General features: G+C 45.3%; 6 protein-coding genes across 8 annotated transcripts; 5 read left to right on the top strand and 1 right to left on the bottom strand.

The window, feature by feature from the left end:
• Positions 1-6,381: 6,381 nt before the first annotated feature.
• Positions 6,382-7,605, top strand: LOC120110644. Its single transcript, XM_039126222.1, has one exon. It carries the CDS (start codon positions 6,382-6,384, stop codon positions 7,603-7,605), a length of 1,224 nt encoding a protein of 407 aa, XP_038982150.1.
• A 1,852-nt stretch (positions 7,606-9,457) lies between these two features.
• Positions 9,458-9,970, top strand: LOC120110643. Its single transcript, XM_039126221.1, has one exon. It carries the CDS (start codon positions 9,458-9,460, stop codon positions 9,968-9,970), a length of 513 nt encoding a protein of 170 aa, XP_038982149.1.
• Positions 9,971-11,900: 1,930 nt separating this feature from the next.
• LOC103708156 (protein ANTHESIS POMOTING FACTOR 1) lies at positions 11,901-22,152 on the bottom strand. 3 transcript variants are annotated; one of them, XM_008792955.4, is made up of 12 exons: positions 21,947-22,152; positions 21,768-21,851; positions 19,550-19,650; positions 18,166-18,272; positions 17,997-18,063; positions 17,792-17,891; positions 17,522-17,638; positions 17,308-17,445; positions 15,242-15,323; positions 13,578-13,627; positions 12,856-13,051; positions 11,901-12,377 (listed from the first exon to the last, which is right to left on the bottom strand). In XM_008792955.4, exons 2-11 carry the CDS (start codon positions 21,837-21,839, stop codon positions 12,890-12,892), a joined length of 996 nt encoding a protein of 331 aa, XP_008791177.1. In that variant the 5' UTR covers positions 21,840-21,851; positions 21,947-22,152; the 3' UTR covers positions 11,901-12,377; positions 12,856-12,889. The 3 variants fall into 3 exon arrangements, with proteins under 3 accessions (XP_008791177.1, XP_026660839.1, XP_008791174.1); XM_026805038.2 differs by having other exon boundaries at positions 11,901-12,320; XM_008792952.4 differs by having other exon boundaries at positions 11,901-12,253.
• A 1,609-nt stretch (positions 22,153-23,761) lies between these two features.
• Positions 23,762-26,986, top strand: LOC103708158 (ATP synthase delta chain, chloroplastic-like). Its single transcript, XM_008792956.4, has 2 exons — positions 23,762-23,930; positions 25,910-26,986. Exon 2 carries the CDS (start codon positions 25,910-25,912, stop codon positions 26,660-26,662), a length of 753 nt encoding a protein of 250 aa, XP_008791178.1. The 5' UTR covers positions 23,762-23,930; the 3' UTR covers positions 26,663-26,986.
• Positions 26,987-35,575: 8,589 nt separating this feature from the next.
• LOC103708159 lies at positions 35,576-38,854 on the top strand. The gene is made up of 9 exons (XM_008792957.4): positions 35,576-35,951; positions 36,045-36,195; positions 36,291-36,377; positions 36,475-36,602; positions 36,682-36,778; positions 36,873-36,950; positions 37,024-37,249; positions 37,341-37,564; positions 38,192-38,854. Exons 1-9 carry the CDS (start codon positions 35,728-35,730, stop codon positions 38,264-38,266), a joined length of 1,290 nt encoding a protein of 429 aa, XP_008791179.2. The 5' UTR covers positions 35,576-35,727; the 3' UTR covers positions 38,267-38,854.
• Positions 38,855-40,019: 1,165 nt separating this feature from the next.
• Positions 40,020-48,746, top strand: LOC103708160 (AP-1 complex subunit mu-2). Its single transcript, XM_008792958.4, has 11 exons — positions 40,020-40,534; positions 40,854-41,000; positions 41,151-41,213; positions 41,343-41,519; positions 41,608-41,711; positions 47,218-47,325; positions 47,421-47,517; positions 47,648-47,745; positions 47,826-47,967; positions 48,076-48,198; positions 48,280-48,746. The coding sequence occupies exons 1-11, from the start codon at positions 40,406-40,408 to the stop codon at positions 48,376-48,378; spliced, it is 1,287 nt and encodes a 428-aa protein (XP_008791180.2). The 5' UTR covers positions 40,020-40,405; the 3' UTR covers positions 48,379-48,746.
• Positions 48,747-70,062: the final 21,316 nt, after the last annotated feature.

Below are 70,062 nucleotides of genomic sequence, written 5' to 3'. Positions count from 1 at the left end.
GAGTTTCCGGTGCCGGCCCTCCGATGCTTAAGTCAGAGGGGGCTAATATGTGAGAGAAGATGGGAGATGTTTTTCTGGGTTTCAGAGTCCAACCCCCCTCCAAGGTGGAGGGATTCCCCTTTTATAGAGAGGTATTGTATTACCTGTGAAGTGACAGGGCAGATTGTCCCTTTTGTCATAATTGAACACAATCATGTGCATTAATAGTATCGTGGGAGATCAGACCAGAGTCAGTAAGCCATCGTGGCTGATCAGACGTGGTGGAGTGGTTCAACTGTCTGCCTTGGAGGGCTTGAGATCCGTAGATAACAAGCGCATTGATGGCTGAGCGAACTGAAGATCAGCAGGGGCCATACACTTTAATGGTTGAGTGAGCCGGAGATCAACAGAGATCATATGCTTTAATGGTTGAGTGAGCCGGAGATCAACAGAGATCATATGCTTTAATGGTTGAGTGAGCTGGAGATCAGAACAGGCCATGCGCATTAATTGCTGACGGCGAAGCAGGGTATGGTCTCTGGCTGAACTACGGAGGGGTGAATAGTGAGGTTAGGTTTCTGAGGTCAAGTGCTATGACGGGGCATCCCGGAGTCCGGCATCTGGTCAGGCGCCGAGCTGAGCTAGTTGCCTTCAAGTTGGGCACCTTCGGTCCGGGCACCTTCTGGTCGGATGCCTTCTGATCGGGCGTCTTCTGGTCGGACGTCTGTAAGTTGTCCTGAGATTACTTAGTTTTTTTTCCTAACATGACCTATCTGAAATTTTCAGAGCCAGGAATGGGTTGAGTGTATGAGTGGTATTTTGCGTGCGAAAATGATAGGTACTAATTAATGTTCACCAAAAAAAAAGGGGACTAATTAATGTGTGAGTTAGTTTTGCCATTATATGGACGGATTAACATTAATTGCCGTCAGACGGACAGATAGATCTAAATTGGTATTTAAAATAACTATTTATTTATCCGCGACAATCAATGCAATATTAATTGGTCAGCCATCAATGAGAGGCCTGGTCGAGTAAACAAGATTATCAGAGTTCATTCCATTTCTGAACAAATGAATATCATAGAAAATATTCATCAAGCTTTGGAGGAACAAGCTAACCTAATAAGCATGGAGTAGTTGGAAGCAAATTAAGTTAAATAGTAAAGCATCTTTAGATAAATAATGAACATAGAAAGAAACATAATTGTTCACCAACTAGCAATCTCATCATCAGGGATCTATCAGGCTAAGATTAGTGCATTCAGCCAGTATTATAATATAGAAATTCATAAAAATCTACAATCCTGTTCTGTCCACAAATCATTGATAACCTACAGAGTCCATTAATAATAAAAGGCTGAAAATAGAAAGAAGGAAAGGAAGAAAGAAAAATCATCAGATGAGACATAAAAAAAATTAAAAGAATGAACATTGAGCAGGCTGTATGCATGAAATTTTTGAGGAATTACATGGATAGCGACCTCCTCAAATCGTAAAATTCTATCTTTTGATTGCAAACTAGATGAGTAGAGAGTAAGGCAGCAAAGGGAGCATCTACTTAACTATAAAGTGAAAACAACACATGAATGAAAGTGGACTAAATAAAGCATACTTATCTATGTACTTACAATGTATACCTAGTGATATCAGTGGGAAAAATAAATTTCCAAAAGAAATTTGCAAGCATCAAGAGAATTAGGATGATTCCAGCGCTTTATCACTAGTAACTTGCGATCGAGAACAATATCTCAACACGTTAAGAAAAATTTGCTTTTTCTGAATTCTAATAAGATACGAAAGAGTATTTGTGATATCCAACTTAACTAATAAAAAATTGGATCTAGTCCACATGATCGGCGTAGATATAAGAGTTAGAGTAAGACATGAAAAAAAAAGATAGAACCTTGTTCGACTTAAAATAGAAAATTAAAAAAAAAAGATAAAGCCTTCTTTGACTTTGAGTTGGAGACGGATTCCTTCTCTATCTCAATTTCCTATGGAAACTAGAAAACCTAGCCTTTATGGGCTATTTAAAGACCCCACACTTCTTTCGTCTCACCACTGAGATTTTGCCGATCACTATAACTAAACCACTACTTGTTCCTTCCCCTTCTTCTCTAGACTTAGATTTTAGTTGAGTGCTCGCTCAAGTCTTAGGTTTTAAGAAATATTATCGAAATTATTTGAACCTATAGTTATAAGTAATGATTGGTCTTTTCTAGATTTTTTATTCATATAATTTTATTTTTACATCAAATAAATTGTTAGTTGATTTATTTGTGATTATGAATTTTATGAGATCGTATTTTGAATAAAAAATAGATATATAATTTAGAGTTATATTTTTTGGATAATTATTATATTATTAACTGATCTTATATTGTATATACATATTTTGATTGGATTACGATATATATGATTTTGTAAAAAGAATTTTAACATATATCAAATTTGAACTCTCAGCCTGATTATATATTGGACCTGCCAATTGGAGATATGTATTGGCATTCTAAATTTTATTAAGCTCATTAATTCTACTTATGGCCTCGCCATAAGATATAAATGTAGTATTCTAACCCACTTTGCAAGGTATAAGTGTGATATTCTGATCCACTCTGTAGGGTATAAGTTGATCATATTTTCAGCTTAGCCACTGGATATAAGTGTGCCGACGCTTAAAGGTTGTTGAGTTGAATACAATTTATTTTGAGTATGTCGACGCTTAAAGGTTGTTGAGTTGAATGCAATTTATTTTGAATCGGATTTATGATTACATATATGAATATTTGAAAGATATGGATTTTAATGAAATTGTATTTTGAAATAGAATTGAAACAGAATTGGTTATATAATTATATCTTTACACTATTTTACTCATGGTTGGCGGAACCACCCGGTTCCATCCGTTTCGAACCATATCGGTGGCTCACCGTATGGTTTGGATTGCAAAAATGGCACACTGTCGGAACCGGAGAAGGAGAAGAGAAAGTGAGATCGAGAGCGAGCGATGAGAGAGGGAGAAGGAGAGACGGCGAATGTCGGCGGAGGGCCAGCGGAGGCCGCAGCAGCCGAGGCCGCGGCCGGTTCTCCTATTTCGAACAAAAAAAGCAGTCCGACCGCAGCTAAAAAATTTTAAAATTTTTAAGTGAAGTCAGTAGTCCACCGGCGTTCGCCGCCTCTCCTTCTCTCTTCCTCCCCCGCTCGCTCTCTCTTTCTCTTCTCCTTTTCCGGCTTCAACTATGTACCCTCTCTCGATACAGGCCCAGCACGACCCGTACCGAGTCATCCCGCTAGAGAACTGGTACGACGCCCAGTACCGATTCCTTCAACCTTGATTTTACTACCGTATCTTATATTATTACATGAATTATCTAATTAGAATATTCATTACTTATTGATTTGTCGAGCTCATTATCTTTTTTTTTTTCAAATTTTGAGAACTAAGATAGCACGAAATTATGATCAAGAGAGTGACTAGAGGCCAAATCTTTAATTTAGATCAAAATTTGACAAGAGTTTTATATAAAATCTTTTGAATAATGTTGGTTCTGTGAGACATTAAAATATGATTCTAATTACTTAAATTAAAATTTGAGCAATGATTATTTAAATTTATTTTGCTGTTTGCTTTTGATATCATGTTAAGATACCTCATATGTTTGTGGGGAGGATTCCTATACAGCAGTTGCCGCGACTCCTAGCTCACGATCTCGGGTCGGAGGAACGACAGCATTATAGACCGATGTTCAGCTATTTGAATTTGAAAGGCCCGTAATCTTTGGCTTGGGAGAGGTCGAGGGAGCCCACGCTTGCTTCCATAAAACTAGAAACAATTGGAGAGAGAGGAAATATGGGAGTGTTTACTTTGGAATGACAGGAAAATAGCTAATTGAAGTCCAATTCCATCTTGGATCAAGTTTCACAAATTAGTCCCTTTAAAAAACAAAAAGTTTTAGCAAATTATAGTTCCCATGGTACATGATTACCCTCAACTGAAACAGAAAGTTGCGATAAAAAAAAATGAAGTCGAGCAAGTCCAAGGAGTTCTACGCTAAGCCGACGGTGTTTCACAAAATACATCACGTAAATACATCACGTAAACATGGCATGTGATAAAAGGCAACAGCTCTTTAGAGTGAGAAGCTCTGAGGAGAGAGAAAGGCCTACCAATCTAATGGCTCTTTTCGCCGGCGGCCGGCGAGCTCCGTTGCGGCCTGCTGTTCGGCGGAGATTGAGGTGTGCTTGGTGTTTTGTTTGCCCTTGTTTGCTGTGGTTGTTTCAGGTACTCTTATGGCCGGGAAGAAGGGGAAGCAGCCGATGGTTGCGTCGACTGGCACGGTAGGGGAGCAAGCGTCGGGGTCGGCGACGATGGAAGGCAAGGTTCCGACGGAGTTGCCCGCGGCGCCGAGGACGTGGGCGGAGGTTGCAGCTCAAGAAAAAGGTACGGATTCGGGGTGGAAAGGGGCGCGACCCGTTGGTCGGGTGCGGCCTGGACCGTGGGTGTCTCACCGGCTGACGGAGACGGAGGTGGCTCGTCTGAGCCACCACTTCTCCTCGAAGAACCACTTCTCCTCGGTCTTCGAGCTCCCGGAGGAGCCCATCGAGGCGGCTCGCCGGGAGTGGGAAGGACTTGCGTTGGTTGGCCGGAGCCTCGGCCGGCGGGTGCCGGTCGAGTGGGTGGCCAAGGATGTGGCCGCCCGACTGAAAAAACAGGAGAGGTGGTGGCGGTTTCCCTAGCCGAAGACCACTTTGCGCTGCGGTTCCGATCGCCGGAGGTTCGGGACCGCGCCCTGTCGGAGGGGCCCTGGGTGGTGGCGGGGCAACTCTTAGCTATGGAGCCGTGGACGCCGGATTTTCTACCTAGGGAAAATTCGGTAAACACGGTGGTGGTCTGGCTCCGGCTTCCCGGGCTCCCTTCAGAGTATTGGTCGACCTCGACCATTCTGGACATCGCTGCAAAGGCCGGGCGGCCGTTGGCAGTGGACGGGGTCACAGAGGGGCGCCGAGCCATGGGTTTTGCGCGCGTCAAGGTGGCGATTGATGCCTCTGATCCCCTCCTCCCCGGAATCTGGATACTCGGGAGGACGAAGGCCCTCTGGCAGCCGTTCGTCTTCGAGGGCATCTCGGATCTCTGCGTGCGGTGCGGGAGAATCGGTCACCTCGAGCTTGGGTGCCGGTTTGGGGTTCCGGCGCCGCCGGGAGGGAGCCAACCGGAGGAGGTGGTTCCCGGGCCGATCTACGGCCCGTGGTTGGTGACATCTCGTGCCAGGCCGCCGCGGGAGAAAGCTCCGCCGCAGGAGAAAGCGCCGCCGCAATCGGGGCAGGCGACGGGGGCTTCCAGTGGGGTGCCCCCTTCTCGGCCGTCCTCGCCGGTCGCTTCGCCCAGGCCTCCGGGGGTTACCCCTTCTCGGCCGTCCTCGCCGGTTGCTTCGCCCAGGCCTCTGGTGTCCCCGCTGGACCTAGAGGGTTGGCAGAAACCAACCAAAGTGGCCCGCCGCCACTCCCCGCCGGTGGTGGTAGGGGCCCTGGTTTCTGGTGGGCAGGAAGGGGGCTCTCGTGTTGCCTCGTTCGGCAACACGACCGCGCGGCGAGTTGACTCGGTATCGGAGGATCGGGCCGGGCCGGGCACCGGTTTGGCGGGTCAGCACAAGAACCGGTCCAAGAAGCGGCCCAGAAATGCTGGGCCGCTACTGGATGTGGACCGCCTCTCTGGCCGGAGACAGGCGGGCCCCAAGGGCGATCGCGGGGCGCGCGTGAAGCTTACGGTGAACCGCGCGACTGGTTCCCAGGCCAGTCGCGCGGTGGTCAGCGCGTGGCCCAATTTGGCTGGGCCACGCGCGGAGGCCTCTGAGAAGGCCACAGTGGGCGGGGGCCTTCCGCTGTTCACGGCCCACTTGGGCTCTACGGGGCCTGCCATTGGGTCTGCTAGTGGGCCTGAGCTGCTGGCCGAGCAGGTGGGGCCCAGTGGGTCTGGTTTCCAGTTTAGGGCCCAGGCCCTGGGGGTGGTTTCGCCATCTGAGATCCCTACTACTCTAGGCCCTCTAGAGGTGGATGTGGGACAGGGGGAGGGTGCCGTGAGCAGGCCCGATTTGGGCGACGCGACTATGGCTAGTGGACTCCCTGCCTGTGTAGACTGCCCTATGGGTGATCCTCTGGTGGGGCGGGATGCGCCTGCACTCATGGAGCCTGGGGTAGATGACCCGAGTGGTGTTGAGGGGGCAGTGAGCAGATCCGCTGATCACTCAACGGTCGTTCAACGGGTGAAGGCGGCAGTGTTGCGAGTCGTGTCCGGAGCTAGTATGGATGAGGGTCAGTGAGACGATCCTTATCACGAGGAGGTGATGGACCCTGCGGCCCAGAGGGTGGATGCACCTGTGGCCGACCTCTCGAATTTTTCCCCATGAGGATTCTCGCGTGGAATTGCAGAGGGGCGGCTAAGCCGGCCTTCATGTCATCCTTTAGGAGGTTGGTTCAGATCCATAGTCCAGAGATTTGCTTTCTCTATGAAACACGACTATCCGGTAGAGGGCTAGGTCGTGTATTACGGCGGTTTGAGGTTGACTGGGAGACATATGTAGTTGAATCCCAGGGGTTGTCTGGAGGTATTGTGGCTCTGTGGAAGCGGGGTGTGGCTACAGTTGATGTATTCCATAACTGCTCCCAACAGGTCCTGATGATTATCTCGGAACCTAATGTTGCACCATGGGTCTTGTGCGGTGTGTATGCTAGCACTGCCTATTGGACCAGGAGGATTTTGTGGGATGAGCTCACCCACTTAATCGCTCAGGGTTTTCCGACAGCGATAGTGGGTGATTTTAATTGCATTTTGGAGGGGAGTGAGAAACGCGGAGGTAGGGCTTTCACCAACAGTATGGATAGGAGAGAGTTCCGGGATTTCCTCTCGCGTAACGGCCTAGTAAATCTAGGTTTCTCTGGCCCACAATTCACTTGGTGTAATAACCAGGCTGGTCGAGCCAGGGTGTGGGAGCGACTTGATAGGGCTATTGCTTCCACTGACTGGCTCACCAGATTTCCTTCCTACAGGATTAGTCACCTACCCCGGATCGCTTCGGACCACTGTCCTTTGTTGATTTCGACGGTATCAGGTTCTAGTCACCAAAGCCCCTTCCGCTTTGAGAAGGTTTGGCTGTCTCTCCCTCAATCCTGGGACATTGTCCGAGGAGCTTGGAGTCTGCCAGTTCGCGGTGATGCCATGCAGAGGGTTTCACGTAAATTGGAACTGAGTAAGCGACGGCTTCGGCGTTGGAACCGTGAGGTAGTGGGCGATATCTTTAGGAAGTTGGAGGATGTGGAGGCCGCGATTGCCGACTATCAAAGAAGAGAAGATCAGGTGGGCGTGCTCCCCGAGGCCGATATGGTGAGCCTCCGGGGACTCCTCGCCACACACCACTCGATCCTGCGTCAACATGAGATCTTCTGGAGACAACAATCCAGAATTCAGTGGGTTAGAGAGGGTGATCGGAACACTAGTTTCTTTCACCTCTCTACGGTTATCAGAAGGCAGAGGAATATGATCCGATCCTTGCGGGATGAGCAGGGCCACCGGGTGGAGGGTGATTCGGCCATCAGCCATATCCTGCTTGATTTCTTTCGCTCTCGTTAGACGGAGGAGAGTGGGTCTGATGCTACTGGCCAGCTCCCGAGGGCTGATTCCCAAATCGATATGACTGAGAATGCTATGTTGGTTCGACCAGTGATGGAGGGGGAGGTGCGTGAGGCTATCTGGGCACTGGGGGAGGATAGGGCCCCTGGTCCAGATGGCTTCCCACCGTTCTTCTTCCGGAGATACTGGGGTATTATCCGGACTACAGTGGTGGAAGCGGTCTTGTGTTTTTTCAGTCGGTCAGGGATGCCTGACGACTGGAAGGCCACATTTGTCACGCTTATACCAAAGCGTCAGGATGCGGCTGAGCCGAGCCACTTTAGGCCGATCAGTTTGTGCACTACTTTATACACAGTTGTGGCAAGAATACTGATGGATCGTATGAAGCCCCTCCTCTCTGGTATCATCTGTCAGGAGCAGGGTGCTTTTGTGAGTGGTAGGAGTATTTTCGATAATATAATGGTGGCCCAAGAGATGATGTGGGATCTTCGACGGGCCTCGAGGCGGCGAAGCCTGATGGCCGTAAAGCTGGATATGGAACGTGCTTACGACAGAATCAGGTGGAGCTTTCTTAGGCTAGCCTTGGAGAGTATGGGGTTCCATGAGACATGGATTGGGTGGGTTCTGGGGTGTATTCGAGGACCGAGGTTCTCTATCTTGGTCAATGGCTCTCCATCCCCGTTTTTCAGGTCTACTATGGGGCTCCGGCAGGGATGCCCTTTATCTCCGTATTTGTTTATCATTTGTTCTGATGTCCTGTCTCGGGCGCTGCGGGCTGCGTGCGCCGCCGGTGAGCTGGGGGCTTATGTCCCAGCTCCAGAGGCCCAGCCGATATCACATTTGCTTTTTGCCGATGACTGCCTCCTCCTGACTCGGGCTCGCGTAGCGGACGCTCAGGCTATCAGAAGGGTTTTGGCCGCCTACTGCACTATATCCGGTCAGAGAGTGAATGGCCAGAAATCCTCTATCTCCTTCAGCCCCAGCACGTCACTTGGGGTTCGACGGGAGATTCGGAGGATTCTGGAGATGCCCGAGCAGGACGGGACCTGGACCTATCTGGGTGTTCCGATCTCGGGTATGAGATTGCGAGTTTCCGAGTGCACCGGGTTGGTGCAGCGGGTTCAGAGCAGACTAGAGGGTTGGCGGGCAGCGTCCCTGTCTATGATAGGCAGAGTCACGCTGATTCGTTCTGTTCTGGGCTCCATGCCCATCTATCTTATGGCAAATACGGTGGTGCCAAAATCTGTCCTACTGAAGATTGAGCGACTTCTTCGGGGCTTCCTATGGGGCTCGCATGGAGGGGGTCGTGGGGTGCACCTGGTGGCATGGGAGCAGATCTGCCTTCCCCTCAGGGAGGGTGGTCTAGGGGTGGTGTCTCTCCTGGAGAGACGAGAGCTGCTCCTTGCCCGACAGGCTTCCCGTTTCATCTTGGAGCCGCAGGGGTTTTGGAGTCGGATTATGACTATCCGGTATGGGGGGGGCAGGCCTAGAGGGTTGGGCCTGAGGAGGGCGGAGATGCTCCTTTTTATGGCATGAGATAGCGAGGTACTTGCCATTGGTGTCGAGTCATACTCGATGGCTGATAGGCGATGGACGTAGCATCGATGTAGCCGGGGACCCATGGGTCGATGGCCTTCCTCTGCGGCTTTGGCCGACTACGGTTAGTGTCGAGGCTGGGGAGGGTCTACATGTCTGTGATCTCATGACCCCCGGGGTGGCTAGCTGGGATGAGGTTCAGTTGGCCCGATTCTTCGGGCAGTATTTGGCGGAGCGGGTCCGCTCACTCCCCTTACCACGGAGTGGCGGACCAGATGTACGTGTGTGGAGTTCCTCTACCAGATCCAGGGTCAGGATGGGCGATCTCTCCCGCATCCTTAGGCGGGAGTACGAGCCTGGCCCGGATTGTGCCTGGATCTGGCGATTGGGGCTACACCCGAGGGTAGCGTTGTTCCTCTGGAAGGTGGTCTGGGACCGCCTTCCTACTAGGGCTGTACTTGGAGGTCGAGGTGTGAGGATCCCATTGGTGTGTGGGGTTTGTGGTGTGGCCGAGACGGTGGATCATGCTCTGTTTCGGTGCACATGGGCTAGGGCCACTTGGCGTCTGGCAGGGGTCCCACAGGTCGTATGGCGGGGTAGGGACCCGTTCTTACAGGCCATGCGCCAGGGCTTGGAGTCCCCGCTGCTTCGCCAGGGGGCTGTTCGAGCGAGCTGCACTGCCTTCCAGATCTGGTTGGCTAGGAATGCTCGTACCTTCGACGAACGTCGTATGTCGCCGCGATTTGTGGTCGAGCGTGCCCGCGTTCAGGCGGCTGAGTTGGGTTACACCATCCCTGTTGGAGGGACTTTGATAGCTCGGGACACCTAGGGTTCCCACTTTGCTTCGGCAGTTTCCCGTACGGTGTTTTTCACCTGGGAGCCCCCACCCCCGAGTTTCCTCAAGGTCAACTTTGATGGGTCTGTTTTGGATGGTGGCATGCGGGGAGGCGCGGGCTTTGTTATTCGGGACCCGTCTGCCAGGGTTGTGGCTGCCGGTGGCAGTCAGTTATTTGACACTTCGATTCCGAGTGCGGAGCTGAGTGCAGCCTGGGCGGGCCTTCGCCATGCACGGTATGTCTTACAGGCTAGGTCCGTCATCCTGGAGGGTGACTCGGCCACCGTCATCAGTTGGATCCAGGGGGGTCCAAGGGGTGGCGGTAATGATCATCCCTTGCTCCGTGACATTTGGGCTACGGCGGGGGATGGATGGGCTTTTCAGGCCAAACATATTTATCGTGAAGGGAATGGTGCCGCGGATTGGGTAGCTGCGTACGTAGCTCGACACTCCGGAGGCACCTTGTGAATTGGTGATGGGGAGTTGCCCTTGGCACTCCGAGGTATCCTATTTTTTGACCTTATTGGGTGTATCCGATCCCGTCAGGTATGATTCACCCGCATTAGCAAAAAAAAAAAAAAAAAAAAAAAAAAAAAAAACATGGCATGTGATTGCTTGATTGTTCACCATCAAACGGCCCTAGAAAATATTTCATCCGATTACATAGATGAGATTTCTATCAGGTTGAGCTGATCAGGTATGCAGCAGGTGATAACAACAGTTCACTCCATGAGCATTTCCATGATCCGCTGTCCAAATGTTAGCAAAGCAACTTATGTAGATGCATGAATTGCGATAGAATATTGTTTGTCATTTGCTATGTTGTCAATGTGATTTCTTTTTTTTGTCGAAAGAAAAAAGACTCAAAATATGGCACTAAATATAATACGATAATAAGTGAAAATAATGGACATGAAAAATTTTCTTGCAGTAGTTAATTTTAGCTTCATGATTTTGAGGCTTGCAAAAGATTTAATTGCACAACTAAGCATACTATAAAACCACAAAATGTTATGATTTTCTAGTAATATCTGAATAAGACACCGAAAGTGATTTTATTTCTGTTCTTAATATGTTTTTTTTACCACTTATCCAACTTGATCTAACCATGGATGCAAAGTATAACGTAAATTGCAAGCAAGACATCAGCCTTGCTCTTGGAATGCAAGAGCACTGATTGCACTGGATGCTGCAAGGGGTATTCAGTACATACGTTCATTGCCATATAGAAACTAATAACATCTTGCTGGATAATGGACTGAGAACAAAGGTCAGTCTTCTGAGTTTTTTTAGCTATTCCCTATACTTTTATGTATTTAACAAACTTGAAAAGATTAGCATCATATATTCTCTTTTGGTGCTGCCCGCATAGCACCTTTTGGACTATAGTAAGAATCAAGTACATAAGGTATCTACAACTTACTATTTTGTCATGAGATAATAAGCTCAAGGGCAGTGCTTACTGTTACAAGGTGCAGATTTTGGGGTGGCAAAGTTTGTGGAACGCTGTGGAGAAGAAAACCAAACAGCAACTTGTTTGGTCTCGATTCCTGGCTACCTGACACCAGAGAAAGTACAGATCATGCAATTATTTTTTTGGGGGAATAAGTTGGTTTCTTTCATCGACTCTTTTGGTTGCCTGCGGATGACATTTTATAGCTTTGGACAAGTCGGTCCGCGAGCTCCAGATGACCACAAATAACTATGTTATCTCTTTTGTAGTTCTTGCAGAGCTAATAACAGGTCATCATGCTCTTGTTCAAGATCACAAGGAACCCAACAAGATGAAATCGCTGATCTCGATTGTAAATTGCTTTCTATGATCCAAAATACAGCTGATTTATAGCGCCATTAAAATTCGGAATTTCCTCCAGTTTTCGAGATTATGTAGTAGTCAGAGTAATTGGTCATAACAAAATCAGCATTTCCGAACAAATGGAAGAAGATTATATTAACATCAACAGTTTGTATCTCTATCAAAATATGATCAGAAGAAAGGAAGTTTCCGAGAGGATGATCCAAAGAGTGCTTGGAGGCAGCTACAGATCAGAATCCCGATGACACTTGCCCTATAGAAGTATACAAGGTTAGCCTTCCATGGCCATGTCTTATTCTCATGAGCAATTACATGCAAATAAGCCTACACAAACAAATGAAGCATGCGCTGATCTGCTTGTATTTGCTTCCTCCTCATTGCCGATGAAACCACTGTTATGTCACCCATTTTAGATGGCAGATATCTCCATGTGGTGCTTGAGATATGACCCACTGAACCGTCTGGAAATAAGGAAGATAACAGGAGCTGGGTCAGAACCTCATGGCCTCTATTGAGTGGGTAGCATTACTGGGAGGAAACAGCCAAGTCTTCAGTAGCGTCTTGGAAGATAAGACTATATCTCAACTAGAAACGTAAATGAAATTATTCTCCTTCCCACTACAGAAGCAGGTAATAAAATGACATTGTAATGGAGTACATCAAACAGGCATTCTGGAGACAGATACCATCAATTTTAACCTTACCAGTAGTACAGCTTTTAAAGGATGCAGTATCCCACAAGAGGTAGCAAAATTTAGTGGCTATGACTGTTATATCTTCAGGAGCATGAGATTGATGTAAAGTAAATGTTGAGGGGAATGAAACAGACAATGCACACTCAAAACCAACAAGAAAACCTTTGACTGGAATTTTGAATTGAATGCAAGAGAAGTTGCAGCACAAACGTTAATTCCAATTAACCAATGCAAAAGGAAAAAAAAATCAGACCAAAAAGAATAGAGGAGGAGTTGTTTTTTGTTTCAACAATGGAGTTTACACAAAATTTCGTGAGTTTAACCAGAAGCATCAACAAACAATTGCTTTAAAGTAGGTTAAACAATACCTATTCTTAAGCAGCTTAAAGATGGTGAACTCAATCATTCACCATGTCCCGCTTCAGCTGTGCTGGGCTCTTCATTCGACTTAGATTGGTTGGGTATCCAGAAAGTAAGGACTGTTGACGCAGTTGCAAACATGGCACGACGCGGAGCCCACTTTAAGCAAGTCACAACACCAATGTAACTGTTCCAGCAGGCTACCTGTGAAGGAATCCTTGTTGTCAAGAGGAACTTGCATCCAAATAGAAGGTTTGTTATAAAAAGCAGCAGATAACCACTCATACTTCTGCTGCCAAATTATTATCCGTATAATCATAGCTTCTATTGTTCCCAAGCACTTCTTGAAAGTTGAAACAAAGTAGAATGATTCCCTTGAAAGTTGATCTAGTATCTTTTCCTATTTTTCTGGAATGAGAAAGATGAGCATTTCTAGACAAAGAACCCCACCACCTTAATTTATAAACAACCACAGCCGAAACTATCATTTATGAGATGGCTTTTGCTGTTTTCTGTTATGAAGCAGGTTACGTAATTTGGTCGATGTAGTAAAACTGATCACGAGACACATTTCAAGATATTAGACCATACATAAACTGACATTAAGGACATCAGTGGGAACAGATGAGGGAAGACATCTTGTTAGCTAATTGTTATATCGATGGAATTGCTTCTGGGCCTCTGGCCTTTGACAGACCAAAAAAAACTGAAAATGGAAAAAATGATATACCTCATTTCGCTTGTTGATGTTCCAAGCATGCAAGGTTCCATCTCCAGAGCCTATATGATGTACACTGATGTTAGAGTCAACACTTATGCTTGAAATAATTAAACTTCCCAATAGAAGTAATTTAGATATGGCACTAGTCTAACTATTCAATGACAATATGCTAATCAAATGTTGGAGCAGAACATAGCATTAAGAATTTGTTTCACAACAATGATATTTTTTTAAAAAAAGAAAATCCACATTATATGCAAAGCAGCTTGTCTGCAGATACATGACCAAAACTGAGCTTGCATTTGTGTGTACAGCATTAAACCAAAATGCATTGACGCTGCATACTCCATGGTGTGAGACCTGTACAGCCGCATAGAGACCAAGCATGCAGTAGATGGTAGATGCACTACACTATAAGCACCTGCAGATAAAACTCTGCTACATATGCATATATTGCAGTATAACATGGCACAGGCGATGCAACTGAGGAGATGTAGAGAATGGAGTTTCAGGAATATTCAACTACGAAAATCTAATGCTAAAATACTCTTAAAAAATAGATGGGCTATTTCTATTTCTCTCTCCAACAATGGCAAGCTCACTTCAAATTCACCCATCATTCTTCACATAGATACGTCCAAACATACACATTGATGTTTGTATAAGAGGTCTGCTGACCCCAAACTTCGCTCAGCCCAACCAATTCCCACCCCTATTTACTTAATGTCGGATAGCCTCATGTATAGGTCTAAATATGTATGGTTTATCTATTCATCTTGCCATTTTCTGTCCATTTCCTTGCAAGGGTCATAAGAATGACTCATGGCTTGGATGATAGAACTAATATGCCTTCTTAGGAAAGACACCTTTATAAGACAAAATATGTATGAGACCTATAGCTATATCATAGTATATGCATGTAGAGGCTTGATGCGCTATTAGATAGAGAAAGAATGTCCAAAAGGTTGAAAGAGGCATTTTCTATGATTGAAAAAGGTGAAAAAGAATGATAAGACAGTTAAAGATCGATATGAAGAGTAAACAAGAGAAAATGTAGAGAATGGAACAAATAACGGAAGGGACAAATAATTGAGAAAAAATAGGAGTTTTTATTGATAAAAAAAGAGAATCTCAACAGTTGATTTGTATCAACAAAGGTGAAATATGACTCTCGATTGTTGGAAGCACTGTAGGAACCAAAAAGGAAAGAGAACTAAAACCCACATACTGACAGTCCTCAAATCATCTATATGAAGTTGGTTTTACAAATCTATGTATGATCAATCAATAACCTCACTAGAACCTATATAAATGGAAGGAAGTTGATGTGGCAATTTAAGCGATAAAAAAGGAAAAAGAATAAAGGAGAACATTAAAAAAGATTTTAGTTACCGAGACAGCTGTTAAGGTTTTTATTATTAAATCAGGCCAATATGTATATATTAAACTAAGGTCATTTGTTTGTAGCACATGTTAACAAAAGCTACAAGGTGCCAGAGAAATGGACTCTAGTTGAGGAATTGATGAACAATCTTGCTGTTGGAAACATATTTTAACCATCATGGTGCCTTTAAAGGTGTAGCTACATTTTCATCCACATATATAATAAAAAGCCAAAAAGCATATATCAATTTACATTAAGGTAAACTAAAATGGAATACATATGATTTCACCTGACACTACATATTGCCCATCTGGAGTAAAGGTAGCCTCAGATGTTAAATTAGGTGATGGTTCCAGACTAAATCCACAACGCTGCATAGAAAGATGAAGTGACAATTTCAATTTGTCAATCCTTAGTATTGCCTCAAACATATCATTAAAAAAGAAATAGCAACGATTTATAGCTAATATGTGTGACTGGTTAAACAACTCGTACTTTGATAAACACCTCGTAACTGGGTGGAAGAAGACTACGTCGGTCATAAGCAAAAGAATAGATCCGGTTTTACCCAAGTTGCAAAGTCACAAATGTGAGAATTGAATTTGAATGCCTATACAAAAGTCTAATTTGGCACACAGCGCACGCGTGCGCACACAGAGACATAGGAATAAATTACATTTTCATTAATCTCTTTTTGTAACGTTGAATAAAGAAATAGAAAAAGTTACTTGCTCGGCAAAAATAGTAAAAGCTATTATTTCCTATGGTGTTTCACCTTGTACGTAAAATTAACAAAGTGCATTATTGTTAAGTGCTATACTCAGTGATCAATATATTCATATTTCAAAATGTCACCCTTTATCTCAAATGTTTCAATAAATTGACTTGTTTGATGTGTGCACTAAAGACAACAACACTAGCCAATTGATAATGTTTACATGTATCCAAGAAGCGGTAACAAGTACAAATCATGAAATATAGAATGTTTATTTTCTAATGATATTAGCATTAAGAATGATGAAAAAGACACCAGCAATGTAGGTAGCATGTTATTTTTTAAATGTTTCAAGAAAACCAATAGTTTATTGTTGTCTGGCTTACAAGTCTTCTTATCAAAATACATTCCACATCCAAACTCCAAATTAGCTCAAGGAAACAAGATACATGAAAATTCATAATTCTTTTTTTAACCATCCAGCATTAGTCAGCCTCAAGAACAAGACTAACTCCAGATGTTATTATGGTGGGATAAAAGCCATATTGAACTCATAATTGTAAGAGTCCACCAACAGTTAGAATCTGCTATTAAAGAGTATAATAAATCCATGAAGTGTCTGATATATTTCCAACTCTTAGATATGTCTTGAATTTTTTAAACTAGAAGCAATAAAGATAACAACATATGCACTGTGGAGAATAGATGTTTGTATTCAGTGTGAAGATTCCAGATTAAACGAATAGAATGAGGAAACAAATCTCAACTCTTTAAGCCGAAAGCAACCTTGTTATGTAGATATTGCATCTAATATGAAGATGGCCACGCCCCGTTGAGAATAACAAATAAATTTGGTTTCTAAAGGAGGCTGTCTTTGTCACAAGGAGGGCCATTTTTTTTTCAAAAAAAAAGGATTCAAGTTATAGAAAGGATTAGGAAAGAATGTCTAAACAGAGAATATTGCTCTAAAAGGGAATTAGCAGAGAATTAGGATTCATAAAGCAAACACATAATAGGAGAGGCTGGTGTTTCGGATACTAGTATCAGGCACAAGTGACATTCATTTAACTGAGGCTATAGCATGGCTAAGCAGCATAAGTTTAAGGGTAAAAAGAGTTTTAAGCTTCTTGATACATAGGCTGAGACAAATTGGCTTTCTACTCCGTTAAGGGGAGTGGGTAGAATTCAAGTTTCAAGAGGGTATAAAATGTGATAACAGCACTACAATCTTCCTGAAAAGATAACTTTCATGTAATAAAGGTTATTCACAAAGTTACAAATTTGTAAATGATTTAACGTCATTCAAAATTCAATAAACAAAGGGTTATTTAAAGTTCTTGTAGAGATGCAAAATTTTGCTAACAGAAAATTTAATACAATTGTAAATCAAAGGAAAAAAAGATTTTCATCGACATAAGGCTTTGCGACGTCATTTATACATCCACCCACAAGCCACTTATGACTTTTAAATAGAAACAATTTAAAAGGAAAAATCTCAGGATGAAGAACTGATACTAGTGGATGTGGTAAGCATCAAAATTAGAAGGTTCTATTTCACTTTAAGGATCAAATGTTGTCATGCCAGATTTTAATAATTTTGATTAATGGATAATGTATGAAAATCCCAGTGGTAAACCAACCTTCTCTCCTCCATAGGCATCTAGAACATAGATATTGTTATTTGTTGTTGTCAAGAGCATGGACTTGCCATCATTGCTGAACTTGATATCACAAACCTCTGCAGTATCTCCACCAACCAGAAAGGTGTCAAATGGACCCTGAGATTTGGAGAGAATGTTATACGTAATCATTCCAGATAAATTACACGAACTCATGGTTACTTTGGATAAAGACCTTGTCATAAGAACGGGAATCAAACAACTTAATAGCACCCCCCTCCATTGCAACTGCAAAAACAAGGCCTTGTTGATCATAAGCAACAGTGGGCCTACCACGTAACCGCAGAATCCCCTGAAGGTTAAACAGTAACCATGAATTGCATTCAGACAATCTGAATAGTATGTTTTGACCTAGATTAAGTCTGTTTCAAAGAATCATCTGTTGCTAATCCCTTATGCACTTATTTCAAAACCCTAAGATGCACAGCAAGAAGCACACTTCAACCTGGCAAGCATTTACACGAAGATCCCATAATCTTACGCTATGGTCAAGCGACCCAGACATGAAACTGTCATTGATAGGAGACATGCAGAGTGAAACAACTCTGAAATCAAAATGGAAGAGCTTATTTAGCAATTAGAGAAATAAGGTGGATGATAAGAATCCAAATTTCAACTGCATGATTACCAAATGGCAACAGAATCACCACCTCTCTTTGTGCCCTTTAAAGTAGCGTAGGCAACGATTATCATACATAGAAAGGTACCTCAAAGATTCTGTTTAAGAAAAGAGTATTAGAGGGGAAAAAACCTGCCTGCTCCTATGGGGAGATGTCCAATGGAAATCAAATCATAGTGCAACATAAAGAAAAGCAGCACCTGTAGATTCCAAATCATATCTTGAAGAGCATAAAATGGAACTCGGATGATGTGTAAAGCAAACTCGATCAGCGCCATGCTTCTTATGATATGTTGTCTTCAGCAACCTGAATATAAAAATCAACTCTGACTTATTAATACAAAAATTACAAAGAAAATCACATTATTTTTTCTAGGTTCTGGTTTGACAAAATAAGAATAGCTTTTATATCTCTGGGCTGTGTCTCATCTATTGGTAAAAGAGCAAAGATATAGCTACCATAAAAAAGTCAAAAATGGAACCCTTCCCATGAAGGGATAATAAAATCCACTTATAGAGTAACATAAGAGAAACCCTGCCTGTAAAAGAATGAGACACTTGATTCGTTGTATAAAGTTTCTAGATCTCATACCTGAAGAACAATAAGAAACAAGATGAAAAACACTACACGGAGAGCACGATACTACGAATAACAGAGATACATGACAGATGCTAACAATCAATGAACACTGATCCCTGAACCCTCTCCCCCCAAGCCCCCCATGTGCACATCTGCATAGGGAAAGAGCTAAAGTACAATTTGGCCCGTGTGAGGGTCACCTATTCATAAAATATGACTATCTCATCCAGTGGTTACAAGCAGACATGGACTTTCCTGCATGTGCATTTTTCTAATGTCAATCAGCCTGATCCATGTATGAGATGGTGATGGATGTGAAGAAAGGAGGATAGGTAATCATCTTGCCACCAGAAGTGGACATCTCAGATGTGATAAATAATTCTAAAAGGAGCATTGGATATATATGAAAGTGGAGGCAAAGTCAACTAATCTTGAGATTTGTCCCTTGATCAACTTGTCACACCCTAACATAAATTAGTCAATGTCAAAACTTCACACAAAAAAAACACCGAATAATATGTCATTGTACCCATCAAGAGAATGAGTACACAAATAGTGCCCTCCGCACGTCTAGCTTTCTCGTAGTTTAGACTTCCATATATTTGTATCCTGAATTGGCCCACAAGCAAGGTAATTTCGATTGTACTTATGGATTAGGACCATAAGGTGCCCTGATTTTGGTCAAGTGAAATATGAACTAGCTACTTAAAAATAACGAAAGAAGTTTGACACTATATAGGAGGATTCCGTCCACCTAAAATTGAATGCTCTTATTGGATAATCTACTTATCCTACAAAACCACCCTTGGACCCTCCCACAGAAAGCACAAGCATGAACAAGTTGAAGCATAAACCATAAGAAATTTGGTTGTGATGTATCGGACTTATAATCAACACCAAAATAATGTATTGTACAATAAAGAAAATGCCATGACTACCATATTACCACTATAACAAACTTAATCTCAATATATGCATAAAATCACAGGGTAAAGTATACTCACGTAGCATTTGTGATATTATAAAGGCGTATAGAATCATCCTCACATGAGGTGATAAGCAGATCTTCTGTACGATGAAAATCAAGAGAACTTATTTTCCCTACCTGTAACAAGTTGACATGAGACCAACAAGATATAACACCCAAATCATGTAACTGAACATTATGTAGCGAAAGAAGATAAAAGCCATGCTTCAAGACCATTAACTATACAAATGGGTAACTGAGACTTGGATAAGTGTCATTGCATCCATTACACATTTCAAAAAGAAATTTAGTGCAAGTGTGATCCAAACAAAACCAATTTATATAGTTGATTGGTTTCACACCGGGTTTAGTGTCTCGTATTTGTATTCGCGCCTTGCCCGCGTTCAAGGGCGCCTCTGCTTCAATTTGTGATGAAAGGTCGACTAGTTCTGGATTGGGGAAGGGAAGTCCACACAATGCAAGGCTACTCGTGGATGTGGAAATCACACGTGTGTTAACCTCCTTATGTTCAGGAGGTATCGAGGAAAGACAGAAATATGGGTTAATCAACAGTTCCCAACAGAGATAGATTTTGTGTACTTGTTTTGCCACATTGCTCTTTCTTCCTTTGATTTCTTGAACATCTAAGCCAGCAGCTGGGGCTAGAACAAGGAAGTTTGACAGCTTTGACTCTTGGCAAGCAAGCCAACCAGACCAACTTCTTTTGCAATGGAATAGGAGAAAGGGGAGTGTGGCGGGCGGGCACCTTGCGCACAGGCGTCACAATAGAAATATAGAATGCTATCATTCACTTTCCAACTCCCATCTATGGGGAGAGGATATTCTTCTAATGCAGATAACATGAATGCAGATGGTTCATAGAATAATAAAGATGAGGTATAGGTTTGATGTAAGATGGGATAATACACCTTTGAGATCAAGGTTTTAAAATCCAGCTTTACTTTTGGTTTCAGTCCCTGGGTAGAGTTTCATCAGTTTCAATAGTTTCAGCAGTTTTGCATCAAGTTTCAGAGTTTTGGTCCAAAAAACAAATCCCTAAATGTTAGAAAATTTTATAAAGTAACAATCAAAGTAAGTTATTTCACATCATTCTATTGTCTTTGAGTTATCTAGGATTAGAATTTATATAGCTTGGGCAAGTTTATTGTGCTCAGAGTTCATCTACAAAGGGTACAGTTTTCCAATCAAGGCATGGTCCATAAAATTATGAATATTTCCTAATACTGGCTTGCAATGTTGAGTTAATTCTGACTAGTGTTGTTGAGTTTCTAGGAAAGGCAACTTTAGGAAAGCGCAGGGTGCCCCAACCAAAATGCAAGACTAGTTCAAGAGAGGGAAACCTACCTAATTGGTTGTACAAGTCTATAAGAGAACTTACCGACCTAGAAAGCCTCCTCTATGGTTGGAATCGTCTTAGCATGAAGAAGGGAAGACAAGCACTAATATACTAGACCAAGATTTGCTACCTCGGTACCGAAACTCGTACCGGTGTCATACTAGCACATGTCAGTATAATACGAAATTGTTTTGGTGACCGAGTGCTAGTACACCATCCGAATTGGGTACCGGTACCGAATCGGTATGGTACGGTACGCCCCATACAGACCAGTTCGGACCAATATGGTATACTATGTACCAGGTTGTATCCATCTCTTAGGAAGAAGGTGTAAGCCAATGAACCAAAATAACAGACTCCCCGGTAATAACAATGGCATGTATAAGCCACAACTGATAACTAACTCTAAGCACATCCACCGACCCATTTTCCTTGCAAAGCACCTTAATTCAGAATCAACATAAAGTAAAGAAGAACAAATTTGAAGAGAATTAAACACTAGACATGACACCGTGGTTTTTGTAGCTCAATAGGCCCTATCTTCTTATCAGTGGCCACCACCATCAAACAAAACAACCAGATGGTTCCTTAGCAAGGACCCTTTTCACCTTTCCCCCATATGGACAAGCTCCGACCATGAGGAGCGGAAAAAAGATGAATAAAATATGTCCTTAAACAGATAGCGTCAAGCACATGATAACGTCAAGCCATCGAAGGAACAAATCCCTTCAATCTCATCATACTAGAATTAGGGTAAACAGTGTAACTAATCATATATAAAAGAATGACAATCGTGCAATTTCCTCAGGTACATAAATATCCAAATTAACCTAAAAATTTCATCAAGAAGGAAACAACAATGTATAAACATATGTATTGATCGGAAATCAATACTCACATAGTCATTGAAGATGGCACCGACTGCCATGCTGTGGACGGTCTCATCGTCGAGTTGTGCGATCGCCGACATCACCTTTGCTTTCTGTGCAAGAAAATATGAAGAAAGGGCGAGAGTTCTTGATCAGAAACCATAAAACAAAAGAATATGAACGACTAATTGGAGGTGAACAGGATCACCGGTCTGGTATAGCTGCTGCGACGCTCGGTTTCGGGAGCGAGGGGGAGGTGCGGGGAGGCGAGGAAGAAGGTAGGTGGAGTTTGAGCTGGAGACGCCTCGGAGAACCAGTTGGCCCGACCGATTTGGTTGGGTTTTTGTGCAGACCCTGCATAGAAGCTGCTGGCCCGAGCCCGGTCCGGTTGAGAGAACCCTGGCAGCCCCCGCCCCACCCGAGAAAAAAAACCTAGAACTGTGGAGAGTGCACCCAAGGCGCATCCGCGAAAGATAGATTAGGGCGACTCGGCTGCGATGATCGACTGGATCCGGGATCAGAGGTGTACAGGCGAGGGCAGGCTTCTATTTTTCGATATACGTAGACTACTGGAGGAGTATGGCTCCCAACAGGCCACGCATATCTACAAGAAAGCAAATGATGCAGCATACTGAGTTACTTTCCATGCGGCTCACCATTCTAGAGGGTTTATATGGATGACTCGTGACACTGTGCCGACTCTGTTATCTGATTGTATTGGCTGCATTCACATGCGTAGCGTGTGAGCTGCCGTTGCACCAAAAAAAAAAAAAAGCTAGATCGAGAAGAGGGGTTGGGTAGAGAAAATTGAAGGTTGGTTATAACTAATAAGTAGTATAATAAACAAATATATTCCACATAATGATTAATATTTTGATAATCTTATTTTGGGTCCACTCATTGTATTTAGGATTATATCCTAACCTCGCGTGATAGATCTCATTTAATATTAAGATGATCATAATTTCAACATTGTTATAAGATGAAATATTTTAGAATAGAATTTGCAGGGAGCTAAATTACAAGAAAATGATGCATGAAGAGCATTTCATTAATCGAATGCATATTTGTCGCGGTTGTTTTCTTTTCTCTACAAATTAGTAAATACTATAAAGAGAGTGATGTTGAATATAATATTTGCACAAATATTCGCTATTTCTTGCTCTCACTTTCTTTTTTTTAAAAAAATAATTTTTTATTTCAAAAAACTATGGCAATTTTACAAAAAAAAATGAAAAATAGAAGGGTATTGTCAAATACGCCATTCAGTCTGGCTGGCCCTAATTTTTGTTAGAGACCAAGCTATGATTATTAATAATTACAAAATATACTTTTGGACTAAGTTATATTTTTGAAGGTATAAAACTTGAGTGAAAGTATAAATAGATCTTAATTATTTCAACTCCGACTTCTCAATGATGTCATTCGTGACATATGCCTCTATTGCTTGTGAGAATTCTATATATAATCGGTATCTACAACAATTTGATCAGACATCCATGTCTTTCAACAAATTTGCCTTTGTCTGATTTTTTTGATAACTTCAATCATTACACAAGAAGAATGCAACTTGGATGATCCCCATAGGTTAAGGTCATGACTCACACATATTCCTCTTTCTAAGTTACCTAATTTGAATTTGACTCAAACCTAATTTGAAGCTTGACCAGCCTGACTTCATAAATCTTGATACACGTGTTTCGGAGTTTGGATTAGGTTAGGTTGATCCGACTGGGTCAAACCAGACCATGCTCGGGTTGAATAGATGAGTTCAATAGATAGAAACGGAGTCCATTAACCCAAGCATCCCGTTGCGGGTGCAGCTTGAGTGGTTTCCGAGGCAATCCATACTTTATCCCAGGCTTATCCATGGAATATCGAGAGGATGTGATGTGATGGAGATCGTTCGAGGGGCCGGAGACGAGTGGATCTCATATCAGAGGTGAAGATGGGGATTCTGCGGCTGTCATCGCCTCCTGCTCCTCCACGACGCGAGAGCTCCCTATATATTATGTATCCACGCAATCCTCCATTATCCATTCCCCAATACAAGATAGAACAAAATTTTTATTCCCTCCCCTTCCTTCCACCTTGTTGCTCGTTCAGAGAAACGCTGAGGCCTCTTCTCTCGTCCTTTGTTTCCTCAACTCGACTCAGCTCAAGTGGAGGACGTTTCTTCTTCCGCTTTACAGGTCTCTCTCTTATTCTTCTTCTTACGAACTGATCGTTCTCCTCGTAATTATTCCTGCCCGGGATATTTTGGTAGCTCGTGAAATATGTAGTGAGAGGAAACCATCCCACCTTCCAGAAAGATGGAAAAGATGGGATCTAGAGCGAGTTTGTGAACATCATATTACCGTAATGCTTTTTGTACCAGGTTCTGTCATGATATAATAATTTGTTCCTCCAAGAATAGAAGATGGATTAATGAGTGTTTATTCTCAAAATCATCAGTACCAGTTGCATGGAGAGATATCATAATATCTTGCAAGCTTTTCTTTTTTTCCACAACAGAGGAATGTTTTCGCTCAAAATGGACAACCTCAGGCAATGAATTTCCAAGCCACCAGCATGTTTGTTTGCATGGAGGAAGATCTAGTCGTTCTTTCTTCAGATTCTTAACTCCAGAATCATGCCAACAAGTTTACATGATCTTACCGCGTCTCATAGCAGTAGTTAAAATGCACTACTCCTCTGCCCTGCTTGCCTCTGTGTGCATGAGACATCTCATCGAAACTCCTCGATGTTCCTGTGAAAGCCACCAAATATGGGATTCTTCCATGATTCAATCTGATTGTTTTCCATAGTTATGCCACCAAATAAGTTTGATAAGAAGCTGCGCATTTTCTGCTGTGAGCTATCTCTAATTAACCAACTGTGAGAGATGCTGAATAGAAGTATAAGAAACAGATGGGCCATGATTATAGATTTGCATTTGATGACTTCTATGGCGTTATGGAGTGTTCGTTCTCAAAATGAATACTACCATGGAAGACTAGCACAATAACTTGAAGGAGCTGTTTTCTTAGGAGAGGCACTCAACTTCGCATGCTGATGAAACTTGAATGCTCTGCATTCAAATTAGGCAACCTCAGGCAATGAATTGCCTAGCTAACAGCATATCATTTTATGTAGAGGACGAGCTTTTTCTGGTCCAAATTCTCAGCTCTGCGATCTTGAAACAGATCCAACTAGTTCAACAAGTCCTCCCAAGTTCTAAACCAGTCCAATAAATCAGGATCCGTACATTCTTAAGATGCACGCTTGTCCACCGTGCTTGCGTCTGTGTGGGTTAGCTTGAATTCAATTCCATATCCACACCAAGATCAGGCCCGTTGGCTCCATAGAACCTGAGATTTTTCAGCATTCTTGTTACAAGGAGAAGGCTAATCTGAAAATTTTAGTCAGAATTCTTGGTACTTGCCTTGGAGAAATGCAGGTGTCAGCTCTGCCTTTCAAAGCTCTACACTGTTGTCTTTCTATGTGCCAATTCACACTTTTGGCTCATTGATGATTAAACTTTCATTCTACATGACCTGCAATTTCATGTAAAATTGCATATAGATCGTTGTCTGCATTATCTGAAAAAATCAGAAACGAAATAATCATGCAAAAAAAAAACTATTTGGGGGGTTTTCAATTTTTTTCTGAAATTTAATTTAGTGTAATCATGTCATCGAACATTTAAATTTGTTCAATTTGGACCCTGGCTACAAATTTAAAGAGGAATTCATAGCAATCAGACGGAATTCATAGCCAGAGTCCGAGTTGAACGAATGTAAAAGATTAATGACCTAATTGTACTAAATTAAAATTCAAGAGAAAATTAAAAAAATTCCAAATAATTCATGTTTTTTTGTATGATTCTTCCAAATCAAAAATTAGGCAACAAGGGGAGCTTAATGTCATCAGTTTGCCGAGTCAAATAAATTCATCATTAATTCGGGCTTCAGTCGTGTTGTTTTGTCTTCATATCACTGACCCAAAATTTTCAAACATTAATCCTTTTCAGGTTTAACGAATCATATCTTCATACTTCATCATAGCATTATAAAATCATGGGATGCAAACTTGTATATTTTTCGATAAAATTGCATTGCTCGACTTCGTGTCTCCTTGGATGCCATTTGATACGTTCAATGAGATGATCGACACTTTTAAAATCTTGCAGATGAGCATCTTAAATCAGTCTGCCGGTCCCTGTGGGCAGCCATTGTTCCCTTCCAAAGGTACTGATACCCAAGATGTGTGTCGACATCTTCCAATGGCCATGCCGCTGCATGGAACTCGTTCCTTGAAGGCACCCCAGCTGAGCTCATCGAAGAGAACCTCAATAACCATTGCAAGCAGAGACTCCTCAGTAGGGGAATCTTTTAGTGGAGCAACCAATGCTACTATTGAGAATGAGAGTCAGAATGGCATGCCGGAATGGTTTAGTAATGACCATCAATCGAAGCCCATGGATCATCCTGCGACGATCGAGCGTAACGACGGATGCAGGACAGCAGTACGTGATGTGGAATTCCAGCCCTTCTCTCTGAACTTCTTGCATGCTTTTATGGATAATGAGAAGTTGGATGCGATAAAAGATGTCATGGGAGAGGCTGCAGGCAGCATCTCTTCGCAGCCAAGCGGCGTGCTCGCCATTGTTGTTTCCTCTGCTGTGAAGCTGGACGGCAGACAGATCGATCTCATAGCTAAGAAGATGCAGAGACTGACAGGCTTTCCAAACTTGAGAATGGAGAACATCATCGATCCATCATTAATAGCTGGCTTCGTCATTAGCTATGGTGATGACGACTCCCATGTCATTGACCTCAGCGTTAAAGGTCAGTTGGCTGCGCTTGCGGCGCGCGTCGAATCTTCTGATCAGAGAATTGCCAGCCATGGCCAGAATTGGAGTCTCTTGAAGAGCAAGCGCTGAAGTGCATATCGAGAAGCATGCTGATTCTATACCGGTTAGCTCTGAAATTTTGGCATCAGAGACTGGATGTCATCAGGATATTAACTCACTTCAGTAAGAATAATAGTCTGGCTGTGTTTGTTTGTTGACTATACTTGCTGTTGCTGACAGTAAATAACTTCAGTGCTGGGAGGAAATATCACTGCAAGTCCTCACAAAACATCCTTTCTGTTTTATTTTGCGATGTAACAAATAAATCACTATTGTACTTTTATATGAGCTTTGTAAAAAAAATCTTGGTAAGAGAGCTTGCCCACATTAACGCTTTCTTGAATTGCACCTTTATCATCTCGTCTAACAAGTTGCAAGCAACCTTCTTGGTTTTATCTTTTAACCAGATAGATGGTTGGCACAAGATCTCTAAACCATGTTCATTGAGTGAATTGAAGAAGCAATCACCATAAGACATGGCTAAAGGAATCCATGTTGGCTTTCAATTAGATCCTAAAACATCAGAAAAATCAGCGCTTAATACCACTCACCATTGAAAAAGACAGCTAGGCTCCCACTTTTACTTTGTATAGAAACTGTTTTAAGGAAGAAGAAAAAAAGATCAAAGCATCTGTCTTAGACAATCACAAAGATAAAATATATGAAATTTTTTTATCTTAAATTAATGGCACCGTGTTATGATGGCTACTTACATCAATATAAATATTTGATCCACAAATTATAGTGTACATGAATGGACAAAATGTGTGTGCACTGTCATGGATGGCACAATCTTACAACTTAATAGTAGTTTTTTTTTTGGTGCTGAAACAGATGATTCATACAGTTTTAGTACGGATATATCCAATAAAGCCAGAAAACAACATATTTCTAGAGGGCTCTAGGCAACTCTCTCTCTTTCCAACCTTCAGGAGCACCCTTGGAGTGAGTAGCCACATACAAGACCACTCAGTCTGCGGCCCATTTTGAAGCGGCATTGTGAACCTTGATAGGCGAAAGCTGAGTGAGATTTCTGAGTGTAGCGTTGCTCAGCATCAGTAGCTCTTTTTTTTTTTTTTTTTGCTAAAGCGGGCGATTCATACATAGCGGGTACGAATACACCCTATAAAGTCAGAATACAAAATGTCCCGAAGAGCTCTGGGCATATCTCTCTCCCCAGCCCATAGGGTACCGCCCGAGTGGCATGCTACATACGATGCCACCCAGTCGGCCGCCCCATTAGCCTCCCGATACACATGCCTAGCCTGTAATATCACCCTCTCCCTCGCCAACATCCAGATGTCACGAAGTAAGGGATGGGCACCACCATGACTACTCGGATCCCTACGGATCCAGCTAACCACCGTAGCAGAGTCACCCTCGAGCAGGATCAGGCTCGCGTGGAGCACCCGCCGCGCGTAGGACAGACCCATCCAGGCCGCGCACAGCTCTGCCCCTGGAACTGAAGTATCAAAAATCTGACAGCCCCCTGCTGCCATCGCATCAGCCCGGGCCCCTGACAGTAAATCCGGCCCCTCCCCTCCTGCCACCGTCCAAGACAAAGCCATCAAAATTGACCTTGAGGAAACTCGGATGTGGGGGCTCCCAGGTAAAAAATACCCTATGCGGAGCTGCCGAAGCAATGTGGGAGCCCCAGGTGTCCCGAGCTATCAAAGGTCTGTGAGCAGACTCTACATGGATCATCTCATCAGCTTGGGCACAAGCCCGCTCCATCACAAAACGCTGGAAAAGCCTCCGCTCCCCAAACACCCGGGCGTTCCTGGCCAGCCATATCTGATATGCTGTACAAGACGCCCTAATGGCTGATCTCCTCATCTGGGGATCACCAGCCCAATGCCGAACTACCTCCAGGAAAATAACCCTCCCACTCCAGGCGTCCCCCTGGATCTCAGTCAAACTCCAGACGCCTCTCGCCCTCGCGCAGTGGAAGAGTACATGATCCACTGACTCGGCCACCCCGCAATCCAGACATAAGGGGGACAGGTTCATACCTCGTCTGCTCAAAACTAAGCATGTCGGCAACCGCTCCCAAGCCACCTTCCAGAGGAAGAGGGCCACCCTCTGGTGTAGTCCGAACCTCCACACCCAACCACAGTCTAGGCCCGACTGTAACCCCAGCTGAAGAACCCGGGAAACCTCGCTGATCCTAGCAGTAGCTCGACAGGTAGTGCTCCAAACTCTGACATCTAGACCTGTAGAACCCGAAAGGAGGATCGCCCGTACCCGCTCCGCAAGATGCTCCCCAAATAACTGTCCCAGCCTATCACCATCCCACTCTGCCTCCCCTGGCCTGAACAAGTCAGAGACCCGTAGTCCTGCCCCTGCCTCCACACTGATCGCTGTCGGCCATAGTCTCAGTGGAAGTGCATCTACCCAAGGGTCCTCCAACACATCGATGCTCCGTCCGTCACCGATCAGCCACCTCGAATGCGCTAGAGCCATAGGCACATACCTCCCGATCTCTCGCCACATGAAAGATCTCCTCCGAGGAGCTATCACCAGCCCCTCGGGTTCCGCTCGGCCATACCTGGCAGTCATAACCTGGCTCCAGTGACCATGCGGCTCCAAAACAAACTGTACCGCCCTCCGTGCCAAAAGAGCCTCGCGCCGCACTGACAGTGACTGCACCCCCAGCCCACCCTCACTCAGTGGCTGACACACTCTCTCCCAGGCAAGCAGGTGTATCCCATGCCCCCCCATAGGAGCCCCAAAGAAAGCTCCGCATAAGCCGCTCTATCCTCTCCAACACGGACTTCGGCACCGCTGTGTGAGCCATCAGATAAATAGGCATGGAGCACAGAACTGACCTGATCAATATCAATCTCCCCATCATAGACAGTGACGATGCTCTCCACCCCTCTAGTCTGCTCCGCACCCTCTCCAATAAGGTAGCGCACTCTGCCACCCGTAGTCTCCTCCCTGTGATGGGGACCCCTAGGTAAACCAGGGTCCCCAACTGCTCCTGCATCCCCAACATCATCCTGATCTCCCGTCGCACCCTCCCCTCAGTACTGGGACTGAATAGGATAGCGGACTTTTGTAGATTGACCCTCTGCCCGGACATGGCACAATACTCTGTCAGCACTCCCTGAAGGGCTCTGGCATCCCTCACCCCCGCTCTAGCAATTAAGAGGCAGTCGTCTGCAAATAACAAATGAGAAATAGGTCGGGCACCCGGGGCTGGACAATAAGGCACCAGCTCCCGGTTCCCACAAGCAGCATGCAAGGAGCGGGAAAGCACATCAGAACAAATGATAAATAAGAACGAGGACAGAGGACATCCCTGGCGAAGTCCCATAGTAGCACGGAAGAATGGCGATGGCGTGCCATTGATCAAAATGGAGAAGCTCGGCCCCTGCACACAACCTAGGATCCAGTCAATCCAAGTCTGGTGGAACCCAAAGCTCTGTAATGCCCGTCGTAGAAAGTCCCACCGGATCCGATCATAGGCTCGCTCCATATCTATTTTAACTGCCATCAAACTTCGACTCCTTGAGGCTCGCTGCAGATCACCCATCATCTCCTGAGCAAGCAAAATGTTGTCCGAGATACTCCTCCCTCCCACAAAGGCTCCCTGCTCCTGACTGATGATCCTAGGCATCAAATGCTTCATTCTCCCCACCATGATTCTCGCCACCACCTTGTACAGGGTAGTGCACAAACTAATAGGTCTGTAGTGACTCGGCTCCGAGGCGTCCAGACGCTTCGGTATCAATGTAATGAAAGTTGCCTTCCAATCATCTGTCATCCTCGCTCGACCGAAAAACAGCTGTACTGCCTCCACCACTGTCCTCCTAACAACGCACCAATATCTGCGATAGAAGAAGGGTGGAAATCCATCAGGCCCGGGGGCCTTATCCTCTGCAAGACTCCAAACCGCCTCCTGCACCTCCATATCTGACACTGGCCGCACCAAAGCTGTATTCTCCGCCTCTCCTACTATGGTCTCTGGCCGGGGGAGCAAACCCATCTCATATACACCACCATCATCCGTCCACCTGGATCTGAAGAACTCGAACAGAGCATGTCTAACTGCCGAATCCTCCTCCACTCGGTGGCCCTCCCCGACCCTCAAGGATCGGATCGTATTCCTCTGCCTTCTGATTACTGTCGATCGGTGGAAAAATGTAGTATTCCGGTTGCCATCCTTGACCCACTGGATCCTGGACTTTTGTCTCCAAAAAATCTCCTGCTGGTGCAACAAAGAATGGTGGGAGGCTAGTGATCGCCGCAGATCTACCATATCGGCCTCCGTGAGCTCCTCTCCTCGATCCTCCCGCCCTTGGGCGTCCAGTATCACTGCCTCCACCTCCTCTAACCTCCGAAAAATATTGCCGACGACCTCTCGGTTCCATCACGAAGGCGCCATTTGGTGAGCTCCAACTTCCGTGACACCCTCTGCATAGCATCTCCCCGAACTGACACACTCCACGCCTCCCTGACTACATCCCAAGACTGGGGATAGGACAACCACAGCTTCTCAAAGCGAAAGGGGCTGTGGTGGACAGATCCCGAAACTGTAGCTATCAAAAGAGGGCAGTGATCAGAAGCAATCCGAGCTAGATGACTGACCTGGTAGGCTGGGAATCGCTGGATCCAGTCTGCTGATGCAATGGCTCTATCAATCCGCTCCCACACTCTAGCTTGCCCAAGTTGATTGTTGCACCAAGTGAAACGGGGTCCAGAAAAACCGAGGTCCACCAGCCCATTTCTCCCCAAGAACTCCCAAAACTCCCTCCTATCCACCGAGTCAGAATAGGCTCTGCCTCCTCTTTTCTCATCAGGGCTTAAGATGCAGTTAAAATCACCTACCACCATAGTCGGTACTCCCTGGGTCAGCAAACTAGTCAGCTCCCCCCAAAGTATCCTTCTTGCTCGGTAGTCGGTACTAGCATAAACCCCACATAACACCCACGGGGGTTCATTTGGTTCTGAGATGACCATCACCACCTGCTGAGAGCAATTGCAAAAAACATCCACAGAAGCCATACCTCGCTTCCACAACAACAGGATACCTCCCGATAAACCCCGAGACTCCACTGCAAAAGATTCCCAATCACCTCCCAACCGTCGCTGCACACGACGTAATCCATCTCCGGACACCCGTGTTTCACAAAGAAAGCAAATTTCAGGATTATGAAGCTGAACTAACCTCTTGAACGAGGAGGAAAAGGATGGTTTGGCCGCCCCCCTATAATTCCATGCTAGCACCTTCATTTAAAATTTTCAGATGAGGTTGTGCCCACTCTCCCCGGGCTATTCACTCCTAGTGCCAGATTGATTTCCCCTACTACTGGCGCAATATCACTTCCTTGGATTGAAGCTCTCAACAAATCAACCACCCTCCCATGTTCTAGAATTGGAGATCCCTGTTTTGAGCCCCCTGCCACACCCCTCCTCACCACTTCACCGACTGTCTGGGGGGAGAAAGACGCCGAAGAAGACATGCCCAGCTCCTCCACCGCACCACTCTGCCCAGCTGTTCGAGCTACAGGGGCAGCCGGAGCCGGTGGCCTGCCCGTCGACGCACCATCAGAGTGCCTCGGGATGCCCACCGTCACTATCGAGTCTCCATCCGGTCTCCTTCCCACGGCCGAATTCTGCCCTTCTCCTGCGATCACAGGCACTAGGGCCCTCACCGTCCCACTAGGCCGCATCTCCCGGCTCGCCAAGGCACCACCACCATCCAGGGAGGAGGAGCAAGCGACACCTGGGCACCAACTCTAGAGTCAGCCGCTGCCGCCACCGCCGACGGGTCCGTTCCGCTCGCCAGGGCACCATCGTCCGCCGGTGAAGACTCCAAACCACCGCCACCTGCATCACCGGCTGATCTCTGTCGAGTAGGGGGCCTCGCCGGCGGTAGGGAGGCGCTTCGGAAGTGCCTCCTCCCTTCCTCCCGCCGGCGTCTCTCCAAGCCATCGAAGGAGGAGGAGATGATGCTCTGGCCAGGTTCTGGGCCGGCCCACGCCCGATTTTCCCCGCCCCCAGCAGCAGGCTTGATTTAGCTGGGCTCCTGGCCCGCTTCATCGGGCTAAGGCCCTGGCCCCGAACCGGCTCAAGGGCCACTTGGTGGACCGGCCTTCCCAGGCCTAGGTTCTGGCCCAACGGCCCGGTTGACTCGGCCACCATGCCGATTTGGATGGGTTCACCGCTCACGGCCACCGAGTCACCGGCCGCCCCCTTCCCCGGCGATCTCCGCGTAGCCAGCTTAGTTGGCTTCTGCCATCCTTCGGTATCCAACGGCGACTCAGGGGAACTCGGCACCACACGGGGAGAACTCGGCCCAGACTCAGAACTCGGGTGAGTCCGTGATGCCTCGCCCTTTGACTCGGTCATCTTCTTCACCGGCTTAACCGTCCTTGGCTGTCGGATTCTGGTAGTCGGCAACCACGGCCCAAAAGGGGGTCGGCTCACCGTCTCAACCCCCTCCATCGACTCCGGTGGCGAGGGATGCTGAGCACTGCGGTCGCCCGGAGCTCTCGATACGCCCGGAGCTCCCGATACCACCGGATCTGGCTGATAGGGGCAGACGTCCACTCCATGACCAAGGCGAGCACATTGGTAGCAGAAGGCCGGTAGATTTTCGTAGCTGAACGTCTGCCAGTGCACATCAGTGCCTAACCGGACGAATGTCCCCGGTCGAATCGGCTCCCTCGCATCCAGCTCCACCTTGACTCGTGCGTACCCTAGCCTCCGGCCAAGATCCGTGGACTTGTCCAAGGTCGGGGGGTGGCCGACCTTTGCTGCAATGCTCAGGATCAAGCTTCGGGTCCCATACTCCATTGGCAGATTGGGAAGCCTGAGCCAGACCACAAGCCGACTGAGCTGCTGTTCTCCCGGAACAAAGTTCGGTCGCCACCATTCCAAAACCAGTAACTGGCCAGCCACCAGCCACGGTCCAGCCTCCATGACGGCTTCCCTTTCACTCTCCTTCCGGAAGCGGAAGGCAAAGGTTTCGTTCGACATTAGGAAAGCCTCAACGTCGTAATCAAGCCTCCCGACCCTCCGCAGCTCCCGGCGAATCCACTCCATTGGCACCCGGTGGCCCGCACTGCGCACGATCACCGCAGTGTCCCTCCACGCCGATCTAGCCAGCTCCCCCTCCTCCGACGGGATCTCCACCACATCTATGAAGCGTTGCTTCAGCGTCTCCAGTTCCACCTCTGAGATCCGATCCTGGGTCCACATCGGCGGCCTCGCCGTTCCTTTCGCCACCGCCGCCCACGTCCGGCCATTGCCAGCCACCTTCGGTTGAGGCCGCGCCGGTAAGTCACCCTGACTTGTAGCCTCCGTCGCCCCCCCCCCCCCCGGTGCAACCGATCCCATTGACGCCATCCGTGGAGCCCAGCTCAGGTTCTGGTTGCACAGAGATTGACGAGCGACCCCACTCCCACACCACCCTAGGCCCCCCCAGGTGTTCGGAGAAAGTCCCCACACTACCGCACGAAAAAAATCGCACCTGGGTGCGCATCCCAAGTCACTCACTCTCTCTCCTCACTCTCTCTCTCCCCTTCGTGACTCCCTCTGCTCTCACCAGACTCGATCGGCAATCTTGGTTCCCCATAAGTAGCTCTTCCCCCTTGATGTTTGTTAGTAGAAAGATACGCATTAGATTTTAACCAAAAATAGAAACGTAAGAACTAGTTGTTAATTCTGGCTGACTGATGCTTCTTACTGTCCCAGATGGATGGTCCAGGTTTCATTAACATCTGCAAGCTTTTAGTTCCCTACATTCTTCCATTTTTTCTTCATGAATACATAATCAACCTAGATCAACATCTGGAACTCTTAATAGCATTCTCATCCGGCAAGTTCTATAATCAACTTTTTTTTAAAAAAAATTCCAATTTAACATGAATCATCTCTTAAAGCTGCCGGTTTTTTTTACCATTCATTATAACTCTATGAGATCTACGACAATTAACGAGCAGAGCCACTTTTAGCAATCCGTTATCACTTTTCGAGAAACACTAGACTTTTTTTTTTGTCTTCTGCACCAGTACGATAGAAATGCGAAAAATAGAAACTAAATAGAAAGGTCCAGACAGGTCATGAAAAGCAATGGTTTGTCATAACATTAAGCAGAAATAATTTTTTTTTTTTTGAGTATCCACCTTCCTGGTGACTCCTTGGTAGCGGATTTGAGTAATAAGGAAGATTTTCGAAGCAAATCTGAATCAAAGCAGGAGTTCCAAAAATAATAAAATTTTCAACATATTATAAGAGAAAAGAAGGCTGGAGCGGCAATGAAACGCCCTCACATAAACTTGTAATTTTATTAGGAGTCAATAATTTCAAAAGTTTGGAGCGGCCTAATTGAAGAAAAAAGCAAAAGAATAGATGTGGCAACCTAAACTATTTCCATCTCGGAAATTTATCTGCTATCCAACTAAAACTAAATGCAAACAAATAAGCAAAATACAATAATTCGTACTCGTAATATATTTATATTAATTTTTTTTTGCATGAATACCCTTCTAAATATCAAATTTTGTATGAATATTCTTTCAAAATTGATATTTATATATATACTCTCATAAAATATTTGTTTTGCTATTTTATTTTTTTATCTTTATTTTTGCATTTGTACTGCTAAAAACTTAACGATTACAAATTAAAATAATTAAAATATTTTTAATGGGTAGATAAATATAGATTTTATTAATAATGTTAGAAGAATCGTTGGGTACAGAAATAAATATAAATTTTAAAAAAATATACATATAAATTTAAATTTTTAGGAAGGCATTCATGAAATATTTTTTTATATTAAAATAAAAATTTATCACAACCATCCATTTTCCTTCTGACCTTAGTCTCATGCCGCGGTTCGCTGTAGCGCAACACGTGACGGGCGGGCCCGGCGGCGCAAACAATTAGTAATAATACTTCGGTCCCCTGCGGTGTAGACTATAATAAGTAAGCCCTGCAAGCGCAGCTGCCGCCGCCCGTCACCAGCACCGCTAATTTTTTTTTTTCCCACCGCTAGATCTCACCTAGTTTAACTTTGCAAGATCAAGATATGATATTGGCTTCTCTTTCGGTCGATAGTAGCACTCGACAGTGAGCGATCGATGTCCGTCGCCGCCCACTCCAACGGACGCAAGCAGGTGGGGAGGGTGGCGGTGGCGGCGTTGGGCATCGCAGGGCTGCTGTCCCTCTTCCTCTCCGCCTCATCCGGCCTGCAGCAGAGGCTGCTGCGCTGCCCCAAGGCCTGCTTCTTCTTCTCTGCGGCCTCCTCTTCCATCCCGACCGCCACCACCGCCGAGGACCCTCAACCTCGTCTCCTATTTCACAGGTACAGCGGAAATGAAATGCCCCCATGTAGTATCTGCTTGTTTCTGCTCGATAAATTGTCTCTGATAAACTGAGGTGGGCTGGGCGTCGACAGCCAAAGAAGAGGGGGACGGCGGATGGGGGAGAACATCGTCGATAACGACACCACCACGACCTCCTCCCGTTGGAAGATAGTGAAGGAGGAGTTCACCTTCCCCGCCGGCACTGCCCCTTTCAATAGTTGCCATGCTTCCACCATAGTCCAGGTTCCTCTCTCTCTCTCTCTCTCTCTCCTTTCTCTAGATGTGTGTGTCTGATTTGGTAATTGATCTGTTGGGGATTCTAATCTCTTCTTTGATAGGTCGGCAAGGATAATTTCTTGGCGGCCTACTTTGGGGGCACACGGGAAGGGGCTCCAGATGTCAAGATTTGGCTGCAGAGATACACTGTGAGTGATCCTCTCCACCATTTTGTTGTCCCTCTTTCTTGCTGCTTGAGATCTCGCATGCTGCTCGTACTGAAGGAGATTAATTTCTACCGTGCAGGATGGATTCTGGCATCCTCCATCAGTTGTGGATGAAGAATCCGAGGTGCCCATGTGGAACCCTGTTCTGTTTCGGCTTCCCTCCAGCGAGCTGCTCCTCTTCTACAAAGTTGGCCAGGACGTTCAAAAGTAAGTATACCGCCATTGGATGCTTGTTTGGTGTGAAATAAGCAAACAAACACGTAAAACTCTTGCTGTCCAACCTTAGATGGAGTGGTTGCATGAAGCGCTCGCTCGATAGCGGCATTACTTGGTCGGACAGAGAACAGCTTCCACCTGGAATTCTTGGCCCGATCAAGAACAAGGCACGTCTACGTCTTATCGCTACTCATATTTCAGAACAAAATACCACTGGATAAAGGAGCATTTCGTTTGCTGACGGCCAACTTTTGCATGCAGCCTCTCTTGCTGGACGGCGGCCGCCTGCTCTGTGGATCCTCTGTGGAAAGTTGGAACTCTTGGGGAGCTTGGTTGGAGGTGAACTCCCATATCAATGTCCTCTTAGATCTTGTCATTCTGCAGTGTGATTCTGACCTTGAAGTATGTTCAGGTTACGAAGGATGGTGGCCGGTCATGGAGGAAATATGGGCCTATCTACATTGAAGATGAAACCCTCGGTGTGATTCAGCCTGTCCCATACAAGACTGCCAAGGGGACTCTGCGCATGCTGCTGCGGTCGTTTGAAACCGTAGGCTGGATTTGTATGTCCGAATCAGTTGATGGGGGCTTGACATGGAGCTATGCAACACCTACACAACTTCCTAATCCGAATTCAGGTCCATCTCTGAACTCTGCTTTGTTCTTCTCGGCCAGCATCATGTTCTCTAGGTTGGCTTGCATTGCATGATGGTTGTGATCGTAATGTAGGCATTGATGGAGTTAAGCTGAAGGATGGGCGGCTCTTACTAGTATATAATACCATTTCAAGAGGGGTGCTGAAGGTTGCCTCCTCCATGGATGATGGTGATACCTGGGATGAAATAATGACACTGGAGGAGAATGCGGGAATGGAATTTTCATATCCAGCAGTGATCCAGAGCACAGATGGCCTCATACATGTCACTTACACCTACAATAGGAAACAGATCAAGGTATCTCGTTTTGGAACCAACATTATTCTGTATCTTTGTCTAGATTTACTTTCATATTTGTTGGAGTATTTCAAAATTCCAAGCCTACATTTCTTTTCTCTTATGTACTTTCTTTTAATCCCACATTGGAAAGAGATAAAACTCAAATAGTCTTTATATAATCTTCAACCTTTTTAACACAAAAAAAGTAAGTAGCCACGCGCGCATGAGCCCAATGGAGGCCCAAGGCAATATTGGCATATCCGATTCGGAAACGGGTTAAGTGGGTGCTCTGCGCGGGGAGTTGGGCTTGAGCTTGGCTTGTTTTTGCCGTTTGATTTAAATTTTATATAGTTTGTTTTGTTTTGTCTCTTGGTAAACATCGTGTCCTTTTAAAAAATGACTCTTCCTTCTCTTTTTAAACCCGCTGTTCACTAGTCACTGCATCTGCGAATGTATGCTTGGAGTGATCCGGTTATTGTATCCTGAAGAATAGGGCGCCATTACCTGCTACACTGAGATTTATTCTCCAAGGGGCGCGATCTATTCTTACGGATAGCGACAACACGCCTCAACCGATAAGTTTTCTTACCATCTATTCTTTTCATAACAATGTTAACATAAAACCTCTTCTGAATTGGTTTGCAGCATGTCATCCTCCAGCCCAGATATCATGATTGTTCACGGCTACAATCTGAATGCATCTCTCCGTCCGATTCTTGACATTTTCTGAAGAATTAACCACTGACTCGGTCCCAGATTTCAACCAGCATGGATATGCTACTAGAACTCAAAATAAATCATCAGATGGGGAGAAAAGGGGTACAGACGAGGCCATACACCATGGACAGCAGAAATTTGTTTAAAAAGGAACTGAAGACGCAAGCAAGCGACACATGGTATTGCATGGTAGGGGCTTTGTGCTGTACAATGAACAAAAGTAATGTATTTTGTGAAGACAACCAATTTAAGTCATCTTGGGTTCTCATTCTCAGTTGTTTCTGCTCTTCAATTTCTAAAAGAGAAGCATCCTTATGTATCAATAGCTGCTGCAGCATGAAGATGTAATTCTTCAAAAAATTATGAAGCTATTAAGCAGGTACAATATGTTAACTATTCTAAGCTGCAGTTTGTGAAGGGCAAAGAGACAAATGGTGCACCTTGTAATATGTCCTCTCCGCTGGCCTTGGGATAAATTGTGGCAGGGCTTGTCACTGCAAAAATCCACCCTCCTTGTGGATAGCTATAGTGTTCCTGTCACAGGACCTGGTGAAATGGACAAATGAAAAGCATATACTTTTTTAAATGTTATCCTGGAAGAATACCGAATATTTTGCTGAAAAACATTGTCACATCCTCCTGCAAGCACTTTTATCTTTGTGCAAGCCTAGCCATGGCTGCATCTGTAACACTAGCACCTGTTTAATTTTTATTTTTTTGTTCAAGATATCAACTATTGTTTCATGTTTTGTTTTGTGACTTGCACAAACTCAATTACACAATCCAAGTAACAGATTTGGTCCTTACAGTCCGATCTGCCGGTGGATCCAGCTTCATCGTTACTCTTTTGATTTTTTTTTTTTTTTTTTTGGAGGGGGAAATAAAGCCAAGTTTGCTCAAATAGAAGTGTATCCATATTCCAAGTCTTCCAAGATAATGTCACAATGAATAAATAGAACAAAATTACACTATCAGATGACAGAAACACTACATCAGCAACAAGAAGATTTCATTATGTAAAAGAGAAAACTGATTCTATTTCAGCAATATGTCCCAAGACGCAACCATACCTAGCCATTAATGGTTTATAGGGAACTGTTGTTATTTTCCACCGAAATATATAAAAATATTGACTAAATTTTTGAAACTAATCACAGGAAAGAACATAAGTGAAAGTAGAAGTGGAAGGTATCTTTATAGAGTATACGACTTCCGTTTCATTATATGTACATAAACAATTTCTTACCATGTGCAACTTATAAATTTGTTGCCAAACATAATAGATTGGTTTATTATAGGGCTGCCAAAAATAACAATTGCCAAATCAGTAATTGTGGCCCAATGAACTTTTTGTTGGTGCATTTCATAGCATTTTTCATGTAATAACCCTAGAGAATTGCAGACAGATGAAGTACTGTACCCTTCCTTTTCTTAAAACAGAAAAAGAAAAGAAAAACAAAACAATTATTTATAGATTAAAGAACAGGTTTATGATTTCTTTGGCATCATTGTTATTTTTGTGCTGTTACTCCTCTACAAATTATTTGTTGTGCCCGAGCACAACTTGATTTCAATCTCGGATTGTTTATTTTTGGTGAATTAATCTCAGCTTGCTTGTCAACTGCGGAAGCACGAAGGAGCTTGACATCGTGTTGAGCCTTGGTTTCACGTATTTACCATCATGACGTGGCATCCTTTGATTGGACCGTCCAGATCATAAGTCACCGCGTGCTCCGGTAGATCTCACCAGCTTTGCGATGTTCCATTTGGCGCACCAAGGCCGCGGGGTGCATCGAGCTTCCCCTATTCACTTCTCGCCCCCCTTCGGAAGGGCGAAATCGGTAGGAAAAGGGCTTTCGGACATTCTATCACGCCTTTGATCGGAGCGAGCTCTTAACCTTAACCAAATCTCTCTCGTTCCCCTTCTCCCTAGAGAAGCTCCCTCCCTGCCTCCTTTCCTACCTTCCTCCTCGATATTTGAAGTAGAAGCAGCCAAAAAGGTGGGCTGGGCGAAGAAGAAGAAGAAGAAGAAGAAGAAGAAGAAGAATTGTTTTGAGGTCTATGGTGGAGAGATCTATGGGCATGGCGAGTGAGGTCCAAGAAGCGAGATCGACCCGGATCTGATCCCCAGAACCCTAATTCATGGCGGGCGCCGTCTCGGCGCTGTTCCTCCTCGACATCAAGGGCCGGGTCCTCGTGTGGCGGGACTACCGCGGGGACGTCTCCGCCCTCCAGGCCGAGCGCTTCTTCACCAAGCTCATCGAGAAAGAGGTAATCTCATCTCAACTCTTCTCTCTCTCTCTCTCTCTCTTTCTGGATCCGATCCGATTCCCCGGTGGTGCTTTTACCTTTAAATCTAGATCCGCACTTTTCTTTTCTTTTTTGTTTGCCTCGTTTTATTTATGGGGTTTTTTTTTTAAAAAAAATTCGCCCGTCTATCTGATGAATAGATTCAGATCGGTTTTGCTATTTTTTGGTTTGGTAATGAAATTATAAAATACTGGATTGGTTTCCTATTTAGTCTAGATGGAGTAAGAAATGAAGGGTTTTGAGAAGTAGGATGATTGGGGGTCGGTATTCGTGATGGCAGGGGGATCCAGAGTCCCACTCTCCGGTGGCGTTCGACAAGGGAGTGACGTACATGTTCATACAGCACAACAATGTGTTCCTAATGACAGCGGCGAGGCAGAACTGCAATGCCGCCAGCATTCTTCTGTTTCTGCATCGCGTCGTTGATGTGAGTAGCCTCTGTGATTATTCTGATGCATTAGCTGTTATTGAAAATAGAGATGGATGGAAGTAGATGGGGTCTGTTTTGCTTTAAAGTACTCCAATGATTTGTGTGGTTGGAATCTTGGTTTTGAGAAAAGAAGCATTGATTGTGCAGGTTTTTAAACATTACTTCGAAGAGTTGGAGGAGGAATCATTAAGAGATAATTTTGTTGTTGTGGTAAGTAGGCAAATTTTGAATTTCTGGTGCTGGTATCGGACTTAAACCTTAATGTATGAAAATTGCTAAAGAGGGCAATACTTTTTTTTTAAAAAAATAATTCACTGATGCTTTGTATGACTGATGCAGTATGAGTTACTTGATGAAATGATGGACTTTGGGTACCCACAGTACACAGAAGCTAAAATTCTTAGTGAGTTTATAAAGACAGATGCATACAGGATGGAAGTTACACAGAGGCCTCCAATGGCTGTGACAAATGCAGTGTCTTGGCGTAGTGAAGGGATACGGTACAAGAAAAATGAAGTAGGTTGCTTCTTACCAGTTTTTGGGTATGGTGAATTGATGATTAGATGCATGTACATTGTAAAGACATGAATTCTTGTTCTCTCAGGTGTTCTTGGATGTGGTAGAAAGTGTAAATATTCTTGTCAACAGCAATGGACAAATTATCCGCTCAGATGTAGTTGGGGCGTTGAAAATGAGAACATACTTGAGGTGCAATTTTTTTTTTTTTTTGCTTTCCCTCTTCCATATTAATCTACTCACTTACAGGCTCAAGAACTTGCTTTCCTAGTATTATTTTGAATTCTAAGTCTCTACCTTTTCATACCCCATGGTATCCTTCTAGGAATATAGTTGAAAATGCTTATTTATATCGCTGTTAATATCTAGCAGCATGGAACCAACATCCATATTCTTTTATGTTTAGCTCGATGAACTCTTAAAGGAATCAATATTATTTGTCATCAGAACCACTATTATATCCACAAGATATGAGCTGCAGGATTTTATTCTTTCTTTCTTTTTTAAGAAAAAGAGAAATAAGCTGTAGGAAGTTATGAATCTATGGTTTTGATAATCTGTCAATGAAGTATATAATCAAGCATTGAAGAAAAAGGATAAAAAGGGGAATAAAAAGCTAAGGATCTGTTAGAACAGGTGTTTATCAAGAATCATAAATGGACAATATAGAAATCTAGAAAATTGTAAAACCATGTAAAGCTATATGCTGATCGATGGCCATCAACTGTCTGAAGGATGCAGCATTATTTACATGGAGATATCCATCATCGTGTTCATCGTGTATTATCAAATGAAGAAAGAGAGATAGAGGCCTAACTTTGAAGAGGATCTAAAAATGACTCTCTACTTAGAGAAACTAACCTTTTTAGCAATGAATATCTTATTTTTTATGTTTGACAGTAACATATGAAAGAGAAACAAGATGTGTCCAGCATGAAGACGTAATTAAGCTAAGTTGGTTGTACTGAGAAAGCTTAGCTCCATCATGTAAAGCAACTATAACCAAGGAATTAGAGGCCATTAAGAGATTTTAGCTTTATCATTGCCAGAAGTAGGTCCAAGTTGTTTTGTGGTATATTTGTTGTCTTTTGCTGATGTCATGTTCTTATTTGTCATTAAAGCACGTGGCAAAGTTCTAAGTGCTCCTACATGTTTAAGTTTTCAAATATCATTTTAAGGTCTCTTTCATGAATTATGCTATCCAATGAAGCATATCATTTATTGGAAGGATCCAAAGAGGAAAAAAGGTTACATCACGTGAAATTTGGTGCGACTATCTAGCATGGGTGCATGTTTAAGTGCGAGATCCTCTAATTCTTGAGAATATCTTGCAAATTCATTCCCTACTGTCATCCCTGCACTCGTCTGATTGTTGGTTGCAAGTTCTTTGTGGTGTGAGACATAATTAATTTTGTGGCAAAATATTCGTTTTGATTTTTAGGATGTGACTTTCAAGCAAAGTTCAGGAATGCCATGAAAGCATAAGAATAATAAAGTTTCTGCCGTTGACAATTCAAAAATTATGTATGTAATGTAAACAACATCTGAAAAAGCTTCAAAAGAAAAATTGAAGTATCTTACTTTAATTTCTATGATTTATGATTATTAACCAAAAACCCTAAAGTTTGGGGTTTACAAGTTCTACTGTTCCTTTTAAGTACCTGGAACCACCATATGAGATATATTAGAAGTGTACTGAAAAGGAAATGCATATCTGTCATCGGACCCTTATTTCATCTGATTGTGGACATGATCTACTTAGGGTTTACCTGGGGTATTTATTAATATTTAGTTGTGTTAAATTTCTTGCAGTTTTCATTTGATGTTCAGGATGGTTTCAGCTAATCTTTAGATTCTCCTTTCTTTATCTATGTTGTAGTTGTATTTGGATTACTTCTTCAGATCTGAGAATGAAACAAATCTGTAGATAAAACTAATTCGTTGTTTTCATTCCATGTTTTTCTCCTTAGTTTTTTTCCCCATACGCAATGGCCTCATTTCACTTCTTCCCCAAATCTAATTGGAAAGAAAATCCATCATGAGATCTAATAGCCATGTAGTTACTTACCAAGTGGTGTTGAAACAAGTTTCTTAAATATGGCGTGGCTCAGATCTGGAAATGAGTCTTCTTTTACCTCTTCTTCTCTTCCACCCCTGCTTCTGATTTCTTTATTTCCCTTCTTTAACATCAGTTTTGATTTGGAAAAAGAATCTACTAGATTCAATTGCCACAACTCTCATCCTCCTTAAGCAATCAACGGAACAGAATGTATATTGTATAATCTCCAAAAAGAACATAACAGCCAATTCTATTTGAAGTTGCTACTCGATTTGTAGTTACAGTTTCTTACTTCAGTCCCTGCCCCAACTATATAATTAATTGCCGCTTCAACAAATATTAGGTGATGCTTTTTCGTATGTCTTACAAAAGCCTCCTGAAAACCATATCAAATTTCCTTTTTTATAAATTTCTTTTATTCTTTAAATGTGATCATCACATCACTACATTTTCTACTTGTAGAAATTCATTCATAAACTTCAAGGCCTGTATGTTGCAACCTATTCCACTCATCTATCTTTCTCAAAGTATTTTTGAGTGCATCTATCTTCTGCACTCGATATTGTAGTCACTTCAAAATGTGTGTGAAATGATATGTGAACTGTTGAGAGAAAATGAGTGGCAAAGAATGCCTTTAGGCACAAGAACTAGAAGCAATAATGAAAAGCATGCAAATATTTATGAAGTTTAAGCTTTATCCCTACCTTCTCCTAGGCATTAATATAAGGTGTAAGATCTGGAATTTCTTTCAGATTTGTAGACAATTTCTAACAGATCGAATTCTTAATCAGTTAAAGGAGAAATCACAGCCAATGGTGTTTGAAGAGAAAGAGTAGATTTATATTTTCTATCTGAACCATACAGGCCTCTTTGTTAAACCCTAAACAAGCCCCTAGTATTTTCCTAAGAGGGTTGAGTTCGTCTCCAGAACTATCTAGAAGAAAAAAAAGAAGCAACAAAGTCCTCTTTTATGAGACAGAGGGGAAAGGAGAGAATATGACTGCTAATTCTGGCTATAGAAGTTTGTTAACCCCCTCTTTGCTCGTAGATCATGAGCATTGTACAGGGGCCTTACGTTTTAACCATCCTGCTAGTCTGCATAACAGCTGTATTGATGTGCATCCAACTGTTACATATCAGTACATATGTTTCATATTGAGCTCTTGCTATACCATTTTTGAAAAACTTTGTTTATATTTAAGCGACTTGAAACTCTTCCCCTATTAATTTACCATTTTAACTTTAAAGGATTTAAAGGACCGAACAACAGTTTGGACAAATGCTATTAAAATTGCTACTCCACATTTGAACGAAGGTTAGAAATTGTAGTTACCCAAGGTATGGTTATTAACATTACTACCAGTATGTGAGTTGCTCACTGATTGTTACCCTTTGGACCAAGGATTTAGGTCCTGATATGTCTCAGCATGTCCTATTGGGACGTCCCATTTTGATGAGAGAGCAGTACATAGAATGCACCCGGAACATCGATTCTCTCATGGACTAAGATGTCTGAACCATCACGGTTGGCATTGGTCAGGACGGACCATAACTGTTGTGTCCAAACTCCAAACACTTGGCAGTCTGTCTTGGAACACTTTTTGTCTCTTCATTCCTGCTGTTAATGGTTGTTTTGGTCTATCTCGATCCATCCGGATACCATACCAACCTGAGACCTAACCAGGTGTTAGCAGTATCGGGACTAACTTGCTTTGCTTTGTGTCATATTTACAATTAGGTTATTGGTGCATAAATATATATATTCATATCTCGATGTAGTTTACTCATAAATTTTTAAGCTTACTACTGTTTTACTATGTAAACATATTTCCATCAGTATGATATCAGCTGGGTTCAAAAAAAGAATATTTAAATGTCTTTCATGGCCCCTGCTGATGTCAGGTAAAGTAAGATGCATGCTGCATCAGCTATCCCATGGGACTTATCTCACAAAGTGGTCCACCATCCACTAAGCATTTTCCTTGTTTTTATCTCCCTTACTCTAGTGAAATACCATTTTGTCAAAGAAACTAAGCTAAATCAAAAAACAATTTGACCACAGTTACAATATTTCTGTTAATTGAAAAAGGTTAGAATACCCATGTCTGGTGAATTTAATGTCAGATACCAATGCCGATGCTAGTTGGTCCATTTTAAAATTAAATTGAGGCATTATTGTTATAGTTGGAAACCTAGCACTGAAGGTCAGTGCTGATGGCCTTCACATTGTCTCCAATTTCTTCTAAGCTGGATTCTACATGTAAATGAGTGAATTAAGCAAAAATTGGAACTGCCTTTTTGTTGATATTACATCTTGAATGAACTTAGGTGGCAATTTTGACTGGTAAGTGATTGACATGCTTGGCAATTAAAGTTTTCTAATTTACCTATAAACTACCATTTTTTTGGATACTATGGGCAATTATGGACATATTTCCATTTTATCAGTTTTTTCAATACGGAACTTTTACATTCTTCATCTTAAAAATATGAGGGTTCCATGTTACTGTGATGGGTTGAAGGATGAGAAATTATAAGTCTTCACAACTTGTTTATCTGGTGATTGAATTTTCACTGACATTTTTTTTTTCTTCCTGATAGAACCATCTCAGAAAAGATGAAATATAATTATGGGATTCTTCTCAGCATTTGCCAGTCTGTTTCTGATTGAGAGAGGGCTTCATTTTTTGGTTTTTATAGCTGTTTGCCTGCCTGGTAATTAGAAGCAGAAGTTCCAGAAGAAATTATCCAATTGAAAATGTGCATAAATAGATAAAGGAAAGAAGTAAAAAGAATAAAGCATAAAATATTGCTCATTTTTATTTGCCTATCAATTTCTGATTGAGTCACGACATATTTTTTTGGTTTTCATATCTGTTTTGCCTGCCTGGTAATAGGAACCAGAAGTTCAAGATGAAGCTATCAAATCGAGAAGATGCAAAATAAATAGATAAAGGAAAGAAATTCAAATAAACCATAAGGTATTTGGAAACGTAAGAAAAAATAACTGCACTAACTTTTTGAGTGTCTCAGATATTCACTGCACTGTGTAAACACTAAACCCTTAACCATAAATGTCACTGGTGCATGTCATGAGTTTCTCAAATTAATGTTTTCTGTGGCCAAATTGGTTTGATCTGGCTGTTACAAGTAGTTCTTTCTTAAATGTTCAAGCTAGTTCCAAGGGTCCAACAAATGGGTTGTGATCCAAACATTCTGGTGAAACTTCTACTGGAGATTTTTTGTACAAAAAAGACACACATGGTAGAAAACTAAAAATATATTAATGCTGTTGGCCGTGAAATTTTTGGACCAACTGAAAGTCAACAATCTAATAATTTAATTAAGAGACCCTGCTAACATCAATCAGGCTTTTGATTCAATAACATGATTTCACTCCTTAAGAAAAATTCACATCCGAGATGTAATGTCTTAAAATTGCTTAAGTTTGTCAACTTCTTTCCTTACTATATTTAGTTTAGAAATTTATGCTCATTCTTGTCAAAGCAAATGAGTGCATCAGCAATCTGATACTTCTCCCATGCTTTTTGGAGTATTTGCTAGTGTAGTCATCATTATACTTTCCAAACATCATATACATCAGATCTCATAATGACTACTCGTGCGTTGCCTATGCAGTGGAATGCCTGAGTGTAAGCTTGGGCTAAACGACAGGGTACTTTTGGAAGCTCAAGGTCGAGCAACAAAGGGGAAAGCCATAGATCTGGATGATATCAAGTTCCATCAGTAAGTGGATATGTGCTCTCTCCGTCTGTGTTGTAACTACCGGACTTACATATCCCACAAATTGCAATGAGTTTAATAATGTACTTTCTTTGAAGGTGTGTTCGTTTGGCTCGATTTGAGAACGACAGAACTATATCCTTCATACCACCTGATGGGTCTTTTGATCTGATGACATACAGACTGAGTACTCAGGTTTGCCTCTTGCTTTTCGCTTTCGTGGGACTTTTGTTTATGAAAGTTAGAGATTTTGTTATTGATCTTTCCCCCTCAAATTATCTTACATTTCCTTTTCTTGCAACACTTGTAACTGCCGGTCCTCTAGGTAAAACCTTTGATTTGGGTAGAAGCTCAAGTTGAGAGGCATTCACGAAGTCGTATAGAGATCATGGTGAAGGCAAGAAGTCAATTCAAGGAACGAAGGTGATCTTTTATTTTTGTAATCATCTGCGAAACCTCTCTGTCCCTAATGCTTAACATCTTCATTTCATTCCCATATACAGCACTGCGACAAATGTGGAAATTGAGCTGCCTGTACCTTCAGATGCTACCAATCCTAATGTGCGGACTTCCATGGGTTCCGCTGCATATGCTCCTGAAAATGATGCACTGGTCTGGAAAATAAAATCTTTTCCTGGTGGCAAGGTATGAGCTAAAACTCTTCAATAAAAATCATCTATTGCAATTTTGAAGGTTGAATCCAGTCTTTATGCTTTTTCTTTTATTGAGTTGTCTCTAAAACCACTTGGTCAGGAGTATATGTTGAGGGCAGAATTTAGCCTTCCCAGTATTACTGCAGAAGAGGCCACTCCTGAGAAAAAAGCACCTATACGTGTGAAGTTTGAGATTCCATATTTTACTGTATCTGGAATACAGGTATGCTGATTATTGTAATTCTAAGTTTTAATAGAATTAGGCCTCTGTTATTATACTCAAATAATATTACAAACTTCATAGGTCCGGTACTTGAAGATCATTGAGAAGAGTGGATACCAGGCCCTTCCATGGGTTCGATACATCACAATGGCTGGCGAGTATGAACTGAGACTTATCTAGTTCACTGTTGAGTGCTTCTCTGTTGATTACCAGTATACACGGCTTGAGCATTTCAGAGTACACTTTTAGGAGCTTGCGTGGACTTATCAATTCATCCTTAGCATGTGTATTAGAAAGCTCGACCAAATGGCATTTCTCATCTTCGTTATTTTGCGATACATAGACATTTTGTAAGGGCATGATGCTTATCCAAAGAGATATTTTTGTGCAATTTTTCAGATACTCCTGAGTTTGTTAAGTATTTGCGTGATGGGCCCTGTTATCTGATGTCTCTCATGAATTGATGACAGAACTTATGTTGGAAATTTTATGTCTGATATTTCGTTGATTAATTAAAGTTATCCTCTGATATATGAAATATGAAGTAATCCATGCTTGACCTTGGTCGCATTTTGGCTGCTGTTATATGGTGATTTTTGCTAGACAATTTGTTGCTTTCTTTTCTCATTGGAAAAAAAAAATCCCAATTGTTTTTTTTTTCTTTTTTCCTGTTCACTTTCTGAAATCTAAGACCGCATGGTTATTGGATCTTTTGCCCCACTCTCCATGGTGCAACTCAGGCTATCTCCCCGTTTTAACATGATGGGGAGAAAGAAGACATCCGCACCTGCTAAAAGTATTTATCAAGTTACATAATAGTATTTGGCGCAAGCAGCGCTTATGGCATTTTGCTTCTTTTTTCGCTTTTTATGAGAGCACCGGTTATGATGGTTTTCGGTTTAAGGAATTGTATATCATACATCGCAGGAGGCTAGATGAAATTGGATGCTGCGTTTTCTTGGCCTTTGTGCATCCACTTCTCTTGGGACATGAACTATCTAACATTGAAAAATGCTGGACACAAAGTTGTAGCGGGTGGTTATGCATGCTGGATTCTGGATTCTGGATTCTGAAACTTTTGGCGTTTTATATAGTGGATAAGAGTAAATATACTCAATGAGATAAGGAATCATGGATGTGCTTAATAAGGTGCAATATAATTTCAAATATTATGGTGCTTTATGAATTCCTGAATTGATGGCTCCAACTTTTGTATGGGTTGAAAAAATGATTTAATTTGGAGTTAAGTGTTCATTCTGGATAACTTATAGGTCATATAAATCAAACATTCGATTACAAAGAAAAACATAATTAAGTTTCAATAATTATTTTAACAAATACATGTATAATAAATTTAAAATAATATTCTTTTAGCTAAATTATGGGCCATTCGATTATTACGGAGACTGGACTCCTCTCGCAACAACTGGCGCACGTCCCGTTTCTTCGTTTTTGGGCACATCACCTTTGGGGGCGACTCGGCCGCGGTAGTGGAGTGGATTCTATTGGAAGGCCGAGGGGGAGCAGAACATCCGCTTCTTGGCGACCTTCGATGGTTGGTGAGGGAGTGTGACACATTTCAGGTCGTGTATGTGTACTGAAAGGCGAACAAGGTGGCTAATTGGGTCGTCTCCTATGCCGTCTGGCTACGCTCACGCGAGATTAGTGTGAGTTGTCGATGTACAAAAAAAAAAAAACTACCTCCCTTCTCTTCTCCCCCTTTCCAGTGCCGGCTCGAGCCTTAGGCGACTGAGGCGGTCGCCTAAGGCCCCCAGCCCAGGGAAGGCCCCCACCCCACGGCTCAGTTTTTTTTTTCTTAATTAATGCACAGCTTTCGGATGTGAAAGCTAGCTCATAGGCTATGGGCAGTGGGCAACGGCTACCGGGCTACGCCGCTATAGTGTGTCCCTTTCGGCGTCTCCCGACCCGACGACAGAGACAGGCTAGCCGCCTGGGCCTTGGGCAACGGCTACAACAACGTCGACAAGCAACGGGCATTTCCTCCCGGCTCCCCCTTGTCTCCCCCCTTCTCTGACGGGCAGCCGGTGCTTTCTTTTTTGTTGCTGAACCTTCTTCGATTCTCGGCAGGCTTGGCAGCTCGGCTTCTTCAGTTCTTCAGCTTGACAGCTCGGGTTTCAGAGTGCAAAAGAACGGTTTGAAGCCCCTGCTCCGGAGTCCAGGTTCCACCGCTCCATCTCTCCTCGCCGTCCTCGGCTCCAACCTCCGGGTTCCGGCCTCCTCGGCTAGTCGCTGTAGTCGGCTCCGCTCTAAAGTCCACCGTCCTCAATCCTCCTAGGCTTCTCCTCCGGCTCCAAGAAGGCAAGAACCCGGCGAGTGGCGAGCCACCGGCCAGATCTTCTCTCTAGCTTTTGGACCGCCGGCCGGATCTCCTCTCCAGCTCTCCTCACTGACGTCGCCGTCCTCGGCTCCTCCGACCTCCGGGCTCCGCCGCTTCGGGGCTCCGGCCTCGTCAGCTCCGCTTCAAAGTCCACAAACCACTGTCCTCTATTAGCATCCCAATTCCTACTTTCCCACTTCCCAGGCAGTACCACAGTGGTGACTGGTGAGCCTATCTATTGATTAATCAGTAATCACTAATGACTAATGACTATTTCACATGGAGTTACATAGTATTTGTTATTTTATTATCTCATAGTTATGTGAGCACCGAGTAGTTGTATATGAAGAGAATTTCTTTCATATGCCATCAGTTTTTCTCTGAGTTGCTGTTATTGGCTTATTGCATTTAATGTTGTACAATAATGGAAAAAGCCAAGGGAATATGTGGCCAACTGATTAATTTTTTGGTCCAATTGATTTTGATTTAGTCAAGTTAGAGATACTACAATTGATTTTTTTTTTTGTCCAATTGTAGGTTGGTTGTGACTTCGGCTGTTCGGCCTCTTCTCGCCATCGAGTTCGGCCCTATTCGGCCTCTTCTCTCTGTCAAGTTCGGCACTACTTGTCGGAACCTGAGTTCATTTTTTTTGACACAATCAAATTTTATCATTTTTAACTTTTTTATATTTTAATTTGTTTGTAGTGTTTTTTTAATTTCTTTGTTTGATAATATTATTTTTAGATTAAAATGTCTAATAGAAAATATGAATGTGGGTATGAAAAACTCAAAAAGAAAAGAAAAAGCGATAAACTCATTCAATCTCAAAAAGGAGCTCTAGATAGATTTGTTGTCACAAATAAGGAAAAAACCACATCAAGTTCAACTCAAGAATTAGCAACAGAGCATGCATTCGAAATAGAGTTAGAAAATGACATAAAAAGAATGAAATAAAATGAGATTGACAACCAAATTCATAGTAGTATTCAAACATCTACTGAAACAATATCTAGTGAAGAGCACAATGAAGAATCAGATGGAGATAGGATAAACAAGAAAAAAGATTATGAAACTAGTTCTATTCCTATAAATTTATATGATCCTGGTCAATGAAAAAATATTGATACAAAGTTGAGAGATTTAATAGTGGACAAAGGTCCAATTAAAGACTATGATCTTCATTTTTCTAAGGATGAAAACAATAGACATTTCTCTACGATACATTACATTCGTAAGTTACCTAATGGTGAAAAACATGATAGAAGATGGTTAGTGTATTCGAAGGATTTGGATAGGGTATATTATTTTTGTTGTAAATTATTTGATTCAAAACCTAGCACGTGTCAATTAGTCAATGAAGGAACTAGAGCTTGGAATAATCTAGGTATCAAGCTCAAAAATCATAAAATAACTAATGAACATATCACTAGCATGAATAGATGGATTGATTTAGAAGTGAGATTGCTAAAAAAATAAGACAATTGATAAAAGTCTCTAAGAACAAATAAACCAAGAGAAAGATCATTGGAAAAAAGTTCTATGGAGAATTATTGTTGTCGTGAAAAATTCTTCAAAAAATAATTTAGCATTTCGAGAAAAGAACGAAAAGATCTATCAAAGCAATAATGAAAATTTTTTAAGTCTTATTGAAATGATTGCAGAATTTGATCCAGTAATGCAAAAATATGTTCGACGCATTCAACATGATGAAATTCATAATCATTATTTAGGTCATAATATTCAAAATGGATTGATTCAAATATTAGCATATGAAATTAAAGCTATAATAATTAAAAAGATTAAAGAAGCAAAATATTTTTCTGTAATACTTGATTGCACTCCTGATGCAAGCCATCAGAAATAAATGACCTTAAATTTAAGATGTGTAGATACTTCAACAAGTTCAGTAAAAGTACAAGAATATTTTTTTAGAATTTTTAGAAGTAGATGATACCTCTGAAAAAGGCCTTTTTAATGAACTTATAAATATAATAGAAAAACATAAACTTGAAATTAATGATATAAGAGGATAAGGGTATGACAATGGGTCTAATATGAAAGAAAAACATCAAGGTATATAAAGAAGATTATTAGATATAAATTCTAGAATATTTTACACACCATGTGGATGTCATAACTTGAATTTAGTATTATGTGATATTGCTAACTCATGTTTTAAGGCTATATTTTTTTTGGAGTGATACAACGAATTTATATCTTATTTTCTTCTTCTACAAAATGATGGAAATATTTTACAAAATAATATATCCATATGACTCTTAAACCCTTGTCACAGATACTGTTGCTGGAAATTGGACCCGGGGGCCACCGTGAAGCCGGGGAAGGAGGAGCTCCGCTGCTGCAGGGGGCGGACGGCGGTGCGCCGGCTGGCTGCGTCCTCCGCTGCGGGGGGGTGTGCAAGTCCTGCAAAGAAAACCGGTGGCCGGGCTCCCCGGCGCCGGCCCTCCGATGCCTAAGTCAGAGGGGGCAAGTATGTGGAGAGAGCAGGGGAGAGAGTATGTGGAGAAGACAAAGAGAATCTCGTGTTCAATTGTGTCTGTGCTGTTTTCTTCCTTTTTCCCCCGGTCTAGGAGGGTTCTCTCCAGCTCCGGGTTTTTTCTCTGGTTTTTGGTCCTCTCTCCCTTTTCCCTCCAGGTTTCCTTTTATAGGAGGATTTTTGTTACCTGGGAGGTGACAGGAGGTTTGTCCTGTTTTGTAATAATTGGGCACCATGTGGCCCATTAATGGCGTAATGGAGAACGGGACCGGATCAGACCGGAATCAGGGAGTTGTCACGGTCGATCGGACCTGTTGGAGTGGTTGAACCGCCGGCTGCGGTGGGCCTGGGGTCCGTGGATGGTAAGTGCATTTATTACCGAATGAACCGGCGGTCAGGGAGAGCCATACGTTCTGATGGTTCAGTGATCCGGAGATCGTCTTGGGCCGTGTTCATTAAATGCCTGAGTGCATCGGAGACTTGAGGGAGTCTCATGCATTAATGGCAGGTCGTGCCGAACGCCTGAGGAGATCTTATGCCTTGATGGCTTGGAGATAGTGGCAGGTCGCAAGCCGTAGGAGTTGTCAAGTCCCTTGGACTTTAGGCGGAGGTTGAACATTTGGTTAAGGCATCGGCTCGGCAAGGGTGCCGAGCCGAGCTGATCGCCCAATGGGGCGCCCTGTGGCGGGGCTGCTTTGAGTACTCCTGGTCGGCGCCCTTTAGGCGAGCACCTTCTAGCAGAGCGCCTCGGCGCTGTCTTTGGTCGGCACTTTCTAACCGAGCAGCTTATTTTGGTTGGGCACCTCTTGGCGCGCACTCTGGTCGGCGCCTTCTAGTCGAGCGCCTTCCTGGTCGGCATCCTTTGGCCGAGCAGCTTTCTGGTCGGCGATCTTTGGCCGAGCAGCTCTCCGTTCGGCACTCTTTGGCCGAGCAACTTTCCGGCTGGCGCTCTTCGGCCGAGCAGCTCTCTGGTCGGCACTCTCTGACCGAGCAGCTTTCCGGTCGGCGCTCTTTGGCTGAGCGCCTCCGTGGATGTATGACTTGGGGTTTTTCCCCCAACACTACCCCCCAACTTCCGAGTTCCAGTTGGCTACCAGCTGGAGCGCGGGAAGTAGCTTTAGTTGGGTCATTACGAATTCCGAAAATTTCGATTTACTGCGCGTTTTGAATTATCGGAAGCTTCGAGGTGCCTTTAATAGGCGGCGTCTCTTCCTTCCCGAAAAGCCTCATTATTGGGACACTTTTTGCGAAGCGTCCTCGCGTCGTGGGCTCATGATGGGGCCGCACGATCTTCGATTGCGGACGCCTTTCCGCACGATCCGATGGGGCGCTTCGATGTTCGAAGCGCTAGCCCTAATTAAATGCGTCATTCTGTCTTTTAGACCGACACGTGTTATCATCTAACCGGGACGCAGCGTTTTCTTCGCTGATCCGGGCCGTTGAGGAGGTCTATATAAACTCTCCCCCGGCCCCCTGTCCTCTTTCTATTGCTTTCTGCTTCCAGCTTCCTATTCTTCCAGTCTTCCTCAGACCGAAGTCCTTTTTCTCCGGCATCTTTCCCAGGTCCCCCTTCTTTTTGACTTCCCTCTCTTGCAATGGGTTCTTTGCCTAGTGAAGTAGTGTCCACCATGAGTGTCCTGGAGGTCGAGATGACCGAAGAGTGGTTTTTCCCTCTTCACGGGTTCCGTTTGGAACCCGCCAGGCAAAGGGATCGGGTAACCGATCCTCCGGTAGGCTGGATCGGAGTGCACTCGGAGTCACTCTGGGCCGGCCTCCGATTTCCTCTTCACGGCTTTGTGAATGAGTTGCTGGCGGTATGCCAGTTGGTTCCGGCGCAACTCACTCCAAACGCTTGGAGGACAGTGATGGGTTTCCTGTCACTGTGTTTACTACAGGGGATTCCTACCTCTGTCAACGTCTTCCGGCGACTTTTTATTTTCAAGTCGAACCCGGGAGACGGGGAGTGGCTCTACATCGCCCTCCGGGTGGGTCGGCCACTTTTTCATGGTGCCCCCTCATTCATTCATGGTTGGAAAGAGAAATTCTTCTTCCTGGGTTCTGAACGGTCCTGGGAGTTTGACCCCAGGTGGAGGCCGGCCCAACTTAAATCCATCAACAGGCCCCCCCAGCTTTCTCCGCGTGAGCAGGAGATCTTCGATACCATCCGTAGCCTTGGGGACGGGATTTTGCTGAACGGCCTCATTAGCGAGGACGCCCTGGTGAACGTGGGCTTGAGCTCGGCACGTCCTCAGGGTAAGGATAGTTACAGCAACTTCTTATTTTCTTATTGTTCTAATGTTCTAATTTTGCTCATCTTTGCAGACATCGCAAAAATGGTGACCAAGAGCGAAGTCCTTTACGCCCGCTTCCAGAAGAGGGCGGCCGAACTCTCAGGAGAACCGACCGAGCCGAGGAAGAAAGCAAAGACCTCGGCGAAGACCTCGACGACCACAACAGTTGAGGCGCGCGCTTCTCGCCCCGTGCGCCCTGAGGCTGGTCGGGGAGAGGGCGTGGGCTCTGGCGGAGCCACGATGGCACTTCCGTGTCCGGTGCCGATTTCGCAAGTCACTGGTCGGCGGGAAGCTCCAAATTCCGACCAGGGAGGGAGGATCTCAACAGATCTGGCGCTCGCACGCCCCACCTCTACCACGCAGCGGTCCGGTCAGCCGTCTACTCGACCCCAATTCCCCAGCTCTGAGCCGGGGAATAGCCAAGAAGCAACGGGGTCGGCCGCACCCAGGCCAGCTGAGGCCGGTCTGGCGGGTTCTTCGGGTCCTCAGGAGCGGATGCCTTACGCTCCTGGATGGGCTGTTTTCGAGGGCGACTCGGCCCTCGATAATGCACAAGTGGCGCGCGAAGTTCTTCGGGTCGCGCTGCTCCCGGCCGACCAGGCCAAAATTCGGTCCATGAACTACAGCGAGTTCATGGACTCTGCTATTTGCTCTTCCATCCGAGTAAGTCAGCTTTTATCTCTGTGCAAATTTGTGTTTCGGCTTAAAACTGTTTCTTACATGTCCCTCTTGCAGCGCCTCCACGAGACCGAGACGATGATTCACATCATCCAGGACTATCGGGACCGGGCCCGAAGGCATCAAAGGGGGCGCGAGGAGGCCGAAACAAAGTTCCTCGCGTCTGAGGCCGAGCAGAAAGTGCTTCAAGCGAAGCTAGGGGCGGCCGAAGACGAGGTTCGGACTCTGGTCGCCGAACTTGAAGAGGAGAAGGGCGCGCACTCTTTGACTATGTCTGAAGTGCGCGCCGCGGAGGCCCGCCGGACGGAGGCCGAATCGTCGCTCGCTATACGCGAGCAGGAGGTGGGGGAGGCTCGAATAAAGGTCCGAGATCTCGAGATCCGTCTACTTGACGTGCAATCTCTGCTCGCGGATCGCGAAAGAGAAATAAAGATTTTGGAGTGGAAGGCCGCCTACCACGAGGCTCGAGAGAAGGAGGCCCGGGAGCAGGCCCAGGACGCCGTCAAGCTCTTCCGCGAATCGGAAGAGTTTCGTGACTTGATGGAAGAGGAAGGCGTCAATGGTCTCATCCAGGGCTTCAAGGACTTCCGCAATCAGTTGCGGCGACTTCTCCCAGATTTCGACCTTAGCCTGCTTCAATCAGGCGCTGGGGTCGAAAACCCAGAAGCGGAGGCGGAGGTAGAGGTTCCAACCTCTGGCGGGACCGACCAGGAGGGTCAAGCTGAAGAAGGCGAGATCGCTCTCGAGGTCACCGAGGCAGCTCCCAAAGCCACCGTGGGGGCCTCGGCCGCAGAAAAGCCAACTGTTCCTGAAGTCGCCGGGCCTGAGCCCTTGGTGTAGTTTTCCCCTTTTTCCTATCTTCTTTTTCTTTTTTGTAAGCCGGAGCGGCCTCTATACTTTGTTAAGGCCGGGTCCGAGCTCTTGTACTAGGCCTCCGGGCTTTTTGAAATGAATATTCATTTGTGTGGAAACTTGTCTATTGTAGTTTAAGTTTCTCTGCTCGGATCTGTTTTAGGTTCCGAGGATATGGGCTCTAGGGCCTGAGCTTTTCCCGCCACAGGGTTTTGAGTTAGAGTTTGGCTTGCCGAGCTCCATTGCTCGGTTCTTCGACTAATGGTGTAGCAACGCTTGTGCTTATACCAAGGGTTTGGGCTCGGAACGTTTTTCCGAGCCTAGTCCAGAATTCGACTAAGCCCTAGGGCGGTCGTTAGGACTTGGGACTTCTTAATGCGGCGAATTTCGAATCCGAGCCTCGGGTTGCCGGGGCGAACCGGATTCTTTTCTTACAAATGGACTGCATACCCGTCAGCCCTTGACGGGGATTCACCGGACTTGCAACAATGTGTCGGTGTCATGAGCATCCAATAATGGGTAATGTAAAAACATTAAATAAATGGGTACCTTGTACCGTATGCGTCCTTGCGCCGAGGCGACTGAAGACGCTTCTCTGCTCGGACTCCGTTCTTCGAGGACGTCGGCAGAGAGATCCAATAATGGGTAATGTAAAAACATTAAATAAATGGGTACCTTGTACCGTATGCGTCCTTGCGCCGAGGCGACTGAAGACGCTTCTCTGCTCGGACTCCGTTCTTCGAGGACGTCGGCAGAGAAATCCAATAATGGGTAATGTAAAAATATTAAATAAATGGGTACCTTGTACCGTATGCGTCCTTGCGCCGAGGCGACTGAAGACGCTTCTCTGCTCGGACTCCGTTCTTCGAGGACGTCGGCAGAGAAATCCAATAATGGGTAATGTAAAAACATTAAATAAATGGGTACCTTGTACCGTATGCGTCCTTGCGCCGAGGCGACTGAAGACGCTTCTCTGCTCGGACTCCGTTCTTCGAGGACGTCGGCAGAGAAATCCAATAATGGGTAATGTAAAAATATTAAATAAATGGGTACCTTGTACCGTATGCGTCCTTGCGCCGAGGCGACTGAAGACGCTTCTCTGCTCGGACTCCGTTCTTCGAGGACGTCGGCAGAGAAATCCAATAATGGGTAATGTAAAAACATTAAATAAATGGGTACCTTGTACCGTATGCGTCCTTGCGCCGAGGCGACTGAAGACGCTTCTCTGCTCGGACTCCGTTCTTCGAGGACGTCGGCAGAGAAATCCAATAATGGGTAATGTAAAAACATTAAATAAATGGGTACCTTGTACCGTATGCGTCCTTGCGCCGAGGCGACTGAAGACGCTTCTCTGCTCGGACTCCGTTCTTCGAGGACGTCGGCAGAGAAATCCAATAATGGGTAATGTAAAAATATTAAATAAATGGGTACCTTGTACCGTATGCGTCCTTGCGCCGAGGCGACTGAAGACGCTTCTCTGCTCGGACTCCGTTCTTCGAGGACGTCGGCAGAGAAATCCAATAATGGGTAATGTAAAAACATTAAATAAATAGGTACCTTGTACCGTTTGCGTCCTTGCGCCGAGGCGACTGAAGACTCTTCTCTGCTCAGACTCCGTTCTTCGAGGACGTCGGCAGAGAAATCCAATAATGGGTAATGTAAAAACATTAAATAAATGGGTACCTTGTACCGTATGCGTCTTTGCGCCGAGGCGACTGAAGACGCTTCTCTGCTCGGACTCCGTTCTTCGAGGACGTCGGCAGAGAAATCCAATAATGGGTAATGTAAAAACATTAAATAAATGGGTACCTTGTACCGTATGCGTCCTTGCGCCGAGGCGACTGAAGACGCTTCTCTGCTCGGACTCCGTTCTTCGAGGACGTCGGCAGAGAAATCCAATAATGGGTAATGTAAAAATATTAAATAAATAGGTACCTTGTACCGTATGCGTCCTTGCGCCGAGGCGACTGAAGACGCTTCTCTGCTCGGACTCCGTTCTTCGAGGACGTCGGCAGAGAAATCCAATAATGGGTAATGTAAAAACATTAAATAAATGGGTACCTTGTACCGTATGCGTCCTTACGCCGAGGCGACTGAAGACGCTTCTCTGCTCGGACTCCGTTCTTCGAGGACGTCGGCAGAGAAATCCAATAATGGGTAATGTAAAAACATTAAATAAATAGGTACCTTGTACCGTATGCGTCCTTGCGCCGAGGCGACTAAAGACGCTTCTCTGCTCGGACTCCGTTCTTCGAGGACGTCGGCAGAGAAATTCAATAATGGGTAATGTAAAAACATTAAATAAATAGGTACCTTGTACCGTATGCGTCCTTGCGCCGAGGCGACTGAAGACGCTTCTCTGCTCGGACTCCGTTCTTCGAGGACGTCGGCAGAGAAATCCAATAATGGGTAATGTAAAAATATTAAATAAATGGGTACCTTGTACCGTATGCGTCCTTGCGCCGAGGCGACTGAAGACGCTTCTCTGCTCGGACTCCGTTTTTGGAGGGCGTCGACAGAAATCCATCGATGAAGGAACGAGCCGAGCTCGTTGGTTGAAGCTGGTAAAGAATGAGCCGAGCTCGTTTGGCCAATAAAGACAACATCCCAACGTATCGGGGCATCCCGATGAACCGGGGCGTCTCGACGTCTCGAGGCATCCCGGCCGGGGTCGGGGTAGGAGCACGAGCCGAGCTCATCCGGTTAGAGGACCGCTATTCAACAATCGATGGAGCACGAGCCGAGCTCGTCCGGTCAGAGAGGACCGCTACTCAATTAATGGAGCACGAGCCGAGCTCGTCCGGTCAGAGAGGACCGCTACTCAATAGTCGATGGAGCACGAGCCGAGGTCGTCCGGTCAGAGAGGACCGCTACTCAATAATCGATGGAGCACGAGCCGAGGTCGTCCGGTCAGAGAGGACCGCTACTCAATAATCGATGGAGCACGAGCCGAGCTCGTCCGGTCAGAGAGGACCGCTACTCAATAGTCGATGGAGCACGAGCCGAGCTCGTCCGGTCAGAGAGGACCGCTACTCAATAGTCGATGGAGCACGAGCCGAGCTCGTCCGGTCAGAGAGGACCGCTACTCAATAATCGATGGAGCACGAGCCGAGCTCGTCCGGTCAGAGAGGACCGCTACTCAATAGTCGATGGAGCACGAGCCGAGCTCGTCCGGTCAGAGAGGACCGCTACTCAATAGTCGATGGAGCACGAGCCGAGCTCGTCCGGTCAGAGAGGACCGCTACTCAATAGTCGATGGAGCACGAGCCGAGCTCGTCCGGTCAGAGAGGACCGCTACTCAATAGTCGATGGAGCACGAGCCGAGCTCGTCCGGTCAGAGAGGACCGCTACTCATGTCTCGACGCCTCGAGCTTCCCGGTAACCGGGGCGTCCCGACGTCTCGGGGCATCCTGACCGTGGCCAGGGTAGGAGAACGAGCCGAGCTCGCTGATGGAGAGCGCACCATAAACTCATGAACATCTTCAGGGAGTCCACGCAGGTACTCCATCATCCCGAGGTATCAGGGCATCCCAACCGTGGTTAGGGAAGAAGAATAAACCTGATGCCATGGGATAATCAAGAAAATTGGTGAGCTCGGAATAAGTCCGCAAACCATCAGTTTATCGTGAAATGAAATTCATAGAGTGAAATTCATAGAATGGAATTTAATGGTTGAATAATGAGGGACCCCTTAGGGTTCTACTGGTGGTACACGCGGAGATTTTCAGAGCTCCAGCTCCGCGGAATGGGAGTCCCATTTAGAGACTCCAATTGATAGGTTCCGGGTCGGCGAATGCGCGTGACTCGGTATGGTCCCTCCCAATTCGGGGCCAGCTTCCCTCGCTCAGTTGGTCGGGAGGTTTCAGCTCTTCTTAGGACAAGGTCCCCTGGTCTGAAAGATTTGACTTTGACCCTGGCGTTGTAGTACTGAGCTGTCTTTTGTTGGTACCTCGCCATACGCACTCGGGCGACCTCCCTGGTTTCCTCGATCAGGTCGAGGTTGCCTCTGAGCTGCGAAGAGTTGGAGCTAGCATCGTGGTGCTCGACTCTTGGAGAGGGGAGCCCAATCTCTAGTGGAATGACGGCCTCCGTCCCATATGTCAGGTTGAAGGGAGTCTCGCCGGTGGGGACGCGGAACGTAGTCCGGTAAGCCCACAGGACATTGTATAGGTCTTCGACCCATTGTCCTTTGGATTTGTCGAGCCTGGTTTTGAGACCCTGCAAAATAGTACGATTTGTTACCTCGGTTTCTCCGTTCGTCTGAGGATGCGCGACCGAGGTGAAGCGGTGGTCAATGCCAAGCTCGGAGCAGAACTCTCTGAAATGGATGTTGTCGAACTGGCGACCGTTGTCAGAGATAAGGATGCGGGGGAGCCCAAATCTGCAAATGATGGATTTCCAAACGAAATCCCGCATCTTCTGCTCGGTGATCCGGGCGAGGGGCTCAGCTTCCACCCACTTAGTGAAGTAGTCGATGGAGACGACCAGGAACTTCCTTTGCCCGGTGGCCAGAGGAAATGGCCCGAGGATGTCAATTCCCCACTGGGCAAAAGGCCAAGGGGAGCTGATAGAAGTCAAAGGAGCCGAGGGCCGGCGCTGAACATTGGCGTTCCTTTGGCACCGGTCGCATCTTTGGACGAAATCCATAGCATCCTTCTGGAGTGTCGGCGAATAATATCCTTGGCGCAGAATTTTATGGGCCAAGGCTCGTCCTCCCAGATGGTTTCCACAAATTCCTTCGTGGACTTCGCGCAGGGCATAATTAGCTTCCGTTGGGCGAAGGCATCTGAGAAGGGGAGAGGTGAAGGATTTCCGATAGAGCTTTCCCTCGTATAGTATGTATCGGGTGGCGAGGCGCTTGATTCGGCGAGCCTCTCGTACATCAGCAGGGAGGGTTTCGTCTTGCAGATAGCTGATGAGTTCATCCATCCAGCTTGGCTCGAGCTCGGTGCAGAGGGTCTGCTCGGGCTCGTCTGTGCTGGGCTTTTAGAGATATTCCAGGACTGCCTCTTTGGGAAGCTCGCTCATGCGAGAGGACGCCAGCTTTGATAGCTGGTCGGCCCTGAGATTCTCCGACCTGGCAATATGTTGAATGTGGAAAGAGTCCAAGGTCGAGGCGAGATCCCGTACCTTCTGGAGATACTTCTGCATGGTCGGGTCTCTAGCTTCGAAGTCGCCCACAATTTGGTTGACAACGAGCTGAGAATCACTGAAGGCCTTCAAGTCCGTCACTCCTAGCTCTTTGGCTAGCTTAAGCCCAGCGACGAGCGCTTCATACTCCGCCATATTATTGGAAGCAGAAAACTCGAGGCGCAGGGCCTGCTCGGCGACCACCCCCTCCGGGCTGGTGAGAATAAATCCTGCTCCACTACCCCCCGAGTTTGAAGAGCCATCGACATGTAGAGTCCATGTCAAACTTGGGGTCTGTTCCAACGGCGGCTCAGGTTCAGGCTCGACCTCATCTGGTATGGTGCACTCGGCTATGAAGTCTGCGAGTGCTTGTGCTTTGATCGCCGGTCTGGGCCGGTACTCAATGTCGAATTCCCCGAGCTCAATGGCCCATTTAGTGATCCGACCCGCACGATCTGATCTCTGCAGGATCTGCTTGATCGGCTGATCAGTCAGCACAGCCACTGTGTGAGCTTGGAAGTAGGGTCGGAGCCTCCGAGCTGAGATGACCAAAGTGTAGGCGGTCTTCTCAAGCTTGGAGTATCGGGTCTCAGCATCCCTTAAGACCCGACTGGTGTAATACACCGGTTTCTGAAGTTTCCCCTCCTCTCGGACCAGGACCGAGCTTACTGCTACAGGGGAGACAGCTAAATACAAGTAGAGGAGCTCACCCTGTTGAGGCTTCGTGAGTAGGGGAGGGGAAGCCAGCAAGTGCTTGAGCTCTTCAAAAGATTGCTGGCACTCGTCCGACCACAAAAAGTTCTTCGGCTTCTTGAGGGCTGCAAAGAATGGAAGGCAGCGCTCGGCTGAGCGGGAGATAAACCTCCCGAGGGCTGCCACTCGGCCCGTGAGCCGCTGTACCTCCTTGACCGTCCTGGGAGGCGTCATCCTTTGGAGGGCTCGGATCTTCTCTGGATTGGCCTCGATTCCTCGTTGTGTAATGATGAAGCTGAGAAATTTGCCGGAGGTGACCCCGAATGCACATTTAGCTGGGTTGAGCTTCATCTGGTACTTTCGGAGTGTGGAGAATGCTTCATTGAGGTCGGCTATGTGGTCTTGCGCCGCCTTGCTTTTCACCAGCATATCATCCACGTAGACCTCCATGTTTCGGCCTATTTGGTCTTTGAAGATCCGGCTGACCAGCCTTTGATAAGTCGCCCCGGCATTTTTTAGACCGAATGGCATCACTTTGTAGCAGTAGGTTCCTCCGTCGGTGATGAAGGCTGTCTTTTCCTCGTCTTCTGGCGCCATGCGGATCTGGTTATATCCGGAAAAGGCGTCCATGAATGCCAGCAGCTCGTGACCCGAGGTGGAGTCCACGAGCTGGTCAATGCTGGGAAGTGGAAAGCTGTCCTTCGGGCAGGCTTTATTCAGGTCGGTGTAGTCCACGCACATACGCCACTTTCCGCTAGCTTTTTTGACGAGGACCACATTGGCGAGCCATTCCGGGTAGGATATCTCCCGGATGAAACCGGCTTCAAGGAGCTTGCCGACCTCCTCGGCTGCTGCTCGTTGTCGTTCAGGGGCGGCGCCTCGCTTCTTTTGCCGCACGGGCTTGCAGGTCGGCTTCACCTGAAGTCGGTGGACCATGACCTCCGGGTCTATCCCCGGCTTATCTACAGGCGACCAGGCGAAGACATCCATATTGTCCCGTAGGAAGTCGACGAGGCGACTCCTCTCGTTTTCGCCAAGGCCAGAGCCGATCTGCACGGTTAGCTCGAGAAAGTTCTCTCGTAAGGGAACTTGAATTAACAACTCACCAGGCTCTACCCGCTCTTTCTGGGGGTTGACCCGTGCCTCCATAACTTCAGTTGAGGGCTGGTCAATCGTTGGGGCGGGCACCTCGGCTGGTCGTCTTGCCTCGTGGGTCGCTAGGTAGCATCGCCTTGCCACCATTTGGTCCCCTCGGACTTCACCGACTCCCTGGCTGGTGGGGAATCGCATCAGCAGGTGGTGAGTTGAGACCGCTGCTCGGAGGGCGTTGAGTCCTGGCCTTCCAAGGATGGCGTTGTAAACCGAGGGCAGGCGTATCACAAGGAAGCTCATACCCACGGTACTTTCACGAGGGGCGAGCCCGGCTGTGACCAGAAGGTCGATCTCGCCCTCTACTGGGACTGAATCCCCAGTGAATCCAACTAGCGGAGCATTCATCCTCCGTAGCTGTTCTTTTGTCATCCCCATTTTACAATAAACATCAAAATACAAAACATTCGCCGAGCTTCCATTATCAACTAGGATGCGTTTTACATCAAATTTATTTATGATCATGGAGATGACCATGGCATCATCATGGGGAGTTTCGACTCCCTCTAGATCGTCATCTGAGAAGGAGATGGCTTCAGAGGTGTGCGGGCGCTTCGAGGAGGCTCCTTCCCATGAGGCTTCCCCAGCCGAGGTCCCTCCTCGGATAGTGTTGATGACGCCGGCGATGGGCCTGTTGGCATTAGAACCTTCAGGCTGTGTTGCTCCTTCGGCTGGCTTCTTCCCTTCACGCCGGCCTTGTACAAACCGATCGAGCACCCCTCGGCGAATGAGTGCTTCGATCTCATTTCGGAGCTGATAACAATCCTCGGTATCATGGCCGTGATCCCGGTGAAAACGGCAATACTTCCGGAGATCACGCCGGATTCTGGTGTCTGGCTTTGGAGGGGGGAGCCGGATGCAATCCCGACTCTCAATCTCCATGAGGATTTCAGCCTGAGGAGCATTGAGGGGAGTATACTCTTCATACCTCCCTTCAGGTGCACGGGCCTGCAGTGGGAACCTCGGGCGGAGTGACCTCTGCTGCGGCGGTCCTCTCAACCGGGGTGGACTCTTCGGGCGGGGCGGATTCTTAGCTCGTCGTGGAGACGGGCTTCTGGGTCGGCTGCGTTCCTCACGGCGCCTCTTCTTGGGGTTCTGCTCGGTCCCGCCCCGCCTGACGGCCACGGCTTCCTCAGCCTTGGCATACTTCCGGGCTCGAGCGAACATTTCTGTAAGGTCCGCTGGAAAATTCTTCTCAATCGAGAAGAGGAATCTGTAGGACCGGGCTCCAGTCTTCAGCGCCGACATGGCGATTGACTGGTCAAGCTCCCGGACTTCCCATGTTGCGGCGGTAAACCGGTCCAAGTACTCCTTGAAGGATTCTCCCTCCTTTTGTTTGATGTCAAGGAGGGAGTCAGATGTCCGCCGCTGGGGCTGGCTGGCGGCAAAGTTGCCAGCAAATTGTCTGCCGAGCTGCTCAAAGGAAGAGACAGTACTCGGCTTCAGCCCGGTAAACCAAAGCCGGGCTGGTCCTCGGAGTGTCGCCGGGAAAGCCTTGCACATCATGGCTTCCGAGGCTCCTTGTAGGGCCATTAAGACCCGGTAACTCTCCAGGTGGTCAAAGGGATCTGCCTTGCCGTTGTAAGGCTCCACCTGGGGCATCTTGAACCGGAGGGGAACCGGTTCATCTTCAATCTCCTGGGAGAAGGGCGACTTCGTATTGAACTCGAAGTCGCCGTTACGTCCCGATTTTCTCCCGTGGAGTGCCTGGATTTGGCGCTCCAGCTTTTCGACCTTCTTGTCGAGTTCATTATTCTGGAGGATCGCTACAGCGGTTCCTCTGGGTGTAGGTTGCCCTGGAACCGACTCAGCTTCTGAAGGCTGTGGCCAGCCTCCGTGATCTCTGACTGGGTGCTCTCTCCAGAGGGAGGCCTGGACTTGAGAGTCCTGACCTCGAAGAGGAAGCTCGCTTGTAGGGGGCTCCGGTTGAACTGGAGCCGGGGGAGGCGGTGCTGCTGGGATGCCCCTGGGTTGCAAGCTTTGGACGGCGGTAGCCAACGCCTGCACTTGCTGCACCAGGGTATCAAATTGTTCCGGTTGAACTTGAGGTGCTGGCTCAACCGGGGGTGGTGAGTTCCGAACGGAACATTCTGGGCTTGGTGGAGGACGTCAAGAGGCGTTGGAAGCCCCTTTGCTTCTTAGCTTCATGGTAGCGAACTCGGTCCCTTCCTCTAGCGCCAACTGTTGCTGGAAATTGGACCCGGGGGCCACCGTGAAGCCGGGGAAGGAGGAGCTCCGCTGCTGCAGGGGGCGGACGGCGGTGCGCCGGCTGGCTGCGTCCTCCGCTGCGGGGGGGTGTGCAAGTCCTGCAAAGAAAACCGGTGGCCGGGCTCCCTGGCGCCGGCCCTCCGATGCCTAAGTCAGAGGGGGCAAGTATGTGGAGAGAGCAGGGGAGAGAGTATGTGGAGAAGACAAAGAGAATCTCGTGTTCAATTGTGTCTGTGCTGTTTTCTTCCTTTTTCCCCCGGTCTAGGAGGGTTCTCTCCAGCTCCGGGTTTTTTCTCTGGTTTTTGGTCCTCTCTCCCTTTTCCCTCCAGGTTTCCTTTTATAGGAGGATTTTTGTTACCTGGGAGGTGACAGGAGGTTTGTCCTGTTTTGTAATAATTGGGCACCATGTGGCCCATTAATGGCGTAATGGAGAACGAGACCGGATCAGACCGGAATCAGGGAGTTGTCACGGTCGATCGGACCTGTTGGAGTGGTTGAACCGCCGGCTGCGGTGGGCCTGGGGTCCGTGGATGGTAAGTGCATTTATTACCGAATGAACCGGCGGTCAGGGAGAGCCATACGTTCTGATGGTTCAGTGATCCGGAGATCGTCTTGGGCCGTGTTCATTAAATGCCTGAGTGCATCGGAGACTTGAGGGAGTCTCATGCATTAATGGCAGGTCGTGCCGAACGCCTGAGGAGATCTTATGCCTTGATGGCTTGGAGATAGTGGCAGGTCGCAAGCCGTAGGAGTTGTCAAGTCCCTTGGACTTTAGGCGGAGGTTGAACATTTGGTTAAGGCATCGGCTCGGCAAGGGTGCCGAGCCGAGCTGATCGCCCAATGGGGCGCCCTGTGGCGGGGCTGCTTTGAGTACTCCTGGTCGGCGCCCTTTAGGCGAGCACCTTCTAGCAGAGCGCCTCGGCGCTGTCTTTGGTCGGCACTTTCTAACCGAGCAGCTTATTTTGGTTGGGCACCTCTTGGCGCGCACTCTGGTCGGCGCCTTCCTGGTCGGCATCCTTTGGCCGAGCAGCTTTCTGGTCGGCGATCTTTGGCCGAGCAGCTCTCCGTTCGGCACTCTTTGGCCGAGCAACTTTCCGGCTGGCGTTCTTCGGCCGAGCAGCTCTCTGGTCGGCACTCTCTGACCGAGCAGCTTTCCGGTCGGCGCTCTTTGGCTGAGCGCCTCCGTGGATGTATGACTTGGGGTTTTTCCCCCAACAGATACGTTGGGAAAGTCGTATTCAAAGTGTCAAAGCAATTAAAAACCAAGCTTCTAAAATAAGAAATGTTTTAGTTCAATTAGCGGAAACTAGTGAAGATCCTAAAATAAAGAGTGAAGCTACATGCTTAGTTACATATGAGATTGAAAATTTTGAATTCTTATTAGGCATGAATATTTGGCATGATATATTGTTTGTTGTTATCTGAGTTAGTAAGATTTTACAATCTGAAGACATGCATATTGATGTTGCTATAGATCAATTAAAAGATTTTCTTTCTTATTTGAAAAGTTATAGAGAAAATGGATTCGTGAATGCTTTGAATTCATCTAAAGAAATTGCAAATGAAATAAAAATAGAACCTACATTTCATGAAAAACGTGTGATTCGTAGAAAAAAATATTTTGATGAAAATAGTGTTGATGAGACAGCAAAATCAGCTGAAGAATCTTTTAGAATTGATTACTTTTTATATATAGTAGATCAAGCTATTTCTTCAATTCAAAATAGGTTTGAACAATTTATCATATATGAAAATATTTTTGGTTTTTTGTTTAATTTTAGAAAGTCAAAATCTTCGAATGAAGATGATTTGGAAAAGTATTGTCTTAATCTTGAAAACTTTTTAAAGTATGGTGAATATTTTGATATTGATGGTCTTGATTTGTTTTCAAAGTTAAAAGTTTTAAAAGAAGTTTTACAAACACAAACTAATATCTCCATTGATATTTTAAGTTTTACAAAAAAAAATTCTTTTCCAAATGCATGCATTGCTTACAGAATATTGTTAACAATACCTGTAACAGTTGCTTCTTCTGAAAGAAGTTTTTCAAAATTAAAGTTGATAAAATCTTATTTGCGGTTAACTATGTCACAAGAAAGATTAAATGGATTAATTATATTATTGATTGAAAATAGTATTTTAATGGATCTTAAATACAAAAATTTGATTAGTAATTTTACATGCGAGTTATTTTTAAATAAAATTTTAAAGTATTTTACAGTTATTAAATTTTTTTTATCAAGGATCTTTTCTATAGAGTTCGGCTCCAAATGTTTTTGGCCGCCCAGCCCCTCCCTACAACCCTTCCAACGCCACCTGCTCCGGTCTCAATCATCCTCCGTTCCCAATCCCTCCCTCCACTTCCTCCAATAGACCCAATCCCATCTCACGCTGCCGCCCTCCCCCACAATTACTGCATCCTCGCCCGCATCCTCACTTGTTTCCACTGCTTCTCCCACGCCCTCCAAATCCTCCAAACCCATCCCCATCTCGACGCATTCCAAGTCTCCACTGCCCGCCGTCTACGGCATGCTCGTCAAGGTGAAGGAGTTCTTGGAGCAGACGGAATTGGAAGTTTCGATCCTGATATCGGATCGACCGAAACTGCGGGAGATGCAGATTGGATGACGCCCTCTAGCTGTATAGAATCAGCTATTGGTCTCCTACGCGGTCCTGAAGAATGGGCTCTGCAGAGATGGGAAGGTGGCGCAGGCACACCAGCTGTTCGACAAAGTGCTTCAGAGAGGTTCGAACCACCGAGGAGATTTTGGATACTTATACATAACTAAGGAACTCAAAAAATATGTTTCGATTAGCCTTTTTTAGGTGAGGTTCTGACAAATAGTATCACAGAGAGTCTAACCCATCGTAGACCACGGGCCGATCTTGGTGCTTGTGATTAGATTTAAATGAATTGCCGATCATGGTGCTTCTGATTAGATTTAAATGAGTTTAGAGTAGACCACGAGCCAATCGTGGTGCTTGTGATTAGATTTAAATGGATTGTTGATCGTGGTGCTTGTGATTAGATTTAAATAGGTTTGAACTCTTGACCTGACGAGGACGTTAGAGCTTAAATAAAGAGAGTATGTGAGGACATGTGCACACAGACGTGCGTTTAGTCTCATATCAATTATTCACTGGAGAGATTTTGGATACTTATATAGGACTAAGGAACCCAAAAATACCTTTCGCCTAGCTTTTTTTAGGTGAGGTCCTGAGTTATGATAGTAAGGAGATTGCTTCCTTCTTTGAACTTGATTGCACAGCTTCGGAAGCTTGAGGTTGTCTCATTTGACGTGTAAAGGTGCTTCTCCATGCGTTGTGCATGGAGAAGAGGCCAAATTCAGCGTGGAATCTGTTGATATGTATTCCATTTGCAACTGCAATGGTATATCAGAGTGTTTATATTTAAAGAATGATATGGCTGGCAGAGATATCAAGCCTGATTTGGACATGTATCAAATCCTTATAAGCTGCCTTTGTTGATTAGGTGAAACTTTGGATGGGAGAGTGCTTGATGGCAGAGATGATTGAGCTTGATCTCAGGCCAGATTCTGCTATATGTGCTGGCTTGGTTTGCGGGTTCTGCACGGAGAGAGATCTCATTAAAGCAGAATCACTTGTGAAGTACTTGGCAGAAAGGTTTTCAGATCTATGACAGCAAAATTTACAATGCTCTAATCAGGGGACGCTGCAGGAGATAATAGTTTGATAAGTTGCACAGCTAGAATTTCTTCTTGATCAAATCACATACCTGAAGAAAGAAAATTTCAGATGCCTGTAGAAGAGCCTGTATATCAGAATTATCTGAAAATATTCATTTCTCATCGGCTGGGATGGATAGCTTAGGGGGCTACACGTCTGAATTTTTGCTGACAAAAAAACAGGGTAACTCGTTCCATCTATTGCAAAAGGAGGATTTTTGTTCTTCAATAATTCATCTGACAGGTACTTAATTCTTAGAGTTTAGACTGTAATTGATTTATAATATTTTTTATGTCGAAACTATGTTAACATGCTTATGA

The sequence above is a fragment of the Phoenix dactylifera genome, chromosome 4, assembly GCF_009389715.1.
Source record: "Phoenix dactylifera cultivar Barhee BC4 chromosome 4, palm_55x_up_171113_PBpolish2nd_filt_p, whole genome shotgun sequence".
NCBI classification, from domain to species: domain Eukaryota; kingdom Viridiplantae; phylum Streptophyta; class Magnoliopsida; order Arecales; family Arecaceae; genus Phoenix; species Phoenix dactylifera.
Note: the sequence above shows the minus strand (reverse complement) of the source record. Positions and strands in the feature narration are given on the sequence as shown.

Coding starts and splice junctions, on each gene's coding strand:
- LOC103708159 (XM_008792957.4), top strand. CDS start 35,728: ATGTCCGTCGCCGCCCACTCCAACGGACGCAAGCAGGTGGGGAGGGTG. Junction 35,952..36,044: donor CCTCGTCTCCTATTTCACAG/GTACAGCGGAAA, acceptor GGGCGTCGACAG/CCAAAGAAGAGGGGGACGGC. Junction 36,779..36,872: donor TTGGCCCGATCAAGAACAAG/GCACGTCTACGT, acceptor TTTTGCATGCAG/CCTCTCTTGCTGGACGGCGG.
- LOC120110644 (XM_039126222.1), top strand. CDS start 6,382: ATGAGGATTCTCGCGTGGAATTGCAGAGGGGCGGCTAAGCCGGCCTTC.
- LOC120110643 (XM_039126221.1), top strand. CDS start 9,458: ATGGGCGATCTCTCCCGCATCCTTAGGCGGGAGTACGAGCCTGGCCCG.
- LOC103708156 (XM_008792955.4), bottom strand. CDS start 21,839: ATGTCGGCGATCGCACAACTCGACGATGAGACCGTCCACAGCATGGCA. Junction 17,892..17,996: donor TTTAAAGGGCACAAAGAGAG/GTGGTGATTCTG, acceptor TTTTGATTTCAG/AGTTGTTTCACTCTGCATGT. Junction 17,639..17,791: donor TTCGTGTAAATGCTTGCCAG/GTTGAAGTGTGC, acceptor TTTAACCTTCAG/GGGATTCTGCGGTTACGTGG.
- LOC103708158 (XM_008792956.4), top strand. CDS start 25,910: ATGAGCATCTTAAATCAGTCTGCCGGTCCCTGTGGGCAGCCATTGTTC.
- LOC103708160 (XM_008792958.4), top strand. CDS start 40,406: ATGGCGGGCGCCGTCTCGGCGCTGTTCCTCCTCGACATCAAGGGCCGG. Junction 40,535..40,853: donor CCAAGCTCATCGAGAAAGAG/GTAATCTCATCT, acceptor TCGTGATGGCAG/GGGGATCCAGAGTCCCACTC. Junction 47,968..48,075: donor AATCTTTTCCTGGTGGCAAG/GTATGAGCTAAA, acceptor CCACTTGGTCAG/GAGTATATGTTGAGGGCAGA.